This window comes from Musa acuminata, unplaced genomic scaffold (genome assembly GCF_036884655.1).
Source record: "Musa acuminata AAA Group cultivar baxijiao unplaced genomic scaffold, Cavendish_Baxijiao_AAA HiC_scaffold_1154, whole genome shotgun sequence".
Lineage (NCBI taxonomy): Eukaryota > Viridiplantae > Streptophyta > Magnoliopsida > Zingiberales > Musaceae > Musa > Musa acuminata.
This window is the reverse complement of record NW_027021366.1, coordinates 144,909-216,997: the sequence shown is the minus strand read 5'-3', so window position 1 is coordinate 216,997 and position 72,089 is coordinate 144,909.

The following is a 72,089-nucleotide window of genomic DNA, read 5'->3' as shown; positions in this document are numbered from 1 at the left end:
GCAATATGCTTAACTAAAAATCTTATACAACACTCAAGAACAAAACATATTGATATCAGACATCACTTTATACGAGATCATGTCACTAATCATGACGTAACCATAGAGTTCGTTGATACCAAACATCAACTGGCTGACATTTTTACAAAACCTCTGAGTGATGAACAATTTGATTTCATTAAAAGAGAATTAGGAATGTTGATGTGTCCGAATAGATAAATTTGTTAAAATTATTTTTCGGACTATATTGAATGATCAGATCACTTGATTGCCATGTTTATATGTGAAAATCTGTAACAAAATCTTGTCCAAATGCATCTTATTTGTTCGAATGCTATAAAACAGATTTTCTCGTACACTTTCATGAAAAATAAGTTTCTGAAATAGATTTGATGAAGTGATTCATGTGTATGTATTCCATCCTGCAAAATCTTTACATAGACAATGGATTATAACAAAAAGGGGAAGACTTATTTAAAGCAATCTATGTAAAATTCCTCTATAAATTATTTTCCTGGTATCATAATTACTATGCTTTTTGTTGATGACAAAGGGGGAGAGATATGAATTGATAAACACTGCCATGATTAGAAATACTATGAGTGATGCTATAAACACTGCTATGATTATGCCATCCTTGCATCACCAAGAGATATATGAACATGTGCTAAAGTTTGCATTATGCCCTGAGTTGATATCTTATCATGTGAAGAAAATGCAAAACTTGCTAGAATATTTCAAATGTGTGCATCATGTAATAGTGCTTCGCAGCTTTATATGATAATGTTCAAACTACATGATGAATAGTTACAAACTTGATGATGTATGTCAAGCCTTGACATCATTCTTGAAGAGATACATCATGATGGGTATCATGATGGGAGTATTGATAAGTTTAACTGATCTAACTTATCAATACGTCACTTGAATTCTTAGGTCTTAAATTCAAGGTTGACTTATCTCAACTATGGCATATAGACAGGGGGAGTTAAGGATAACTCCATTATCAATTGATTGTCATTATAAATAAGGGGGAGATTGTTGAATCTCGGATTTTGATGATGAAGTCAATTGTCATTTGTTGTCTAATCTATGTGTTGAGATAAGTGTGCAGGATTAGCTACGATGAAAGTTAGACAAGCAACAGGAGTTGTGCCGGAGTCAAGATCATGATCACGTTGGGAGTTCGAGAGTTCGACGGAAGTTCGGACGGTCGTCGGAGGTTCTGCGAGAATAGATCCGAGAAGTCCAGAAGCTTGCCAAGCAAAGCTCGTCGGAACTCGCCAAGTGGATCGTCGCAAAGTCCAGGAGTTTGCCGGAAGTCCGCAGAAGAATCACCGAGGGTTCATCGGATGATCGACGGAAGTTCGCCGGAAACTCGCCGGAAGAAGCGATTGACGCATCGGAGCAAAGCTACAAAAATTGTCTTAGATTTAATCGTAGTTAGCACGTTGATTAAGTTGGAAAATGGGAGGTGATCCCATTAGCTTAATCTTGGGGCAATTGGGCCCCTGAAAAGATTGAAATTGGGCCGAATGGAGCTAACCATTCGGACCCTGATTGCACCAGGAGGTGCAACCGCCTAGGCCAGGAGGTGGCACCGCCTGGGCTAAGTCTCCCAGCAAGACTAGGCGGTGCAACCGCCCCAGCCAGGAGGTGCAACCGCCTGAGCTCAGTCTTCGAGCTAGACTGGGCGGTGCAACCTCCCTGACAGAGAGGTAGCACCGCCTGAGCTCGGTCTTCGAGCTCTGGCAGAGAGGTGCAACCGCCTCAGTCAAGAGGTGGCACCGCTTGGGGCTCAATCTCCGAGCCAGACTCAGGCGGTGCAACCGCCCCTGACAGAGAGGTGCAACCGCTTGGGCTCAGTCTCCGAGCTCTGCCAGGCGGTGCAACCTCTCCAGTCAAGAGGTGCAACCGCCTGATCCCGGAATTCCGGGATTTGATCGTTTTGAGCTCCAAATTTGAACTGGGTTGGGGCCTATAAATACCCCACCCATTCAGCATAGAAATGATACAGACCTACACTTAAATCTTGATTCTTTCTGTGATTCTAAGAGCTCAAAATTGTTGTAAAGCCTTTAAGTCTCCTCCTTCTGTTCTTTAAGCTTCTGAATTGTAAAGTGAGGAGAGAAAGGTTCTGTAAGGGTTGTCTCCTGAGCCCATCAAAAGGAGTGAAACTGTAAAAGGGCAGTTGGCCTTCGCCCATTGAAGGAAGGCAGCTAGTTGACGTCGGTGACCTCGTCGGAGGAGGAAGCCAAAAGTGGAGTAGGTCAAGACTGACCGAACCACTCTAAATCTCTGGTTTGCTTTTATTTCGAGTACCTTATCATTACTGCAAACCTCCTACATAACTACTGCTCTCTGCGCCTTTACGAACAAGTTCTAAGTGCTGATCTTTTCGAATCTGCATTTAGACGTAAATCTGTGTTTTTCGTACGATCAGCTTACGTTTGTGTTTTGATTCTGCAAAATTGTCTTCTGCGCTTTTTATGAACTAGCTTCTAAGTTTAGATCTCTTTGAAACTGTTTTAGACGCAAACTACGTTTAGACGTAAAACTACGTTTAGACGCAAACTGCGTTTAGACGTAAAACTGCGTTTAAACGTAAACTGCGCAAACTGTGTTTAAACATAAAACTGTGTTTTAGACGTAAACTTCTTTTAAACGTAGAACTACGTTTAGACGTAAAACTGCGTTTAGACGCAAACTACGTTTAGACGTAAAACTGCGTTTAGACGTAAACTGAGTTTAGACGCAAAACTGTGTTTAGACGCAAACTGCGCAAACTGTGTTTGGACATAAAATTGTGTTTTAGACGTAAACTACTTTTAGACGCAAACTGCGTTTAGACGTAAAACTGCGTTTAGACGTAAACTGAGTTTAGACGCAAAACTGTGTTTAGACGTAAAATTGTGTTTAGACGCAAAACTGCATTTAGACGCAAACTGTATTTAGACACAAACTCAGTTTAGACGTAAACTGTGCTTAGACGTAAACTGCGCTTAATCTTAAGTAATCTTAGAATCGGCTTTTAATCGAAATCGTTTTTATCGGACGAACGCAGCTTTCGTTTTTAAATCGCTGAAAGATTTCCGCTGCACTAATTCACCCCCCCCCCCTCTTAGTGCTCTTGATCCTAACAATTCAGTGGTTTTTTCACTGTGCTTCTATTGCACTCAACTCTATTATGTAGAGTCTGCTGTTAGGTTACTACTTTCTAGAGTATAGGGTGTGAATTAGATTCTTTGCAAAGACTCCCTTGTGCGTTAGCGAATTACGCGGTGGGATAACCATCTTATTGGATTTTTCACTCAATTCCCTTTTGACTTTCGTTAACTCCCAAAAAGCTACTACTAAACAAGGTGCTGTATTCGCTGACACTTTCTACATGACTGCGCCAGAGGCATGATCTTCGGCTTCTGTATACGACTTAACAAGAACTGGAACAAGGAACTTTCTATTCTTCATCGGGAGCTAACACTGCTGAAGATACTAGAACCAGAGCTGATGATTCTGATTCGAGAGTTGATGTCGATCGCCGCTACTTGTTCCTTTAGACTTTCCATCTTCTGCTTCATCTGGTCATTATGCTTAAGATCTGTCTACAGCTGATGATCTCGTAGACTACTTGAGAACTGGAACTCCACTTTAGCGGTAAACTCGCCTTGTGTCATTTGAATTGTAAACTCCCTTAGCGAGCCCTAGCCCTAGTAGATAAACGGGTAATATTAATGACTTCCATATGATCTCAACTGTCTGCATTCGAAATTCCTACTTTTTCAATGAAACAAGCTTAGGGTAGAGCGCAAAGGTCAAGTTCACAAAAGGAATAGCACTGTAACAAATGAGAATTAGGATCTTATTGAGACTGTTCCTAGATACTAAACCTCTGCAATTGAGAATTATGTCTTCAATTCTTTAAGTCAAATGGTTGCTGTGTTTTGTTACTATATTGAGAATAGTGCATTTATATGGGTATATGGCTGGCATCCCTTTTCATTCAAATAGTATTGAAGAACTTATTGGGTCCCTTCCCTATCGCCCCTGCTCATCTATTCCGGCTTCATGCAACGATCTTTAATTCAGTTCAGAGATAGAGTAAATGAAGACTTGATCTATAGAGTGGAAGAGGAGTCAGAGGTAAAGGTAGATCGCTTTAATGAATAAGTCGGTATAGGATGGTGTCCGCTTTGATAGAAGGAGTGGGGGAAGAAGCAACCCTGGATTGGATTCTATTTGGAAGCGAAAATGATATGCAGGAGCGCCACGCCTGTTAAAGGCCTATACGACTGAACAACCCGAATAATGCTGAGCTTGTTTGTAAAGAGAAGGTGAAAAGGAGATGAAACGAATGCTCTGGTATCCATCTATCTATTGTCAACCTAAAAACACCTGTGACCTTAGGAAAGGCGCTAAAACTAAGAGGCCCATTGGGTTCGACTTTCTAATATAAGAAAAGGTTCTACTAACACCTTAGCCAGATCGTCTTCAGCATGAAGAGAATCACCTTTGTTCCGAAGGCCTAGCAAGTTCCTAGATTCTTTCTCTTTGTTCCGAAGTTGTAAAGCGAGTTCCTATATTATCTTTCTCTTTGTTCCGAAGTTGTAAAGCTAGCTAGTTCCTATATTCTTTATGAAAGTGAAACTCGTTATTTCCTTTTCCCGATCATCATCCCATTCTATAATTGAATAGGTCGATATCAGCGGTCCAATGCATTTAGTCCTTCTATTCAAGTGGCTCCTCTCCTAAGTGAAAGAGATTTAGGATAGCATTTCTCATAACTATGTTGCGTATACCCTTATGATGATTCCTTCTTCTGGAAATGAAGAATGTAAGGATGGCATATATGGCTAGCTGCTGTTTCCCTACTTACTCATAACGCCTATCTATCGGCTAAGCTATTTCCCTACTTTGACTCATAACGCCTATCGGCTAAGCCGCCTTTCCTTTCCCTCACTGAATCTTCCGGTTCTTTCCTTTCCCTCACTAATCCAATATCTTTGTTGTAAGCTGCCTTTCCTTTGCCTAAAATCCCATTTATTTCTTTTGTTGGCTGGCCTAGCTGCCTACGAATGTTCGGACAGATGATAAAGATGACCTGCCACCGCCTGCCTCCCCTTCTTCAATTGGTCTGTTTAGCATTCCCTATTCATCTAGGTTCCTTTGAGAAGTCTGTAAAGAATCTATGTTCAAGTATTATTACCGAGGGCGAGCTGCTTTCTGGGGATTATGGGAAATCAAGAAAAGGAGTGAGAGTTACCTTGTGACTTTTCTTTCTTTCTCCACGTAGAAAATGAATCAAACCAGTTATCCATCGACCAGCAGGTATTATAAAAGGGTTATTGTTTATGCGAGTATAGCATGATTTATTGGGAGGGCTATTAGAAATCCACTTTCTTTGTACCTGGCATATTCGATTATCCACTTCATACCTGGCATATTAGATTATCCATGAGAAATCCACTTCATACCCTACATATTCGAAAGGTTCACCCACCCTATATATCCTTTATCCCGGTTTCACTTGTGCTAAAACTACTTACTTCACTGGCTTCTTTGACATGAATAGCCGCTACGCTCCTTTCTCTGAGTATTGGACTGGACAGATTTACTTGACTATTGTCTGTCTCTACAAGGACAACTAACGAAACTCGTTTTTCTCTATCTCGCAAAGGTCAACTAAACTAAAGGAAACCATCTATACTAACAATAAGGAAGCAAAGATTAGAGTATAGCGGGCGAGTCCCCAGTTATGGAGATCCCCCTTCGTCTCCCATAGCGTAGGCTTGATTCCTTCTTCGACTCGTTTTCGGAAAGGAGCTATAGGCTATTGCTCGTATAGAAAAGACAAAGAAAGGTTGTTTTTAAGGATTAGCAGTTCGAGAAGAAAAGAAGGGTTGTTTTTAAGGATTAGCAGTTCGAGAAGATAGGTAGAGAGCCAGCCTTTTAGTCGAGGGCGGTATTAGTTGCAAGATTTCCTTTGTTAGGTAATAAATCTTCTTATCCACCTTTGTTAGGTAATAAATCTTCTTATCTATATATTCCACTCACATCTAATCCATGAATGAGTTGACTTTACTTGCTTAGTAAGTGCGGATTCACTGTTACCCATAATCTGAATCTGGGGCATCCGATCTAGGACGCTAAGGGACCCCTAAGTCTCTCACTCTGCTATCTAAGCTACATTCGTAAGGCCTAAGCTGGATGGCTTTCTATTTATTTCTGTTCTCAAAGCTATACTATCCTATACTGTTGGTCGAGCATCTACTGTTAACCTATACTATTGATCGAGCATCTACTGTTTGTTGGTCAAACCTATACAGTTGGTCAAACCTATACTTATCGAGTCGTAGAGAGAAGCCGAGAAGAAGCATTTTGTTCAAAGGAGCCATCTGCCCCCGATCCAAGTACTAACAGTTTCTTTACACACCCCCTAGATAGGAGGGAAAGAGCCAGCAAGAGATTTCTAGATGATATCGTTCGGGAAAAAGAAAGATATAGTCATGATGAAGAAAAGAAATAGATAGTAAGTAATGATGAAATTAGAAGAAGAACAAGGTATAAGGAGATAGTCATGATTAAGTTATAAGAAGAACAAGGGCAGCTGCGTATCGATATGAAGGCATTGGAGCCCGCTTGCTACGCTTCTATCATTGAATAAGAGAGAGGGAATTGCTTACAGTGCAATAAGGAGTAAAAGACAGAGAGAAGGAATACTTCTATAGACATACAAGGCTTGGTGCTAAGGAGAGCTACAAGGCCTTCTATAGTGTTGTCCATTGCATGCACTAATATTAAGCTTTCAAAGACAAAGAGCAGAGCCATCAGTAAAGAGTTGAGAGTGTAAGTACGAGCAGAGCCATCAGTAAAGAGTTGAGAGTTGAAGTACACAGTGAGTTTAGGTTAGCGAGTTGGCAGAGCGGGGATAGTGAGTGAGCTTTGGAGGAGTTCGGAGGTGTTGCAAATCTATTTGGAGAAGGTTGGAGGCTTATCTATGAATTTCTATGCAAGAGAGAACAAATTCAAATCAGCTAGGGCGCGGTATCCATCAATGGAAATCCCTGGAAAGAGAACTCGCAAACGCTATAATATATTGTTGCGCTGTAGTGAGTAGTCTTCATATTATGGATTGATTATAGTGCTTAGTCTAGGGTGGACTATAAAGTATTCTTCTAGTGCAACGTCTCGAGTGGACTATAAAGTATCCTCACAGCAACAAAAGTGAGTTATTGAGTTCGCAAATAAGAAACGACTCTCTGGTACAGTAAAGAGTCTATGTCATTGAGTTCGCAAATAAGAAACTATTCTCAGGTAAAGTAAAGGGTCTATGTTATTGAGGGCAACATAGGTGATTAGCCATTAGCGGAGTGGAACCTTGCCTGCGTGTTATGACTTATCCTTCTCAAGCAACAACAGTAGGATGAATGTACCTATATGTGATTCTTTAGGATGAACGTGAAGCTAGCTATCTGATTCTTCTGTATGTGTGAAGCTAGCTATATTATGATTCTATTTCTTTAAATAAAGAGAAGTGCACATATTAGTTAATTGAATAATCTTACCATTCTTATACTCTACTCCACTTAATCAAATCATCTTACTCTAGCCTTGAATCCACTACTCATGGGCACCTTCTCGGGTGTCGCCCTTTGACTGACAGTGAACGTGAAAGACTCGACAGAAAGGACTGGCTCCTAACTCGGGCCTTACTTGATGTATATGGGCACCTGGAATTCTCTCTACTTCACATGGGTACATGGAATTCTCTCTACTGCACTTTCAAGGAGTGAGTGGTGCTTGAGCGGAACTTTCGGAGAGTGAGTGCTTGTCCAGCTTTCGTCCAGCTTTCGTCCCTATTATTCAAGAAAGCCGGAATCCATCTTATCTTTACTTAAGCCAACACTCCATCCTTTCTTTCTTACCTAGGACCTTAGAGTGGGCTTCACTTGACATGAATCCTACTTGCATCTTCCGTAGTTACTTGGCCGTCTTACTAAGTTGCTTGGCCCTCTGATTCCATAATTACCAAGATCCATACAAGACCCCCTGACATACTCCACTAGACTTGAAGAACCCAAACCAAGACTAGATTCTTATTATTACTAAACCTTTCCTTGAAGTGAGGAATGGAATGGAACCGAAAAAACTCCTCTTCTCTAATGACCTAGTTATATACTAAATCAACGAGTAAATCAACGAGCTTCTTTCGACTTCTCTTGAACGCTAGGGCCCAGTAGGAATTGACTGAGAACTTATATTGCAACAACAGTGGGACCAGTCTCATATGGAACTCACGTTAGCGCTACTTCTAACTACACTCTCCCTCTGTCCTTTAATAAGCAGGGTTCCGCAGGACAATCTGTTAACGCGTATATAAGTCTTTCTCACTTAGCGCTTCATAAGGCCATAAGAAAGGTGTTCGGTGTTGGGCAATAAACAAATCATTCTGAAACTCCAACTCCACTTTCGCACTCAACGAATGACTCCCTTCCACTTGCTACTGACTTTAGCCCGCGCATTCCAAAGAGGAGATGAGGCTTCTTTTCTTGATACGACAACTTCACTTTCAACTCAACCGAACTATACCTGTCCCGCTAAGTAATAGGGTTCAAGCTCTCTCGCAATGATGCGGGTGTCTGGAATAAGAAAGCAAGTAGCATTTCGGCCATACCTTTCTCTTTTGGATTGGAGTTTTCTTCAATACTTCAATCTTTCACAAGCAAGTGGGGTTTCTCAAGTCTTTTGTAGCCGAAGTGACAGCGGTAGAAATGACGATAACTTGGATGCACTGAGGAAAACCTATGCAGTAGTCGGGCTAAGCAAATCTCTTTATTCTGAGCAGTAGTAGGGATAATCTCTAAGCAGTAGTAGGTATCATCCTATAAGCTGATCTTTATTCTGAGCAGTAGTAGGTATCATCCTATAAGCTAATCTTTATCCTTATTTAGCCGACTATTGCTCTTTTCTTTCTGTTCCGCGAGTGCCATTACTTCTCCAGGCCCGAACCAAGACTAAAGACGCAGCTAAGAAGCGCATATCCGCCGACCTACCATCTCTTTCTCAACGAAATAGAAATGGATTCTCTAATTGGGTAGAATTGAATTATGCTTTTCTTTTCCAACAGTTCACACCAGCGGAAATGGAATATCGATAAGTAGTCTGGAATTATGCTTTTCTTTTCCAACAGTTCACACCAGCGGAAATAGAATCTCGAGAAGTATTCGAGCGTTAGCGACAGGACTCCTGCAGGGCCATGAAACCGAAAGAGAAGATAGAGATTTTGGAAACCGAAAGAGAAGCTTTTGATAACCAAGCAAGAGTGAGCCCTTCTTTTCTCATAGTCAACCTTTCTAACGTAGTCAATTGTGCCCAAGTGGGACTCCAATTCTATAAGTGGGGGGGAAATAAGAAAGAATAAGAAGATTGGATAGTTAGGACAGAGGGTTGGATGAAGGAAGCAGGGGGAGGCAAGGAAGTTGTAGACATTAAGAAGAGAATTGAGCGTTACCTAATATAGAATAGTGTAAACAACCAACCAACTCTTGTACTATAAGAAAAGCGCGGCAGTAACGAACACACTCCCCGAACTCTCCTTTCGAACAGCTTATTTGGGAGCTAACACTGCAGCATATCCTACTTCTCGAACGGAACAGTCAACAACTCTTTACTTAGATTCATACCCTTATCTATCTTCTGCTTTAGTTTACTTTCCGGAGTGCACGAAAAGGAGTTATGTTCAACTTGGAGAAATATGTCACAGGATTATAATCAGGTCAATCGGGTGTTCAAGCGCTCGGTAAAGCAGTGTAAACCCCTGTATCTCTACGACAAGGAACTGGAGTACCAACACTTTCACTTGCCCTTTCAACAGCGGATTCTCTGTCTTCCTAACCTTACAGCTTTGCTTTCAGACTCCTCTCCTTACAAAAGAAGTAATCAAACACAGAGATAGCTGAACCAGCAAGGAAACCAGACCGGTGTTAGGTTGTGGTGTTGGTGCTTACGCTCTCAGTTTGCAAGATAAGTGATTGGCTCTAAGTCACCAGCAAATCAATTCAAGTCGACTAGAGAAGATACTGTTAGAGCTGTGTCTTTACTCATCATTTCTATACCTTGTGCTCGATAAGATATATATGCAATTGGGTAACCAAAAACCACAGTACTTGCTCTGTACCGGACGGTTTGCTATTAAGTCGGGTCGGCAAGGTCAGCAGTGTATTTACTCGGTTCTATACCAAGTGCCAAATCAACGAAAGATTCTATTCCTTCTTTTGGAGTTTTGCTTGAAATTCTATGATTCACAAAAGCTTTAGCCTAAAAGAGGTTTGTCCCAGTTACGGCTTGTGGGTACCTCAATGGGGGAGAGATAAGTTTGCCTGGGACCTTTGGCTACTAAGATGGCTTAAATAGGACTCTCAATCTGGGTTCTTAAGCGGTTTGCCCAGCAGCTCCCTATGCACTTTGTTTGACCTTTGTGTAGAGAGAAGAAGTTGTGAAAAAGGAAGCGAAGCTTCAATTTCCAGTCTGGTTTCAGGTGCTACTTAATATTAAAGATCATCTCTTTCAGTTGCGAGTGTTGTCTTACCTATTATCTATTAATTGGGTGGAGGTTACCCATTCTCTAGAAATTGTGCACTCCATTCTATTCCTTATAGTAAGCTCGGGTTAACGTAAGTTAGTTAAGTTCGAGGGATAGTGGTGTCTCTGTGCTTTAATCCGGTGTATAGGGTTCGCCTGCCTATATGATACTCTTCGGCAGTCAGTGAGTTTCGGAGAACAAGCAAAGGCCAGAATGCAGTACTCTTTCCAAGGGTTCCTCTGTCTCAATTCAACAAACCGTTGAAGGAGTTCTTTGAGTTTCCCGATGTTCTTAAAAGAAGCCCTTGTGCGTTAGGAGAGGAGTCTGATTACCCACTTCCATCTATAAGTGATTTCCATTCCATTCTTTAGGTCGGGGTAGAATCATAAGGCGCATAACCGATAACAAAGGGAAAGCAAAGAAACAGCACTTGCATACCCTGCTCCAGTTTATGATCTGTATCAAGCTTATTATTCTTCTCCTGCAGATAAAACTAGCACCCCAAGAGTTTTGTAAGAGCACCTTGGGCTAAGAGCAACTCTTTACCTATCTCCTACCTTTGCTTACTGACTTCTAGAATACCTAGCAAATTCTTCTGTTTCTTCTTGTGCATCTGGACCGGGACCTGGCAATACTATACTACAGTCCTCAGTAAAAGTCAACTCAACAAATACTTTCTTTTTTCTTTCTTTCGCTAAAACAGTATCAGGATATAATCTTAGTGATAAGCTTTATAAGGATAAGAAACCCTCAAAAGATAAGGAACATAACTCTACTTTATTCGCATAGCTTCCTATCGGTAAAGAAAGACAAGTTCATAAGTTTAGTGACAAAACTCAAAAGAAAGAAGAGAAAGAACTGGGACCTACATAACAGGTTGCTTGCTCACCAAGCCGTCCTGTCCTGGCAAACTCATATGGTTCTCTTATTCTTCTATTCTATTATTTACTTGACTTATTTATACTACAACTAGTCACTATCAAAATGAAAGACGATCTAGAATCTACCCAAGAAGATAGAGAGTCCCACATACGAGAAAAGGTCACAAATGGAGTTGAGCCAAGTAACATTGCAAAGGCATAATGATAGTAGGGTCGGGATATACCCGCCCTCCGAACCGGACGTGAGGGTCTCCCCTCATCCGGCTCTCTGCAGGGGAATCTATACTCACTGCTTCCCCTAATATCCTCCCTTTACCACATAATGGGGGTTTACAGGAAATCCCAGAGGCTCGCTCGGATGCTATACCTGACATTCGGACTCTTCTGTCACTAGACTAACTATAGTAGTCCGTCCGGCTGCTCTTGCTTAAATCATTACTCCTAATTCTCCCGTGCTCTAGCAATTGCGCTCCCTAGACCAACCACTAAACCATGTAGTTAGATAAGGACAATGAATCCATAGTTACGGGAATAACGGAATGAATAGGGATTCCATACTATCTATAGAATATCCAAATTAGGATGAAACTATAATCAATCCGAACTATCTCTTCTCTCTCTATAGATGTATCTGGTCAGAGATAGTACAGCACTTAAATCACTATAGTAATGAAATGGGATGGATGGTAGAGGGCTGTACGTTAAGGGGAATGCGCTAGTGAGTTACGACTATCAATTTACTCAGAAATATATCATTGGAAAGATATTTCAATCTACTTCCAGATAAAATAAGCTTCATATGAATTGAACTATCCAACAAAGAGTTACAAATAATTTGGTAAACAAGGGTCGGAGAATAAAATCTCTGTTTGGCAGAATTCATAAGGTCAGATTCAACAGACAACTAAGCAGGTGTTTGGACTCCAAATCTTTCAATCCATATATCAAAAGAAAAATCTATGAGTCTAGTTTCCAATGAAATCAGTTTTGAACAAATCAGAGTTTCCAACAAAGACTTATAGGCAGTTTAGTATCAAAAGGTAAGAATCTCAGAAGTTGTATAGATTTGAATCGTTACATCTAAACATGAGATATATCAAATGCAAGGCTAGAAAATTCAAAGTTCCTCATATTCAAAGCAAATGTAGAGATAAAATTACAGTAAGGAAAGATCAGATCAGGACACTTGCAATAGGAAAGATTAGATAGCTTGCAATAGAAAGGATCGGAACACTTGCCTTTCAAAGATTTTGATCCGAAGATCCAAAGAAGGTGTCAGCCCAAATCCTTCTACTTTTCCTCCGTGTCCTCTCCCTGTTTCGTTTTCTACATATGTCTTTTCTTTTTCCTCCACAACTGTAGCTCACGCAGAACATAGAGGCATAGTCACCTGCTCTCTCTTACACTCATTCCTCCGTTTTCTTTTTCAAACACAGTTGTCGCAGCCATCGCCGCTGCCACTACCATAGTCGTAGCCACGACCGTAGTTGCTGTCAGAACTGCAGCCCCTTCCACTGCACTACTTCCTTCCTCCCTTCTCTCGTTCATACTTTTTCTTTCCCAAACACAGCTGTCACAGACACAGCCGTCACCACCGTAGCCGCAATCACGGCCACAGCCCTTTTTTTTTTCCCTTTCCTTTCTCTTCTTCTTCCTTTCCTAGCTACACTGCTGCAGTCGCAGCCTCAGCCACGACCGCAGCCTCTTCTTCCTCCCCTACTCATCTTCCTCTCCTTCTTCTCTTCCAACTGCAGCTGCCATCGCCGCAGCCGCAGCTCCTTCTTCCCCTTCTCTTCTTCCTCTCCATCCCTTTTTCCTTCCTCTTCCTCTTTCCCTACCACAGCTGCAGCTGCCACAACCATAGCCGCAGCCGTAGACTTCTTTCCTTTCTCCTCTTCCTTCTCCTTCCTTTCTTCTTCTTATCTTTTCTCCTTCCTCCCCTTCTTCTCCCTGACGAACAACACCTCCTCTCCTCTGTTTCCTCCTACAGGAAACAGAGGTGCCGCCTCGTCACCTGCTTCTACTTCTTCTCTTCCTCTTCTTCTTCTTCTCCTTCTTCTCCTTCTTCTTCTCCTCTTCTTCTCTTCTCCTACCTGACACCCCACACCTTCTCACTGCAGCCCATGCCGCAGCCATCCTTCTTTTTTTCCTTTTTCTCTTCTTCTTTTTCCTCTTCTTCTTCTTCTCCTCCCCAACACCCCACACCTTGTCTCCTCTGTTTCCGCCTGCAGGAAACAGAGGTGCTGCAGCCCTAGCTGCTGCCACCTCTCGCTCCTCTCCCACTTCGTTTTTTTTTTTTCTTCTTCTATTCTTCTCTTCTCCCTCTTCTTCCTCCTCTCTTCTTTTCCCTCTTCTTCTTCTTTTCTTCTTCTCCTCTTCTTCTTCTGCTTCTCTTCCTCTGCTTCTCTTCTTCTCTTCTTCTTCCTTTCTTCTCCCCGATGCCCCACACATGAACTCTTCTGTTTCCTCCTACACGAAACAGAGGTGCTGCAGCCCTAGCTGCTACAGCTATCTCTCTTTCCTCTCCCTCTTCCCTCTCTTCTTCTTCTTCTTTTCTTCTCTTCTCCCTCTTCTTCCTCTCTTCTTCTCCCCATGCCCCACCGCTCCTCTCTCTGTTTCTCGAGAAGTAGAGAGCGTGGGAGGCGGTGGGATAAAATCAAAATTTTTGATTTTTTTTTTTTTGTAACTTAATAGTTTAGTCCTTAAAATTTTTATATTTACATATAGGTCCTCCGATTTATAAATAAATCTTTATTAATAATTTTTAAAAGTGAGGGATATTATAGGGGTGAATTAGTACAGCGGATAAAAATATTGATTTTAAAAAATTCTTGATTCGATAAAACTGGATCAGAAAGATAACTTGAAATCTCGTTCATATATATAGTGAATGCAGCAGGCAAGTAAAGCAGTTTGCAGTGATGGTAAATTGCTCGAATAGAAATGCAAACCAAGTTTTATAGTGGTTCGATCATCGTGACCTACATCCACTCCCGATTCCTCTTCCATTGAGGCCATTGGCTTCCACTACCGATCTTCCTTCAATGGGCAAAGATCAATTACCCTTTTACACTCGATTCTCCTTTTGACGGGTTCAGGAGAGAACCTTTACACCCCTACTTACTCTTCTCTTAAACCACATTAACACTTAAAGCTTGAGAGGAGTTCTCACAAGACTACAATAGAATTTTTCTACTATTTTGCTCTCAATTCTTGTGTTTGTTAACTAAGGATGAGAGGGGTATTTATAAGCCTCAAGTGGATTCAAACTTGGGCCCTAAAATAGTCTCATCTCGGGTTTTCTGGGTCCTAGCGGTACCACCACCTGCAGCACTAACATTGGGTGATACTAACGCCTAGTCTGGCGGTACTATCTCTTGACACCCTACCACTGGGTGGTACCACCACCTAGTCTGGCGGTACCATCGCCTGATAGTCTCTTGGAGATTATGTCTGGGTGGTACCACCACCCAAACCGACGGTACCACCGCCTAACATAATCTCAGAGACTGTGCTATGACGATTTCATCTGTTAGATCACTATTTGGGCCTTTTACTTGGCCCAACACAACCCAAATTTGGGCTTAATTGGTCCCTAATTGAGTTGGCCTAATTCCAACCCAATTATGTGCTAACTATGAATTTTAAGGCATAAACTAAGTTAAATAAGTCTGGTAAGTTTAGGTTTCTTTCGGTGAACTTCTGGCGATCTTCCGGCAAACATTCGGCAATCTCTCGGCAAAGTTCCAGTGGACTTCTGACAAGCTCCTAGACTTCACGATGATCTTCTTAGCAAGTACTAACAAGCTTCTCTAGCAAGCTCCTGGACTTCTCGGTCAATTCCGATAGAACTTCCGATAAACTCTCGAACTTCGAACAAAATCTCGTTCTTGACTTCGGGATTTTATTTTGTTTTATGCCTTTATCGTTATCATAGTTAATCATACACACTTAAAGCCTACTTTGATCTAGATAATTATTATAAGGCTAAAATCATTTGTTGTCCGACATGTCATTGGTTTATCGATGCTTCGTCCGATTCTTTGGCGTATCATCCTCTCTTGCTGCCTATTGTCCAATCGGCCAGTTGACCTCCACAACTCCAATTTCCTTAGCATAATTTTTGCTCTTCTTGGCCCGATGCCCGAACCATTGGCCCGAAGCTTTCTACTAATACGTCGACCGATCCTTCGGCTCGACGTCCAATCTTCTGACATGTTTCTCTTCGGCCCAAAATGGTTCTTTCTGCTTTAATTGTCTCTCCTTGATTGAAGCTTCCTGCATCACTCAAAATGTAAATCAAGTCATAAACACTATCAATTAGTTTCATCATCAAAATATGAGATTCAACAATCTCTCCCTTTTTTATGATGACAATCAATTGATGACAGAGTTAAACTTAACTCCCCCTATCAATATGCCCTATTGATAGAACCTTGAATTCAACTTGTATTCAAGTCAAAGCAAATTTAATCATGAAATCATTATGAGTCCAAGCAATATAAAATTATGCATAATCAAATTTTCAATACATCATTCTATTCATGATCATCAACATAACTTCTCCCCCTTTATCATCAACAAAAAGGAGAAGGGCAACTAGCAAGTTTTCGAGATATGCAAATTTTGTAATATACAAGCTAGCAATTTTTTTATCACTTTACAACATGCCTAATCACCGAATTATCATTAATTTGAAAGATGTGCAAGATTGTAAATTTTGCAAGTTTGTACGTTTGCTTCTTAAGATAGGCAAGCTAGCAATTTTTTGTGATGTTCAAGATAACAAGTTCTTTCTTCTCTTTTGAGAAGTATAATTTTTACCTCTTTTGATATATGCAAGATAACTAGTTTTTTTTGCTTCTATTTGAAACGTGCAAGCTAGCATTTTTGCGTTTCTAGTAATTCTTTCTCCACGCAAGTTGCAAGCTAGCAAATTTATAAGTTTTACATAATTTTAGTACATGCAAGCTAGCAAATTTTACTCATATGAAAATTAGCAAAATTTTTGCATCTTTTGAGATGAGCAAGCTTTTTGCTTCTCTTTATGATATACAAACAAGCAACTTTTTCCTTCTTCTTGAATTATGCAAGCTAGCTAGCAAGCTAGCAAACTCCCATTAAATGTGCAAGATAGCATATTTTTCTCTTTTGAGAAGTGTAATTTTTTGCTACCTTTGCAAAGTGCAATCTAGCAAAATTTTACTTCCTTTTATAATATGCAAGTTCTACTTCATTATAAAACATGTAGGCTTAGCAAGTTTTAGAGAAAGAGTACAAGATAGCAAGCTAGTAAGATTTGCTCCCGTTATGTCATTGTCAAATAGAAGGGAAGAATACAATTGTGTAATTCTTTTCCCTTTTAGCAAATAATAAAAAGCAACATGGGAGTTCAAAAACAAGGTCTTGATTTGTAGAGAAATATGATGTATCAAATATCGAGAAATAAAGATTATAATTTGGATAAAGAAAATAAATATTAACCCATAAAGTGTTCTTGTAAGAAATGCCAAGTCATCATCATTATCATGTTGGGCATGATACTAAATCAATAAATTTTCAAATTAATATTACTTGGGTATGCATGATACTAAAACATGGTTTCAAGTCTTCAATATGTTTACGCATCATTATATTTTCAAATTAAAACATGCACAATTTTAAAAACTTGACATTTTATCCTTACTTGATGCATAATACCAAAAATAAATCAATCATCACTATGGGCATATCATACATGATACACAAGCATTCATGATTCATCATTTTGGGTATAACATTCATGATACTAAGACATTAAAATTTTTAAACATTTATTCTTTCATAATTGTTGGTACCAAACATTCATAATTTATTTTCTCATTAGTAAATCATAAAAAGAAACATAGGAGAAAAATATCTCAATTCATGCATATGAAATCTTAAATCATCAAGATCAAACTCATTCAAATCTAAGTCATCAAAATCATTTTAATTGTTCAAGAGATTTATAAAATAACATAAATAGATTCATTAATCTCCTTTTTGAAAAATCGATAAAGTAGAGAAAAAGAAATTTTTCAAGGAGAAAGCTTTCCTCTTTTTAGTGTTTCAATTCATATGATTGATTTTATATAAGCATGCCCAAATTTTTATGCCAAATAAAAATATACATTAACGTTTAGAATCGAAAAATAAATTTCATCATAAAAACCATCAGGACCAAAAAATTATAACACATTAAATATAAGGCTTCTTCAAACAAAATATTTGATTTATCATTTTAATTTCAATGATAATATATTTTTCATTTTGTGTGATTGATTTCATATCAGTGTGCTCAACTTTTTCGTATGAAAACCATCCATCATATTAAAAATACAAAAACAATACAAAATAATCATGCATAATTTAATCATTAAATTATCAAACATGATTTCATAAAGTATTTAATTTTAACAATTTATTCCTTTATCATAAAATATGTAATTGTCATGATAATTTTCAAAATTACTAGCATGATCATAATTATTTTTTTATTACAACATGCAATTTCAAAGAAAAATATATATAATTTTTTAAACTAATATAAAAACAACTCATGACATGCATTATGCAATTTCGAAATAAAGCAAAGCAGTTTTGGTTACGTTATCGTCGAAAGTCGTTAAGGCATAGTTTGCTATCTCGCCTTTGTTGGTTTGTTCATCATATTCGGATGAACTTGATTCGTTCCAAGCCACATTGAATGGTCTCTTCTTCTTTGACAACTTCTTTTTAAGTTCATTTTTATTCTTTAATTCTTGTTTAATGAACCTTTTAAATTTTATAATGAGAAGTTCGAGTTCATCATCACTTGAGCTTTCGCTCGAGTGGTCTTCATTTGTTCTAAGTGTCAAATCCATCATATTCTTAGGAAGGTAATTCTCATGTTCATCATATGTCATACAACTCATTTTATAGGTCATTAAGGACCCAATAAGTTCTTCGAGAGGGAAACTATTCAAATTCTTTGATTCTTGTATTACTGTTACTTTCAAATCCTAATTTTTAGAAAGTGATAATAAAACTTTACTAACAAGTTTAAATTTCGAAAAACTTTTACCAAGAGCTTTTAGACTATTGTCGACATCCTAAAAGGGGTATACATATATCCAATAGTCTCACTTGGTTCTATCCAAAATAATTCAAAATCATATATCAAAACATTGATTTTAGAATCTTTAACTTTACTAGTGCCTTCGTGTGTGATTTCAAGTGTATGGAAAATATCGAAAGATATTTCACAAATAGAAACACGATTAAACTCATTTTTGCTCAAAGCACAAAAAAGAGTATTCATAGCTCTAGCATTCAAAGAAAAAGTTTTATTCTCCAAATCATGCCATTTGTTCATTGGAGTAGAAGACTTTTGAAAATAGTTTTGGATAATATTCCATAAATTCAAATCCATTGAAAGCAAGAAAACTCTCATTCAAGTTTTTCAAAAAGTGTAGTCCATCCCATTGAATATGGGAGGACAAATGATAGAAAAACCCTCTTGAAAGTCGAAAAGAGCCATTTCTCTTGGATGTTAAACCAAATGAGAAAAGATGTGGCTTTGATACCGACTGTTAGGATTGAGCCAACACTAAAAGCCGATGATGAATTAGTGTAGCGGATAAAAACGTCAATTTTAAAAAAATCTTCATTCGATAAAATCAAATAAAAAAGATAACTTGAAATCTCATTTGTATTTGTAGTGAAAGCAGTAGGCAAGTAAAGCAGTTTGCAGTAAAGGTAAATTGCTTGAATAAAAATACAAACCAATTTTTATAGTGGTTCGGTTGTCATGACCTAAATCTACTCCCGATTCCTTTTCCGTCGAGGCCACTGGCTTCCACTACCAATCTTCCTTCAATGGGTGAAGATCAACTACCCTTTTACACTTGATTCTCCTTTTGACAGGTTCACGAGAGAACCTTTACACCCCCACTTACTTCTCTCTTAAACCACACTAATACTTAGAGCTTAAGAGGAGTTCTCACAAGACTAAAGTAGTGTTTTTCTACTTTTTTGCACTCAATTCTTATGTTTCAAACTTGGAGACTAAAAAGGTCTCATCCTAGGTTTCCCAGGTCTTGGTGGTACCACCGCTTACAACATTGACATTGGGTGGTACCACCAGCTAGTCTCATGGTACTAACACCTAACACCTTACCACTAGGCAGTGCCATCACCTGACAGTCTCTCGAAGATTGTGTTTGGGTGGTACCACCGCCTGACATAGTCTTGGAGACTGTGCAACGGTAGTTTCACCTGTTGGGTCACTATTTGGGCCTTTCACATGGCCCAGCATAGCCCAAACTTGGGCCCAATTGACCCCTAATTGAGTTGACCCAATTCCAACTCAATTATGTACTAACTATGAATTTTAAGGAATACACTAAGCTAAATAAGTCCGGTAAGTCTAGGTTTCTTTTGGCGAGCTTTCAGTGATCTTCCGGCGAACTTCCGAGGATCTCTCGGTAATGTTCCAATTGACTCCCAACAAGCTCCTGGACTTCACAATGATCTTCTTGATGAGTTTCGATGAGCTTCTCTAGCAAGCTCCTGGACTTCTTGGTCAATTCTGATAGAACTTCCGATGAACGTCTGGACTTCCGACGAACTCTCGAACTCCCAACAAAATCTTATTCTTGACTTTGGGACTTCATTTTCTTTATGCCTTGATTGCTATCATAGTTAATCTGACACACTTGCGGCTTCGTCCGATTCTTCGGCCCATCGTCCTCTCTTGCGGCCTATTGCCCAATCGGCTAGTTGTTCTCCGCAACTCCGATTTCCTTAGTGTAATTTCCGCTTTTCATAGCCCGAAGCTTTTTGTCGATACGTCGATTGATCCTTCGGCTCGATGTCCAATCTTCTGACATGTTTCTCTCTGGCCTAACATGATTTTTACTGCTTTAATTGTCTCTCTTTGATCGAAGCTTCCTACGTCACTCAAAATGCGGATCAAGTCATAAATACTATTAATTGGTTTCATCATCAAAATCTAAGATTCAACACCTACATCATTCCCAATGATCTCTTGGGAAATCTAGGGGTGACATCACATGCGCAGCAGAAGAACAAGAAAACAAAATCCCCTATTCCCAAAGAGATGTTCGTCATCGTGCAAAGATTGGTGCACAAAATCTACGAAACTTAAAACTGCGTATAGAGTAGATTGTATTACCTAGGGAGATCGTATATCCCTGTTTCCTTGTAGATCTTTAGGAGAGGGTGAAGGAGGTCGAGCATCCTCCTCTCTAGCAGTGATCCACATAGCAGGGCTGCGACGACGCTTCTCAAAACTCTAGGCCTACTTTGAGGTGGAGAGAGGGAGGAGAATAGGAGAGGCAAGCAAAGGCTCGAGCCTTTGAGGCTCTGAATCCCTCCTATTTATAGAGGCTCCCTGTCAAAACCTAATAGATCCTCCGCTAGTGGGTATTGAATTTGCATCTAATTACCCAAGCCTTTTAGATTAGTGGATCTCTATCCAATAATCTCTCATGGGCTCTTATTGGATCTCGTCCATGGGATCCAATAATTCAAAGGCTTATTAGATATCCAATAAGACAAGGGTTCCTACAGATATCTCATATTTGAACTTCTACTCATCGTAATGCCTGCCATATGTGTGTGACCCTCTAGGCCCAATATCGAGCTAGCCATAAGTTATACCTATTAGATCTCCTTCTAACTTAGTGAATTATTGTCTCTGTAATAGTTCACTTGACTCATCGATTATGGACGTACTAGGCCACTACGCCATAGTCTTCAAACGATACAAGGGAATCCAATCCATTGAACCTGTCTGTCCTCAGTTACCGTGTACCTATAGTCCCTCATCCATCTAATATCCCAGAGACCGTATATCGAGCATGGTGCTGTCAAACCCATACGATTTCTACTCGAGTCTCGCTCTAATCGGATTCTCCCGGAGAACTCTTTCTCTCTTACCCCTGTTAGGATCGGAGCGGCACTAAGAGGGGGGGGGGGGGGGGGGGTGAATTAGTGCAGCGGTAAAGTGCGATAAACTTTTGATGATTTAAACACTTTCGGAAACTTCGTACGATAAAAGCAATGTTTTCATTTGAAACCGTTTCGATTGTGTTTTAACTTGAAGGGATAAGTAAGATGGAGACAAGGAAGTAGAGCATTAAAGTGCAAATGGTTTGCAGTAATATAAATGACAATAAGTAAATGCAAACCAGAGATCACGCCGATTTTACAGTGGTTCGGTCAAATGACCTACATCCACTTGCGAGGCCCCTCTTCGATGAGGCTCCCACCTTCCACTAGCAAATCTCTTGAAGGGGAAGGGTAAATACCCCTCTTACAACTTTTTACAAGCGGTTCACTCTCTTACAGATTTTCAGCAAGAAAGAAGGAGGTGAACATTAGCAAATTGAAAACAAGACTAGCAAAGACTTTTCTAAGACCTTTCTCTCAATCAATTGCTTCTCAAAAAGTTGTAATCTCAGCTGAGATTTGAGGGATATTTATAGGCCTCAAGAGGATTCAAATTTGGGCTCCAAAATTTGAATTCTCTTTGGGTTCCCGATTCAAGGTACAATACCACGTACTACTTGCTCTGTTCCTTGGTCGCACACTTTTGCATGACCCAAAGTCCTTCACTTTCGGCTATCTTGATGAGAAACTTGTTGAAATCGGTCTTACGAAGTTTCTTGGCCTCTGCCCTTCAGCCTTGTCTCGGTACTTGGAGATTGCCTTTGCATGCTCCACCTCCTCGGCCCCTTTCACGACCAAGCGCTCTCCCTCCATGAGAGCAAGGGATCAATGACTTTCACGGAAGTCTCGCCTCTACGGTACCATGGCGCTGCCATGCCCATGGCCCTACTATCCGTCGCCTCGCATCTACATCCCTTTTCTTCATGATCAGTAGATATGTATCCGTGGCACTCCTCCGAGTCCACCTCCATTCTAACTGATGCTTGATTTTGGGTAGCTAAGTCCCTTTGGACTCGTCGTCGCTTCCTCGCCCCTTTCGACCCCCTGCTTCAACACCTTTGTGTTCTCCAAGAGAGTCCGTTTGGTTGATGGAAAGACAGACTGCAACTCCCATGCATGGCCTCTGCCATCACATTGTAGGGTTTGCACCAATTCTGTTCTCCTTAGCTTCCTTGGTAGCAACGTTCGCCTACTCGGCCTTGTCCTCTGACTTGCCGGGCTCCCTTAAGCGAATATAAGCTCTGGAGCAGTCCAACTCTCCAGCTGCTTCGATCATACCTCTGCATGATCAAGTCCCTCCCATGGGACTCACTGGTACTTGCATTCGAACTTTTCCCTTGGTGGAACACAATCCCCATATGCTGATGACCAAGGTTTTCATCCGATGCAAAATTCGATGCACGCACGGAAGACCCGCCTCTGCGGTACCATGGCCTTCACTCCTTGAATCCATAGCCTTTCTTGCCGTCGTGTTGTTCACCGAAGTTGAGCTTCCAGTAGCTCCCGATCATACCTCCATATGATCTAATCCCTCACGGGTCTAGGTTGTGTGTATCGCATTGCCACGAACTGTTCCACCACGATCTGCTACACCATGTCGCCTCCTGGTGACATCTCCATTGCATTCTGATCCTTGTGGAATAAACTCGAATTGTGAACCCTCCATGTGTGGCCTCTACCAATACATCACAAGGTCTCTTCCACCTTCGATTTTGTTCGCTCCTTTGGCAATCGACCTTCATCCACCCACTCTTGGGTCACACCTAGATGAAGCACCGCTCTAGGACAGTCCGTCGCCTAGTAGCTCCCGAAGTCCACTGACTTCACTGTAATTTGTGCACTATTGTCTGGATCCTGGGCCTCTGCCCCTACCAGCACAATCTCCGCTACGCACCGCTTCCTTCATGACAACTTGAATGGTAACGCCGTGGCATATTCTTCAAGAGTACCCGCCTCTGCATCCTCTTGCCCCGTGCTAAGGCCTTCTGAACCCAACTTCGCCTCCGCAAATTGAGTCGCCTTAGTTCCTCCATCAAATGCTCCTCCGAGATAAGGTGCATGTGCCTAGAAGCTCCCTTCGTCTTTGGCACCATGCAAGATGAGTCCACTCCGTCAGAATGAAGGACCCATGGAACAACATGATCTTGCTCTTGCCTCTACAAGAGTTCATGTCCTTGACCTCTGTCTAAGGAAAGCACTATGCCTCTGCTCCATGTTCCAACTTCTCTGCTTGGGTACTTCGCCAAGTTACACCCAAGTTGCTCCGCTCCTCGTTTTTGCATTGAGTCGATGGTGGCCCTCGCGCCCACCATTCCACGGGTCAGCCCTCCCTTAAGTCTGATCTCCATATCAACTCCAAGTGTGCCTTCATTTAAGTTGCTTTGGGTCGCTCCCCCACTTGATCTCGCAATGCATCCACCAATGCATTCTCTCGAGCGAGATCATGCGACGACTCCTCGCCGCTTGCTCAGTCCATTGAGCTTCGTGGAATTGTTGTTTGTTGAGGTACTTCTCCTTAACTTGTGAGGTCCGTCTCACATGATTCTCCCTCTAGAGAGCCGAGACTTATCCCTCCTGGATAACTGTCCCGTTGGAGCAACATCTCTCTTCGATTCGGAGACCACCATCCCCTTGGACTACTCCGATCTGCTGAACAAACTATGCATTGTTCTGCCTCCTGCAAACGCACTTTGCTAGATTGCTACTCCACGTCAATACAACCCCTGCTATACCACTCAAGGCCTAGCAACATGCTGAACTCGTTGCACACTTCAGCCTCCTACGGACGTATCCTTCACATGCCGAAGAGAAAGTTTCAATGCTCCATGGCATCGAGTTTCGGTCGTCTTGGGATGGCCGCGAACATTCCATCGTCCGCATACAAGCCCATGCATGAGTACCAAATTCTTTGAGTTAGCAATTCCCCTCACCTCTGTGAGCTTTGCACAACTCTTTCGATCGCTGAGCAACTCATTCCACTTTGCATGGTCTCATCTTTTGCCAAGCGCCTCGCTTGCCTTGAGCACCATCAAGTATGGTTGTCAACGTTGAGCCGTAGCTCAAACTCAACCATCCCAACCTTTGTGCGCTCCGCATTCTTCCAAGCTTGTCTATTCTCGTGGTGCCTCTTGCGCCAAGGGTTAGCCATTCCTCTGAATGCCAATGTCAGATGCCCGCTCCTTTGAGCGACTCTTTTCCCTACATCTCCAAGCCTGTTTTTTCCCCCAAACGATCGCGCGTGTGCTGACTACCCTCAACGCAGCCCCGCTAGGTCCCCCATGTTTGCATGCTAAGTGTTTTTATGAGTGCAAATTACAAACAGACTTTACAAGCTCTGAACAGTTGCACAACAAAGGGTAAAATAGTCCATTACAGACCAAAATCTCTCGCGCATGTCCACATGACACAACCTTTATTTACAAGCCTAAAGAGGCCACCAACCCAACTAAAATGGGACTATTAAGCATTCGACCACCCCTCTACATGCTGTACAAGGCATGAATATGCCGAAAGACACGGACATACATAAGCATTACATCAAACACCCTATTTCGAAGTTTGTTCGTGATAAGGCAGTGCCACCGCTTGGCTCTCGGGTGCTGGGCGGTGCCACCGCCCAGCCCAAGCGGTGCCACCGCCAGACCCTTCAGTTCATTGGTTGGGCTTCAAATTTAGCCCAAACCAAGTCTAATTTTGGGCCCAGTTGGCCCTTAACCAGGATATAGGATTATCTCTTAATCCTAATCCTAATTACAGGTGAACTACGTAACAAAAAAAACATCCTAAGCAAGTTTTCAACCGCGAACATCGAGTCTTGTTCCGGCGAGCTTTTCGACGAACTTCTTCCGACGGACTCCCAGCAAGCTCCCCGATTTCTTCTTGGTTGGTTCCGGCAGCATCTCCGACGATTCGTCGGACTCTTAAACGTCCATCGAACTTGACTCCGGTATTCTTGCTTTGTGTTTTCTAGTTATCGTAGTTAATCCTACACACTTAACTCAATAATATGGATTAGATCAATTAACCCATCAATTGATTTTATCATCAAAATCCGAGATTAAAAAATCTCCCCCTTTTTGATGATGACAATCAATTGATGACAAAGGTAAACATAACTCCCCCTATCTATATGCCATATTATGAGAAGATAAAAACACTTGAATTCCATCCCATAGAATTCAAGCATAAACCGATAAGTTCTAACCGTAGAACTTATCATTATTCTCATTAAGCATAAGTAAATGCGAAACTTCGATGAAAATCATTTTCAAGTCGAATGATAAGAGACAATTTTTACTATGACAGGAGATAAAGATTTTCAACATGAATTTCATGATATACATGTTAGACATGCTTTCAATATGATCAATCAATCTTGCGATATTCTCAAAGATTTTGCAAGGCATATAAGACATTCATATCACACAAGCTTTTGCAATTCATATAAGTCATGCTATTAAAATGGTACAAGTCATCACTTTTCTCCCCCTTTGTCATCAATAAAAAGGGAATGAGACTTGAAGCACATAATTTGTGATTATAACATCAGGAATTCAGCATTGATCATAAAAATTTTATCATTCAAAAATAAGTATGCTAAAATATTTACGAAGAGTTCATCTTAAAGGAAAATTCAGTATTCATCCATTCTATCAAATCTCTTCTTTCTATAAATAACAAAAATTGTAGATGTACAAGGAAGAGATAGGGATAAAAAAAAATTTCAAGTAGTAACTTTAATAAGTCAAGATCATAATTCGAATACAAATCCATTCAAATTCAATTGTCAACTTGAAACTCATAATCAAGCCATCAAAATCAATTTCGAGATTCATAAAATATCATAAAATCATTAATCTTGATAAGATGGGAGCGGTGTTTGACTCAAGATAGGATAAGATAATTTAACATGTCATTTAGAATCAAAAGAGAAGGATCAGATTCACCGAGGAACGGAGAGAGGATGAAAAACTTTACGAAAAATCCATTCAAACAAGTTTATTCTTAGGGACAATTTAACATACCTAATTCCCTTCTAATGAATTCAAATTGGTCTTCATTCAAAGCTTTTGTAAATATATCTGCTAATTGATGCTTTGTGTCAATGAATTTTAGAACAATATCATTGTTAAGGACATGATCGCGTATGAAATGATGCCTAACGTCGATGTGCTTAGTTCTAGAGTGCTGAATTGGATTTTTAGTAAGACATTTGGCACTAGTATTATCACATTTTATGGGAATGTTTTTAAAGTGAATTCCATAGTCTTCTAATGTATTTTTCATCCAAACAACTTGTGCACAACATGCACTTGCAGCAATGTATTCGGCTTCCGCCGTAGATAGTGCAACTGAATTTTGTTTCTTGGAAGTCTAAGAAACAAGTGCATGTCCTAAAAATTGGCATGTTCCGGATGTACTTTTTCTATATATCCTGCATCCGCCAAAATCAGCATCTGCATAAGCTATTAAATCGAATTTTTCAGATTTTGGATACCACAGTCCTAGATTTGGAGTTCCTTTAAGATACCTAAATATTCTTTTAACACTTTTAAGATTAGATAATTTAGGATTTGATTTTAACCTAGTGCAAAGTCCTACACTAAACATAATATCCGATCTAGTCGCGGTGAGGTAGAGTAGACTACCTATCATTCCCCTATATGTTTTTTGATCGAAATTTTTACTATTTTCATCCATATCTAACTTAGTCGCAGTACTTATAGGGGTGTTTATTGCTTTTGAATTATCCATGTTATATCGTTTTAACAATTCTAATGTATATTTAGATTGGTTAAGAAATATACCATCACTAAGTTGTTTGATTTGTAATCCCAAAAAGAAAGTTAATTCACCCATTAAACTCATTTCAAATTCATGACTCATACATTTGGCAAATGATTCACATAGTGATTCATCCAAAGAGCCAAAAATAATATCGTCAACATAAATTTGCACAATAAGAAAATTATTTTTAAAATGTTTAATAAACAATGTAGTATCAACCTTGCCTTTGGTAAAATTATTTAAAATAAGAAAGGAACTAAGCCTTTCATACCAAGCTCTAGGAGCTTGTTTCAAGCCATAGAGAGCCTTAGTCAATTTGAATACATGATTAGGAAGAAGAGAATTTTCAAATCCGGGAGGTTGTTCGACATATACTTCTTCGGAAATAAAACCATTCAAGAAGGCACTTTTGACATCCATTTGAAATAGTTTAAAATTATTACTACTAGTATAGGCAAGGAGCATCCTTATGGCTTCTAATCGAGCCACGGGAGCAAAGGTTTCTTCGTAATCGATACCTTCTTCTTGGTTGAAACCTTTGGCCACTAATCTAGCCTTGTTTCTAACCACGATACCATTTTCGTCTTGCTTATTTCTAAAGACCCATTTAGTACCAATGACTAAATGGTCACTAGGTCTAGGAACAATCTTCCATACCTTATTCCTCTCAAATTGATTCAATTCCTCTTGCATTGCAATAACCCAAAAATCATTTTTATGGCCTCATCAATGCATTTAGGTTCGATTTGAGAAAGGAAGGCGACGTTAGCACAAAAATTCTTGAAAGAGGAACGAGTTTGAACCCCTTTTGATGTATCTCCTATAATTAGCTCCTTTGGATGAGCATCTATGTACTTCCATTCCTTGGGTAAGGAAATTTCAGAAGAAGGTGCATCCAAGTTGCTATTTTGAGGAGGGGGTTCATTTAAATTCAAATTATCAAAACCAAGATCATCATCAAAATCATTTTTCTTTAAATTAAAAATTTCATTAAAAACTACATGAATAGACTCTTCTATTACTAAGGTTCTTTTGTTAAAAACCCAAAAAGCCTTAGAAACGGAAGAGTAACCAAGAAAGATGCCTTCATCGGATTTAGCATCAAATTTTCCTAAGGCATCCCTTTCATTCAAAATAAAGCATTTACAACCGAAAACTTTAAAATAGGAAATATTTAATTTTTTGTTATTCCATAATTTATAGGGAGTTTTTGATAGGGATGGTCTTATTAGGACCGTATTCATGATGTAACAAGTCATATTTACGACTTCGGCCCAAAAATACTTGGGTAGACTATGTTCATTTAACATCGTTCTTGCCATTTCTTATAGGTTTCTAATTTTTCTTTCAACTACTCCATTTTGTTGGGGATTCCTCGGAGTGGAGAAGATGTGATTGTATCCATTAACTTCACAAAAATTTTGAAAGTCACGGTTTTGAAATTCGCCACCGTGATCACTCCGAATTGATGAAATCATGAAACCTTTTTCGTTTTGAGTGAGTTTACAAAATTTAGAGAAAAACTTGAAGCAATCACTTTTGTGAGCTAAGAAATAGGTCCAAGTGTATATAGTATAGTCATCCACAATTACAAACGCATATTTGCTTCCTCCTAGACTTGTCGTGTCAATTGGTCCAAATAAGTCCAAATGAATCAATTATAATGGTCTAGTGGTGCTAATTTGAGTTTTTGGCTTGAAACTAGTTTTTATTTGTTTACCTAATTGACATGCATCGCATACTTTGTCCTTAATAAACTTTATATTTGGAATTCCTCGCACTAATTTTCTAGATGAGATCTTAGATATTAGTTTCATGCTTGCATGGCCTAGTCTCCTATGCCAAAGCTAAGCATCATCATTTAAAGTGGAGAAGCACATTTCATTACTTAGTTCATCAATGTTGATGGTATAGACAATATTTTGTTTTAATGCAATCATGGTTATGTTATGGTTTGGTTTTTCAATAATACACACATTTGATTCAAATCTAACTATATAACCTTTATCGCATAATTGACTAACACTCAAGAGATTATGTTGCTATCCATCAACTAGTAAGACATCATCAATAGAAAATTTTAATTTGTTACCTATGGTTCCCTTGCCAATGATTTTGCCTTGGTTGTTGTCTCCGAAGGTGACGTACCCTTCTTCTTTGCTAGTGAGCATAGAGAAATGAGATGGATCTCCAGTCATATGTCTTGAGCATCCACTATCTAGATACCATCTCTTGCTCCTAGCTTGTGATGGTGTATGTTTCTACAAGAAGGGATTATTTTTAGGTACCCATTTTCTTTTGGGTGCCTTAAAAACTGATTTAACTTGTTCATCATATTGCATAGAATTGATCATGGTTCCTTTAGGAACCCAAATTAGTTTGTTCGGACTAATTTTCTTGAATGGACATTTATAAGTTTTATGTCCATATTTGCAACAAAAGTTGCAATTGCTTTGGTGCCGAACATGTAAGATGGGGCCTTTAATGAAGGTGGTTGGATTTTGGTGAGGACTTCTCACAAATCCGATTCCACTTCTTTTAGGAACGTAACCTTTATTTGTAAGGATCATGTTCAAAGATTTGCTACCAACCTCGAATTTCTTCAAGGTGTCCTTAAGTAGCAAGTTCTCCTTTTGGAGAGATTCTAGATCATGGCATTTTATACATGGAGCTAAACTATCATGATATTCAGTTTTTAATTTATCGATATCACAAGTGAGACTATCATGCTCCTTTTTTAGCAATTTGTATTTTCTACTAATTGTCTTACATTCATCAAATAACTCATGGAAAGCATTTAATAATTCATGATAAGGTAAATCTGCATCAATTAAATCCGTTACATCTTCTCCGATAGCCATTAGGGCATAATGAGCAACTTGATCGGTGTTGGACTCCTCTTCTTCGGACGCGCTTGAATTATCCCACGTTGCCTTGAGCGCCTTCTTCTTTGATGTTCTCTTTTTGGCTTGAGGATAATCGTTCTTTTAGTGTCCCGGTTTTTTGCACTCATAGCAAATCACTTGGTCCTTTTTGTGTTCGAATTTATTTTTTATATTATTTTTAAATTTATTCTTTCTTAAATATTTTTTAAAATTTTGAGTCAAAAGTGCAATGTCATTGTCATTGTCCTCATCACTTGATGTTCCTTTCAAGTGGTCTTCTTGTGATGTGAGTGTCATATCCTTCCTGTTCTTTGGAAGGGGGTTCTCAAGCTCGTCATGAGCTTGACATGTCATTTCGTAGGTCATTAGAGACCCAATAAGTTCTTCAAGAGGGAATGTTTTAAGGTCTTTAGCCTCTTGAATTGCCGTAACTTTTGGATCCCAACTTTTAGGGAGGGATCATAAGATTTTAGTTACTAGTTCAAAGTTAGTAAAATCTTTACCAAGAGCTTTGAGGCCATTGATGACATCCGTGAACCGGGTGTACATGTCTCCGATGGACTCACTTGGCTTCATTCGGAAAAGTTCGTAAGAGTGCACAAGGATGTTGATTTTGGACTCTTTCACTCGGCTAGTGCCTTCATGAGTGACCTCAAGAGTTCTCCAAATATCAAAAGCCGAATCACAAATTGAAACACGATTAAATTCATTTTTGTCTAGTGCACAAAACAAGGCATTCATAGCCTTTGCGTTTAAAGCAAAAACATTCTTCTCCGATTCATTCCATTCGCTCATCGGAAGAGAAGATTTTTGAAATCCGTTTTCAACAATAGTCCAAAGCTCGAAATCCATAGAAATGAGGAAGATCCTCATACGAGTCTTCCAATAAGTATAATCTGACTCATTAAACAAGGGTGGACGTGTGATAGAATGACCCTCATGTATGCCGAAGTAAGCCATCTCTCTTGGGTATCAAACCAAATATGAGAGTGAGCCTAGCTCTGATACCAACTGTTAGGATCGGAGCGGCACTAAGAGGGGGGGGGGGGGGGGGTGAATTAGTGCAGCGGTAAAGTGCGATAAACTTTTGATGATTTAAACACTTTCGGAAACTTCGTACGATAAAAGCAATGTTTTCATTTGAAACCGTTTCGATTGTGTTTTAACTTGAAGGGATAAGTAAGATGGAGACAAGGAAGTAGAGCATTAAAGTGCAAATGGTTTGCAGTAATATAAATGACAATAAGTAAATGCAAACCAGAGATCACGCCGATTTTACAGTGGTTCGGTCAAATGACCTACATCCACTTGCGAGGCCCCTCTTCGATGAGGCTCCCACCTTCCACTAGCAAATCTCTTGAAGGGGAAGGGTAAATACCCCTCTTACAACTTTTTACAAGCGGTTCACTCTCTTACAGATTTTCAGCAAGAAAGAAGGAGGTGAACATTAGCAAATTGAAAACAAGACTAGCAAAGACTTTTCTAAGACCTTTCTCTCAATCAATTGCTTCTCAAAAAGTTGTAATCTCAGCTGAGATTTGAGGGATATTTATAGGCCTCAAGAGGATTCAAATTTGGGCTCCAAAATTTGAATTCTCTTTGGGTTCCCGATGTTGGCGGTGCCACCGCCTGTCAGTGTCAAACACTGATAGTGGACTAGCGGTGCCACTGCCCAGCCAAGCGGTGCCACCGCCTGTTAGTGTCAGACACTGACAGTGGACTAGCGGTGCCATTGCCCAGCCAAGCGGTGCCACCACACAGCTCTCGGGTGCTGGGCGGTGTCACTGCCCAGCCCAGGCGGTGCCGCCGCCTGGCTCTCGGGTGCTGGGCGGTGCCACCGCCAGACCCTTCGGTTCACTGGTTGGGCTTCAAATTTAGCCCAAACCAAGTCTACACCGCCCAGCTCTCGGGTGCTGGGCGGTGCCTCCGCTAGACCCTTCGGTTCACTGGTTGGGCTTCAAATTTAGCCCAAACCAAGTCTAATTTTGGGCCCAGTTGGCCCCTAACCAGGATATAGGATTATCTCTTAATCCTAATCCTAATTACAAGTGAACTACATAACAAAAAAAACATCCTAAGCACGTTTTCAACCGCGAATGTCGTCTCTTGTTCCGGTGAGCTTTCCGACGAACTTCTTCCGACGGACTCCCAATAAGCTCCCGAACTTGTGATGACTTTAACGAGTAGCCGAGCCTTCTCGGTGATCTCCGTGAACCTCCGACGATCTCTTCGGCAAACTTTCGAAAATTCCGACAGGTTCCCGATTTCTTCTCGGTTGGTTCCGGCAGCATCTTCGACGATTCTTCGGACTCTTAAACGTCCATCGAACTTGACTCCGGTATTCTTGCTTTGTGTTTTCTGGTTATCGTAGTTAATCCTGCACACTTAACTCAATAATATGGATTAGATCAATTAACCCATAAATTGATTTTTTCATCAACATCCGAGATTCAACAACCCTGAATGACCCTGGCCAGGGATTTGTTTGAGCAAGTATACATGGGATATTCTTCTCATAACGCCAAGAGTGGATGATCCTCTATCAACACTCAATAGCCCTCGTAAGGTCGACTACCACACCCAATGACTAGTTGTACTAGATCTGGGACATTCAAACCTATAAGTCTGGTATCAAAGAGTGGAGCACTCATACAAGACATCCTTGGTGTCTCAAGTCTAAAGACAAAATACACCACTAGGACTATAGAATCACTGTTTGACAATAAGTCATCATCAACCATCCAATAGTCCAAAAGCGGATCAAATAGTGAACTCATTCTCCAACGAGTACTTGTACTGTATCCTAGTTTCCCCACACGAGCAACTATGAGACTAGCTACATCCATCATATGGATGGGTATACAGGACACTAATCTGTCCGGTTATAATGATGTCCCTCTCGAGTAACCTATGACCGAGATTATTTTGGATCAGTGCTTAAAGGTGAATTGGTCTCATTATTGTGATCTCATCACGATCCGATTCCCATTGCATGGATCCAAGGACATCACAATATATACATCTATATATGTAATAATCAATATAAAGTGATAAATACCAAAATATAAAAAGCAAAAAGATTCTGTATCAAGTCACACATGCCATCACTCATGTGATTGGCTTGCTGGGCACCTATGACTAGCAATCTCCCACTGGACCTAAAGCCAATCACCTATGTGTCTGATCCCCATCAACGATGGGGCAATGGCTTTGTCGGTGGATTTGCAATGTTATCTTCGGATGTAACTATTTCCACTACTACATCTCCTCGTGTTACGATCTCTCTGATAAGGTGGAACCTCCTCAGAACATGCTTAGATTTCTGATGAGACCTGGGTTTCTTTGCTTAAGCAATTGCCCCATTGTTGTTGTAATATAAAGAAATCGGCTGCTCGCTATCCGGCACAACTCCCATATCTGTGATGAACTTCTTCACCCAGACTCCCTCCAGCAATGTACTTCGCATCTATGGTCGAGTCAGCAGTAGTATCTTGCTTAGAACTCTTCCAGCACACCGCTCCTCCATTTACGGTATACACATACCCTGAATTTAACTTGCTATCATCGACATCAGACTGAAAACTCAAGTCTGTGTAGCCTTTAACCTTGATGCTACTACCTCCATATACTAGTAAAAGATCCTTAGTCCTTCTCAAGTACTTAAGGATACACTTTACTGCTTTTCAATGCTCCAAGCCTGGATCCGTCTGATACCTGCTCGTGACACTCAGAGCATGTGCTATATCAGGCCTAGTACATAGCATGACATACATGATAGACCCTATCGCTGAGGCATAAGGTATCCTATCTATGTTCGCCCTTTCTTTTGGAGTCTTTGGGGACATACTCCTAGAAAGCGATATCCCATGTCTCATCGGTATGAGACCTCTCTTGGAATTTTTCATGCCAACCCATTTGACAATGGTTTCTATGTACTTGGACTGGGACAAGACAAGCATCCTCTTGGATCTGTCTCTATAGATCCGAATCTCCAAGATATAGGATGTTTCCCCTAAGTCCTTCATGGAGAAGTGTCTAGATAACCAAGCCTTTACTATCGATAGCATTCCTATGTTATTCCCAATGATCAGGATGTCATCCACATATAACACCAAAAAGGTGATAGCGCTCTCACTTACCTTCCTATACACACAAGGCTCATCTTCGTTCTTAACGAAGTCATAAGATCTGATTGCCTCATCAAATCTTACGTTCCAACTTCGGGAAGCTTGCTTTAGTCCATAAATGGATCTAAGCAACTGCACACCTTATCTAGGAAGTTCTTGGACACGAATCCTTCAAGTTGTATCATATATACCTCCTCCTCGAGGTTCCCATTGAGGAATGTAGTTTTCACATCCATCTGCCAGATCTCATAATCATAGTATGCTGCAATAGCTAATAGAATTTGGATGGATTTTAGCATTGCTACGGGTGAGAAGGTTTCATCATAGTCAACACCTTGCCTTTGACGATACCCCTTAGCCACTAGCCTTGCTTTATAGGTCTCTACCTTTTCATCTACTCCGATCTTTTTTTTAAAGATCCACTTGCAACCGATGGGTACAATACCTTCGGGCATATCAACTAGGTTTCAAACCTTGTTAGAGTACATAGAATCCATCTCAGAATTCATGGCTTCTTGCCACTTCCCGGAGTCTATACTCATAATAGTCTCCTCGTAGGTCTGAGGATCAATATCCTTAACATTCTCTCCTCTAATATGTGCCACATATCTCTCAAGAGGATGGGATACTCTATCAGACCTATGTATAGTTGAAACTTGTGTATTAGGTACCTGAATAGACTCGGGCTGTAGAGTGGTGCTTGAGCTTGGTTCTCTTACCTCGCTCAACTCTATTATGCTCCCACTATCTGTGCCAAGAATGTGTTCCTTCTCAAGGAACACTGCTCTCTTAGCTACAAAGACCTTTTGGTCATCGAGATGATAGAAATAATACCCACAAGTTTCCTTAGGGCATCCCACAAATTTGCATCGCTCTCTCCTCGATTCTAAATTATCGGTGTTGTGTCTTTTAACTTGGGTAGGGCAGCCCCAAATCTTAACAACCTTAAGATCAGGCTTCTTCCCTTTCCATATCTCATATGGTGTAGACACTACCAACTTAGTTGGAACTCTATTCAGAAGGTAAGCTGCGGTCTCTAGGGCATATCCCCAAAATAAGATGGGTAGGTCAACGAAACTCATTATAGATTGTACCATGTCTAATAGCGTACGATTTCTCCTTTCAGAGACACCATTGAGCTGAGGTGTATAAGGAGGTGTCCATTGGGATAATATCCCATGGTCCTTGAGAAACTAAGTAAACTCTATACTTAAGTACTCACCTCCTCGATCTGATCGAAGAGTCTTGATACTCTTTCTAGTCTAGTTCTCCACCTCATTCTTATATTCTCTGAATTTCTCAAAGGCCTTGGACTTATACTTCATTAAGTACACATATCCATACCTTGAGAAATCATCAGTAAAGGTAATGAAGTAGGAGTAACCACCAATGGTATGAGTTGAATTGGGTCCACATACATCACTATGTATGAGTTCCAATAGCTCAGTGGCTCTCTCTCCAGTTCCACAAAATGGAGAGTTGATCAGTTTTCTACGAAGGGAAGGCTCGCAAGTTGCATATCATTGTCGAATGAATCTAGATATCAATCATTTAGTAATTTTTGAATCCTTTCTTCATAGATGTAACCTAGCCTACAATGCCATAGGTATGCACTGTTCATCTTATCTCGTTTCCTCTTGGATACACTTACATTAATGATATGTGAATTAGTGTCTAGCATAAATAAACCATTATGCAATGTTCCTTTCATGATGATCTCATCATTTAATAATATCGAACAACCATTGTTCTAAAAAACTAATTTATATCCACTAACTGTTAAACATGAAATGGAGATAATGTTTTTGATAATAGAAGGAACAAAATAACATGCATATAATACAATAAAAGCTCCACCAGGCAAATGTAGGGCGACCTCGCCAACAGCTACTACAATAACTTTTGCTCCATTGCCCATCTTGAGATTTATCTCGCCTCTCTCTAGTCTCCTAGGCCTTGCCAGAACCTGCAACGAATTGCATATATGATAAACACTACCAGTATCTAATACCCATATGTTATCATAAGAGTCTGACAAATGAAGATTGATTATGAATATACCTGAAGCTTCTCTAAGCTTCTATTTCACCCTCTCTACAAGGTACTCTTATGATAACACATGGGTATTAGATACCCATGTGTGCCATAGTGGAAGCACTGGCCTTTGTCATTTGCTGGGTCTTTCTTAGCAACTTTTGCTTTACTTCGTCTACCCTTGCCCTTTCCCTTCTTAAGGGACTTTTCTGCTTTCCTTTTCTTTCTGGTCTCACCAGTGTAGGGAACTGACTTCTCTTTCTTAATAGTACTCTCTGCCTCCCTCAACATATTGAGGAGCTCTGGGAGAGTCACCTCAAACTTGTTCATATTAAAATTCATTATGAACTGTGAAAAGGAATCTGGTAGGGACTGAAGCACAATGTCCACACACAAGTTATCCTCTAGGACCATTCCTAAACCTGTGAGTTTCTCCATCTACTCAATCATCTTTAGGACTTGGTTATGAACTGTCCCCTCAGTTATCCTAGCGCAGAAGAGGCTCTTAGATATCTCATATCGCTAAGTCCTTCCCTGTTCCTCTAACAATTTGTGGACATGTAGGAGAATGGATCTGACCTCCATCTTTTCATGTTGTCTTTGTAACTCAGGAGTCATAGAGCCCAACATGTAGCACTGAGCAAGAGTGGAGTCATTAATGTACTTCACGTAGTGAGCGATCTCATCCTCGCTTGCCCCTTCCTTGGGTGTAGGGATCATTGTATCAAGGATGTACGTGATTTTCTCTGCCATGAGAACAATTCTCAAGTTGCAGAGCTAATCCGTATAATTTGGACCAGTGAGGCGGTTGACATCAAGTATACCATGTAAGGGATTTAAAAGCGACGTTTTCTAAAAATAAAGATGCATCAGAAATGAATAACATGCATATTTTGCAAGAAATAAACTATCAAGATATGGATTTCTATCTTAATATGCTCCCACTATTTTACTAGCGAGTCACGCGACACCCTCAACACATGAAACGAAAGTCTCCGACAGACTTCTAATGGGGATCAGGATCCAATTAGCGTCTTAGTGTAACCTCGAGGGACTCGACCAATCACACTAAGCCCAAAAGATAGACAACTCTTACTAATCACAACACCTTGTGATTCCTATCCTATTCAGCCTCTGAATCACCATGGTCTCGAGGGACTCAACCAACCATGATGCTCGGTTAAGTCAACACATTCGTTACAAGATGAGTCTGATTTGATGATAAACCCTTGAGGGACTCGACTAAGCATACCATGTCCTCAAGTCACCGGTGACATCTCTATGTCATAAGCAAGATAGTGAGTCACGATATAGGTGAGCCTCGAGGGACTCGACTATCTCAACCTACACCGAGAATCGGTTCCTACCTATAATGATGGAAGGCCATGTGGATCAATTTAATTACCTCACATTTACTGACTTAATATTATCGAGAGAGATGTTTGTATGATTTGGTCTCCTAATATGACATGTCACACATATACATATTTAATATATATCTACATCACATGCAAATATATATACATATCTAGTATGTGTATAAGCAATCACACCAGATGATCATGGACCACAACTTAATGTGATCAGACCCGAGCCAGTAGGACTGATCACTTACATCAAGATCTAAGTGTGTAACGATGTATCTTCATGCCCTGTGATCGTCCATCTCATCCTCGTTAGTTCCGTCAACATCTCGATGCATCTCCATGTATCGCAATCGTCCGTCTCGTGGGTCCTGCTATCGCATCCATGCTCCTGCTGCGCCTTCTCATATGATTATAACTTAATCATAGGCATGCAGGCCCGACAATAAATGAGAAATATAATGGAGGCTCGCACACCCCAATAATAATAATCACAAGTGCACACATCACATGGTCCATGATCATCTGTCCACACATCATACATCACATGTATAAATAATCATCATCATGTAAGACTACTAGATAATGATAAAAATAATAATCAACTAAAGCTTTTAATTAATTAATATTTTCTGAAATCAAGGACATGAAGGGAATTTCTGAATTCCTAAGGGTATTTTTATAATTTGGATAAAAGACAAAAACTGAAATTTCTCAAATTCATAGGGGCAAATCTATCTTTTGCCCAAAACCCTAAGCCCCTCTTCCTCTCCCCTGCTGTTGCTGCTGCCACCACCCTGCCAGCGGCGGGGGTTGTGCAGCGGAGGGTGGGGCACTGCCCCTGCAAGTGGGTGGCCCCGCGGGCACAGCCGCCTCCGTGGGCGGTTCGGCTCGCGGGGCAGTGCCCGCAGGCGGTGCTGCCCCGTCGGGCAGCCGCCCCTGCAGGGGGTTTCGCCCGAAGGAGTAGCGACGGCAAGTGCCGCTGCCCTGCGGCGCCTCACCCCGCAGGAGAAGCGACCGTAGGCGCCTCTGCCCATGGGTTCAGCACACACATGCGCCACCCTTGCATACGAGCACAGTGCCCGCACGAAGGGGCCTGGCCACATGTGGCCTACCTTGCGGCTGCCGCTACAAGCGGCCTGCTTGCACGAAAATGGCAGTGCTGCCATCTACGACGACAACAAGGGCAGCAATAATTGCTATCCTTTCTCACTTTTGTGTCAACGATTTTGACGTTAAAAGCTTCTACAAAACCTATGATCTCATTATTGTGATGTCCCTCTCTTGTAACCTATGACCGGGATTATTTATGATGTGTTTAAAGGTGAATCGGTCTCATTATTGTGATCTCATCACGATCCGATTCCCATTGCATAGATCCAAAGACATCACAATATATATATGCATATATGCAATAATCAATATTAAGTGATAAATGCCAAAATATAATAAGCAAAAAGATTCCGTGTCAAGTCACACGTGCCATTACTCACGTGATTGGCTTGTTGGGCAACAATGACTAGCATGATCAAGATGTTGTCCATATATAGCACCAAGAAGGAGATAGCACTCACACTTCCTTTCCTGGACACACAAGGCTCATCTTTATGTTAGCATAAAATCTATAATCATGCTATCTGTAATGCGAAAAAACTTTTATGCTAAGATGAAATCAAATAAATTGGATCTAACAATATTACGATGCATACCTTTCTTGTTGTTTAGAAGAATAAACCTTATCTGATCTACAAGCGCTCCATCTTCAGATCTGAAATATTAATCTGCAAGGATCCGCAAGGAGAACTAGATCCTTCTCCTCTCTTCCTATCTTTTCACAGAATCCTACTTTAACATGGACTTCTTTTCTATTGGCCAATAACCATAATCAGAATCCAATCATATCTATAATATATCTTACCTAATTAAATAGGGCCACATAATCTAACATTCTTCCACTTGGCCCAATAATTGGTAAGATACAAAAAAGACTTAAAATAAAAAATAAATAAATAAAATTTATTTAAAAATAATTTGACCTAATTGGATTCTGAAATTTTTGGAAAAACTTTATACACGCGCGTGAATTTTAGAAAATTTGCCAATAAGTCCAATAATAATAATCATAATAATACTACATTAAGTCTGACTAACAATATGAGTCATAGCGGTTCTATGCCATCATTGTCACACTTCTTTCTATGTACCACAATACTGTTAGCCTTTCCTCATGCAGTCCAAAATGACCCCTATAATTTGTCTTGTCAAGACAATCCTATCATCACATTCAACCATAATATGTACATACATAATTGTGAACAGGATAGTAGAAACAAATAACTTTAAGTACGTAAGTAAGAATGTCAATTATAGTATCCACTCAAACATGCATCACCATATCCTTTATGGGTTGCTCAGAAACCCAATCATAAGAACATGTTCTTTCAAAATACTTTAGACTGTAAGTCCTAAGTGAATGAATTAGTAATCAATATAGTGAAACTCAAGTAATTAATTGACATTATATGTTTTTGGACTCATCTTCTCTAACCATCAAGTACTTTATACCATAATGCATATAGATGCAATAGTACTTGTCATTCTTAGAGAAAAAAACTACTATAATGTCATAAAATATCTTCAACGACTTGGTAATTGAGTCTGACTATACCAAATCCTGAGATAAAAATTTTATAGTAAAAAATTTGATTAGTGGCCTCAAAGCATGCCATAAAATCAACTTCTATTAATAATAATAATAAATTACACCTCTAATTGATATAGATATTAACTATAAGGTGGACTTCCTATTATCGAGGTAATTTATATAATCAGCATATGAAAAATACTATTATTTCAAGCTGATATAATTTCATACATGTGAGCATATAATCCTTTGTCCCTTCCGGATATCTTATTACTTTCTCTATAGTCTTTTAGTGTTTTTACATCTAGGTAACTCCAATTTTAACTGTAAACACTGATATATTTTCTAATAGAGGCTTGAGCATAGACTTCCAATTGTGCATATACAAAGAATATATTCTTTATCTAATTATTTTTAAGTCATTTTCAAGCATTTACTATTGACTAAAATTTTATTTTTATGATTTAATAAACAAAGTTATATATTAAAATATTTTCAAGACTTGATTGATATATCCTTTCTAAGACAGTTTTCATAATAATTGAGGTCTATCCTTGAATTATTTAATGTTAATAATATAAGATGTCTAATTCATATCAACCATTTTAAAACTCTCATGGACAAATTCTTGATTTAGTATAATAAATCAAGATCACTATTGGTAAGGCAAAATATTATCCATATATAAGACCAATATAATAAACTTGCTCCCACTGATATAAATACTGATTAATAGTATTTATCTTAAATATGAAAATAATGATATCAAGAACCTTTATATATCATTATTTTGAAGCTTGTTTAAGGTCATAAATGAATTCCTGAATTTACATACCAAACTTTATATTTCTTTCATTTTCTTTATATATCATTTAGAGTAACCCATATAAAGCTAGATCTTTTAAAAATATTTTCATATCATTATGATGTAACTCAAACTCATAATATCTCGTTATGATCGATAAATTCTTTATGAGTAAAACTTTTAACCACAAGTCTAACTATTATATCATTCGACATTGTCCTTTGAGTCACATTTATATAATAGACTCTTTTACAATTATTAGATAATTCGATAAATTTATTAAACACCATTCTGGTTATTAATTTGAACCCTTCTTTTATTGCATCATATTATTTTTCAGAATCATTACTTTTCATGACCCGTGACAACAATAAGAGATCAATTCTGATTCCTATATTATAATATAATTCTTGTAGATATGTAATATAATAACCATAAATGACATGATTCCTTCCCCTTTGAGATATTCTCAAAGTTGTCAATTATGGTTGTTCTACAAGACCATTAATAATGATATCAATATAATGTGGGAGTTTAGTAATGTTATTTTGTTGTTTACTTTTAACAAATCATTTAATGATTTGAGTAACAACAATCTCTTAAATAATAAAGGAGTATTAACTTATATCTCCTCTATATCAAAATTAAATTTCGAGAATTTCACTCCCACTGATTTACTATTTTATAGGAATCTTACATTACCAGATTTAATTGTCCTTGTACTATAATTAAAGTAATAAGATATGTACCCCTTTAAACTTTTCTGAATAGATAATAAAATATTTAAAAAAATTATTATATCTAATTTTTTTTATGTGATTTAAAGATCCTTATCTCCATAAGACAATCTCAAATATGTAAATATCTTAAATTCGATTTCCTATCATTTCATAACTTAAAAGAAGTCATGTAATTTACTTACTAGGAACACCATTCAAGATATACATAGTTGTCCTTGGAGCTTCGTCTCACATCGATTTGGGTACAGAAGAATAACTTATCATTGCTCTTAACCATATCTATAAGGTATGATAATATCTTTCAGCAATCATATTTTGTTGTAACCTATCTAGTAAATCATATACCTTATTTTTCTAAGAATCTAGAAAAAGAATCATAATTGGGTTCATCATAAATACCATAAAATTTATCACCCTTGTCAGATATGATGATCTTGACTTTTCTATCTAATTGTCTACCAACTTCATTTATATACAATTCAAGAGTGTAAATGGTCAGACTTTACATGAATTAGATATATATAATTATATCTCAACATATTATTTATATGGTGATAAAATGCCTCTCTTTAATGAGACAAAAGTATAGAGTGATAAACATAACCTCAAGGAGTTTATAAAACTATATTTCACTTCAATATTTAGTTGTAGGATCATTAGAAACTTATGATTCATATTAATTCTGTATAAACTATTATACATAATTCAAAGGTTAATTTTATTGAATCACAGTAAGTTTACATGTTAGAACCCTTGCAGATTCTAAACTTGGGGTTGATCTCTTTAGGGGATCGGCCTCCTTGGAACTCTATAGGGGTTCCTCCCTCCAAATTGCTGCTCAAAGGCTGCAGAAAAGATTCATCTATTGCTTATGAAAAGAGGAAGAATACATGACTATTTATAGGGCTTCTAAACCCTAACTCCTAATAGGACTCCTACTTAAGACTCCTATTCCCTTACAACTCCTAATTCTTCTCTATGAAATAACCTCCTAACCCTAGCCGGCCTCTTCACCTCTTTAATAAGAGTCGGCTTAGGTAGGTTTTACATGAATGTGCCTCTCAATTAGGACTCTCCTAGCTAGAGTCCTAACAGACCCACCCTCTTCAAATCAGCCTTGTCCTCAAGGCTGAGATTCCATGAACTCAGGGAACCGGGTCTTCAGCTCCTCATATGGTTCCCATGTGGCGTCTTCAAGTGGTAGATTATTCCAATACACTAGTACTTTAGTAGAGGGATGTCGGCGACGCTTCACAATCCTACGATCGAGGATGGCTTGTGGTTGGGCTTGAATAACTCCATCCTCAATTGTGTTGGGCAGTTGGATCTGGGGTGACTCGTGTTCTCCCAACTTGGGCTTTAGGCATGATACATGGAAGACATGGTGAATTTTATCATCCTCAGGTAATTTAAGTCTGTACGCCACGGCTCCAATATGCTCTGTGATATAATAGGGCCCATAAAAACGTGGGGATAGCTTCATGGAGGCTCGAGTGTTGATAGAGAGTTGCTTGTATGGTTGTAGGCGAAGATAAACCCAATCTCCCACTGAAAATTCTCTTTCACTTCGTTGTGTGTCGGCTTGCTGCTTCATTCTGGCTTGAGCGGTAGAGAAATTATCTTTTAACAATTGTAAGAGTTTGTCCCTATCAATCAATTCTTGGTCAACTTGATCTACCTTGGCCGAGCCAATTACATACTTTGGAATCACAGGGGCTGGTCGACCATACAATGCTTCATAAGGGGCACATTTTGTAGATGAATGATATATAGTATTATACCACCATTCAACCCAGGGAAGCCATTTCGCCCACTCTTTTGGTCGGTCGCTAGCGAAACACCGGAGGTACATCTCTAAGCACCTATTTACCACCTCTGTTTGGCCGTTAGTTTGTGGATGAGACGCTGTGCTCATCTTGAGTTTGGTGCCTTGTAACTGAAATAACTCGATCCAAAATTTACTAGTGAAGATCCTGTCATGATCATTTATGATGGACCTTGGCATCCCATGCAGTTTAACAATATTTTCTATGAAAATCTGGGCAATACTAGCAGTAGTGTAGGGATTTCTCACAGTACAAAAATGAGCATATTTCGTAAGTCGATCAACCACCACGAGAATCGTGCTTTTACCTTTGGAAGATGGCAGACCTTCAATGAAGTCCATGGAGATGTCAGTCCACACTGAGTCTGGTATGGGTAGTGGTTGTAGCTTCCCTAGATTTGCCACAGTTTCACCCTTGTGCTGTTGACATACATCACATTGTGCCACATATTCAGCAATAATTTTTTTCATCCGTCTCCAATAAAAATTTTGCTTCACTCTTTTGTAGGTTCTTAGAAATCCAGAGTGCCCTGCTGAAGGTATGGAGTGCATTTCATGCAAGATGATTGTGATGCAAGGGGAGTCAGGTATAAGCACAATGCGACCTTTGTAGCGTAGATCCCTCAAATCCCAAGTGTAATGGGCTATTGCACTTGGATCCTCCAATTTTTTTATGATGTTGCTGATCTCTGGATCCTTCTTCCATTCTTCCCTAATGTCCTCGAGGAGATCGGTGGTAGGAAGGGAGATGGCTGAAGCCTTAGCTTGTTCAGGTAGTTGTGAGAGTGCATCTGCAACAATGTTTTCTTTCCCCTTTTTGTAAATAATTTCATAATCAAATCCAAGAAGTTTGGTTACCCATTTTTGCTGCTCAGGGGATGATATCTTTTGCTCCAAAAAGTACTTGAGGCTTTTATGGTCAGTTTTAATTTGAAATCGCCGGCCGATCAGGTAGGGTCTCCACCTCGTTACTGCGTGTACAATGACAAGCATCTCCTTATCATATACTGACATGTTTTGATGGGAGGGAGATAATGCCTTGCTAGTATATGTGAGTGGTCGACCATTTTGCATGAGAACGGCTCCAATTCTGACTCCAGATGCGTTAGCCTCAATGATGAAGGGTCTATTGAAATCTGGTAGCGCAAGCACCGGCGTCGTTGTCATGGCTGCTTTAAGTTTGTCGAAGGCAGTAGAGGCTTTGTCCGACCATTGGAAAGGATCTTTTTTCAGTAAAGAAGTGAGTGGTGCACAGATCTTTCCATAGTCCTTAACAAATTTTCGGTAGTAGCCCGTTAGTCCAAGGAACCCCCGTAGTAATTTCACGTTTGTAGGTTTCGGCCAGCCTTGCATTGCCTCAATTTTTGTTGGGTCTACCGCCACTCCTTCTTCTGATATTATATGCCCAAGGTACTCTAGTTTTTGCTAGAGAAAGTTGCACTTTGGTTGCTTAATAAAAAGAGTATTCTCCCGAAGGATCGTCAAAATAATTCGTAAATGCTGAAAGTGAGTCTCTAGAGAAGGGCTGTAAACGAGAATATCATAGAAAAATACCAGCACAAATTTACGAAGAAAGCTCCAAAATATATCGTTCATGAGACTTTGAAAGGTTGAAGGATCATTAGTGAGTCCAAAAGGCATTACCAAGAATTCATAATGGCCATCATATGTGCGAAATGCAGTTTTTGGAATGTCATCGTCACGTACCCGAATTTGGTGGTAACCGGATCGAAGGTCCAACTTCGTGAAGACTCGAGCTCCTTTCAATTCATCAAGAAGTTCATCCACCACTGGTATTGGGTACTTGTCCTTGACGGTGATGCCATTTAAAGCTCGGTAGTTGATACACATCCACCAAGTTCCGTCCTTCTTGCGTACAAGTAGCACCGGTGAGGAATAGGGGCTGCAACTTGACCGAATCACCCCTGTTTCAAGCATATCCTTTACGATCTTTTTAATTTCATCTTTCTGGAGGTGAGGATATCGGTACGGTCGAGTGTTTGTTGGTGGCTTGCCCGGAAGGATTGGAATTCGATGGTCATGTTGACGAGAAGGAGGAAGACCGCGCGGTTCAGCAAATATGTCAGCAAATTCAGTAAGCAATTGGGCAAGATTTTGATCTTCAATTTCTATTTTCTTCTCTTTTGGTTGTGGCTGGAGATGCATCAAAAAGTCATAATTTACCTTGTGCAAAACTTTCTCCATTCGTTGGGTCGAAACAGTGGTAATGTTGCTTCCGCGCTTCCCGCGGAGGATGATCTGTTTGCCCTTACAGTAGAATTTCATAATTAATTTAGAAAAGTTCCAAGAGACATCACCTAGTGTAGTCAGCCATTCTATACCAAGCACTGCTTCATAGTCATCGATTGGTAGGAGGAAGAAATCGGTGATAATTTCTTGGTCTTGTAGTAATAGTTTCACCTGCGGGCATCTTTGGTCGCACTTTCGGATTCTGCCGTCGGCAACCTTTACATCGAACTTGCTGCAACCTTCAATATGCAGTGTCATCCGAGCAGTAACCTTACTATTCAGGAAGTTATTAGTGCTACCCATGTCGATGAAAACAGTGATCGGCTGTTGTTTGAGAAGGCCTCCAACTTTCATCGTTTGCGGATTTGAGTAGCCGGCTAGTGCATGTACCGTAATGTCGGTCAGCTATGGCTCTTCTTCCATATCTTCTTCTTCATGTTCAAGGCTCTCTTCTAGATGTTCAATGACTTCTTCTTCTACTGGTTCAATCATAAGAAGTCTACCTTTTTTACAGCGATGCTCGTGGCTCTACGGCTCGTCGCAATGCCAACATTACCCCTTCGCAGATCGCTCCCGAAGTTCTTCTCTTGTTAACCTTTTCGGTGCAGGGACTCGGTTGATAGTAGGGGGTTTGAGGGCTTTAGTATTGTAGGTCATGGAGTGATCTTAGTCCTCCGGGCTTCATGGTTCAATCACTCCTCTTGTAGTCGTGCAAAAGAGATGGCTGCCATAAGCGTGTATGGTTGTCGCGCCTTAACTTCTCTCTGGATCTCCGGCTTTAAGCCCTCAATAAAGGTCCCCAATAGTAGTTTTTCAGACCAATCACAAGTTTGCTTAGATAACCTTTCAAACCTGGTTTGGTACTCCTGAATGGTCGTAGTTTGTCGGATCTTTGCTAGTTGTCCGTCAATGTTCTCGTAATAAGTTGGTCCGAAGCGGATCAGTAGTCCTTCTTTGAATTATCACCATGAAAGGACTCCATAAGTGTGTTTAAACCAGTCAAACCATTGTGTGGCATCCCCTTCAAGATGTATAGCTGCAATTTCTACCATGGTGCATCCACAATTTTATGGTACCGAAAATATCGCTCCGCGCGCGAGATCCAACCAATTGGGTCTCCTTCTTCCCATCTAGGGAAGTCCACTCTCATGCGCGAATAGTTGGGGTCGGTTATAGAGCCTCCCCTCTCTTGGAAGTCATCTCTTTGGGCATGATGTGATTGGTTAGAGCTCTCTCCTTGATGTGATTTCTTTGGGCTTGGTGGTCGGCCCAAACTGAATTCAGTAAGGAGAGTTCGAATCTTATCCTCCATTCGTGCCTCAAAGGCTTCAAATTTAGCATTGATTGCCTCCTCAGATGCCATCGTATATGACTCCAAATCTATGATGTTAAGATCTCTCTTTTGTTGACGGGTTAAAGGCATGTTTAGGTTTGATAGAAATTAGTGAAAGTTTGCTGCAGAATTGTGTTGTCTTCTAAGAGCAGAATTATCGTCGAAGAAACAGCGGTTTCTCGACAAAATCTCCACCAAAAATTTGAGAGATTGGAGGAGGGAATTGACAGTAATATCTTAGTTTATATGATAGAGAAAATATAGTATCAAGATCAAATAAACAGTGCTATGCGGCTAAAATTCTGTAATGTATCTTTCGTTATAGAGATGAAAACTTTATGACGAAAAGTTTATGCAGCAATATAGGAACAATTTTTTTTTTTTGGATTTTCGGATAGGGATAACTAAATTGCAGCAGTAGTAAGGTAGGAAACCAGAACCTGTTACAATTCACGGGATGATCCGCGGTGGTGGAGATGATGGCGGAATTTAGCGACGATCTTTTAAGCAATTGTGGGAATTGCTTTGGACAGTTGTGGAGGGTTGATGGATGGCAGTAGAAGGGCAGCTAGATGCCAAGAACGCTGCTATGATCCCAGGTGTTAGAACCCTTGCAGATTCTAAACTTGGGGTTGATCTCTTTAGGGGATCGGCCTCCTTGGAACTCTATAGGGGTTCCTCCCTCCAAGTTGCTGCTCAAAGGCTGCAGAAAAGATTCATCTATTGCTTATGAAAAGAGGAGGAATATATGACTATTTATAGGGCTTTTAAACCCTAACTCCTAATAGGACTCCTACTTAAGACTCCTATTCCTTTACAACTCCTAATTCTTCTCTAAGAAATAACCTCCTAACCCTAGCCGGCCTCTTCACCTCTTTAATAAGAGTCAGCTTAGGTAGGTTTTACATGAATGTCCCTCTCAATTAGAACTCTCCTAGCTAGAGTCCTAACATTACAACCACCAAAAGGGAAATAATATTCTAACAATTCTAGGTAAAGAACTCAAATTCCCAGAATTATAAGAACATAACTTGGATTCTCAAGATTTATTAAATTGAATCATTTTTAGATATAAGAGATAAATACAAACTAATATCGCTTTCACTTTAAGATGATTCCCTACATTGATAAATATCTTATTCTCTTTTGGTTTTATCCCTCTTCATTTTCTTTTTATTTTAATGAATATCTATTATTGGTAATATATATTGAAGCATCAAATTAATCCATCAATAATATCTATAATATTTGATTTGAACCGGTTATATTTATACCTTTTTCATTTCAAATCAAATCTTATAGTATATTTCTTCTTCACATAACTTTATTTGTTACAAAAGTAACACTTTATTGTGAAGATATTCTTTTATGAGTTTATATAGTAATTATAAACTTTGGTGGACTTACGCTTCATCCTTATTTTAGTGTTACCTACTCCTTGAGTAATACTCAAAATATTATGAGTCTTGAGCTTATAACTTTATCATTTATTTTGAGGATATAATCTTAAATTCCTCAAATATTATCATTTTAAAATGTCAACTAATGACTTATTAGAAAATTTAAATTGATCCTTAGATAATTTTCATACGCTAGTTGTAAACTGTACTGGAGTCTACATATTATAAAATTGAGTATTTCATACCTTTCTTAATCAGTCACCTCAATTATTTATTTCATAGAACTTTCAGTAATTAAGATTATGTTCTGTTCAATTAATATAATCAAGGTCTCTCTCACTCAATACAACTTGTATATGCTCAAGCCATTTATTTCAGAAAGTATAGGGACATTAATAGAAACACAATAAAGGAAGTGCCATAGTAATAATATAACATTAATGCTTTGAGTTTCTAAAATATGGTGAACTATTGATATCATCTATATTTCACCTTTGGGTGAAATATTGACATATCTAGTGTTCACTCAATATCACTTGTGGAGGACTAATACCATCCTTATGGAATAGTATTATTACCTTTGGGTATACAACTCTAAACTATAAGAATATCCAAAATAGTATCATTCTACCCATCACATAATTATATGTGTCATCATGAATATTATTTTATTTAATATCATTTAGGATGAATTTCATAATTTATTTTATAGATTATTGGTCCAAGTCACTTTGGTGGCTACAAGACCAATACAAAAAAGTAAAATACAATCTAAAATATCCCATGAATGACATGAACTTTATTGTAATTCATATCCCATAAGCATATCATCCCAGGCTACTTTGGTAGCTACCGGTCAAATAAAACTTAGAAAGATAAATTACAAATAATATTCACTAAATTTCTTTATCATACTGTCATTGTGAATATTATTTTTATTTAATATCATTTAGGACTAATTTCATAATATATTTTATAAATTATTGATCCTGGTCATGTTGGTGACTATAGGACCGAGACAAAAATATAAAATACAAACTAAAATGTCCTATAAATGATCAGATCTTTATTGTAATTCATATTACAAAAGCTTATCATCCAAGGCCACTTTGGCAACTACAAGTCAGATAAAATTTAAGGAGATGAATTATAAATAATATTCATCAAATTTTTTTAATTTATGCTAAGCAGTTCAATAATAGAATAACAACCATAACAATTATTGAACATTAATGCTAAGTAGTTCAATAATAAAATAACAACCAAAATAATTATTGAATAATAATGCTAAGCAGTTCAATAATAGAATAATAACCATAATAATTATTGAACATTAATCAGTAAAAGAAAACTCATATGATAATCATGATAACATATAAATCATGCCTTCATGTGAAAGGTAAACATTATTTCATAATTTCAAATATATACATACGAATAACTAAATAAATATCCAAGAATAATAATTGAATTTTATCTATCACAAGTATAATCAATAATTCATATGAGAAAACTATAAAGTAAACCATAATTTATATTTTTTAATCAAAAAATAAATCCAATCAAATAACCAAAATATAATCATGATTAAATTCAATCATAATTATAATAAATTATAATTATCGATTTTATAATTGAGAATATAAACCAAATTTCTCAATTTCATAATGATAAAACTATAAATATTTGATAGGATATAAATCAAAAATATAAAATTTATAAATGGCAGAATTATAATTTGGCAGAAATTAAACCCGAGGGTAAAATTATAAATATGTTAGATAGAACATAAACTGGAATTACGAAATTTACAAAGGGCAGAACTATAATTTTGAAAAACCCTAGCCTCGAGGTCAAAACAATAATTATGCCAAAAACCTCCTTGTCGCCGACACCTGAGCATGTGGCGTTGCCACTGCCACTGCCACTACTTGCGCTCGCGTGCGGCCGCTGCGGCGCTCCATGTAGTGCTTCCGCTGCTTGCGTGCGGTCGCTACAGCATTGCGTGCGACGCTGAAGGGCTGGTCGCGGTTATTGCTAGCGTGCGTCCGCTGCGGTGGCACCTGCCCACGCATGGCCGCTAACGTCGCGGGGGCTGCCTCTGCCCACAAGCGGCCGCTACGGCGGTTCCTGCCCATGCGTTTGTGCACGGTTGCGATGCCATAGCGCTGCCTATGCTGCCCGTGCCCGTGCGCGACCACTGCCACTACATGTGCCCGACTATCGCGGTTCCCACTCGTGCTTGGCCGCCGCCTTGGCACGGTTGTTGCCGCTGCCCTCTGTCCACGGGGGCAGCGGCTGCCACCATCTATGGCCACCGCCCTTCCTCAGGCGCCTTCTGCGGGCGCCACTATTATGCGTGAGGGCAGCCGCCGACTTCACACGGGGTGTAGCCGCTGCCTTCCGCGGTCACCGCATTCACAGGCGTTGCAGGATGCACGTAGTGCCACCACTGCTCGCAGGCGAACCGCTGCCCGCGCACGACCGTGATGCGCGATTGCGGGGTTGTACACAGCCCTTCATCGACAACGATCAATAGAGATGATCGTCTCAAAAACATCGATGATAGTAAACAGTAAATTCATCAATCAAACATAAAATTATACATTACTCATAATCAGTAATAGAGCAAATCATATAGAAAAAATAGATCAATAATATCCGATGAATCATTCAGGCATCGTAAACAAAAATAATTTATCTAATATATTTGATCTCAAGAACCTGGCTCTGATACCAATTGTTAGCATAAAATCTGTAATCATGCTATTTGTAATCCGGAAAAACTTTTATGCTAAGATTGAAATCAAATAAATTGGATCTAACAATATTACGATGTATACCTTTCTTGTTGTTCAGAAGAATAAACCTTATCTGATCTACAAGGGCTCCATTTTTAGATCTAAAATATCAATCTACAAGGATCTGCAAGGAGAACTATATCCTTCTCCTCTCTTCTTATCTTTTTATAGAACCACCTAGATTGATGGATTAGGGGATTAGGGGAGAGGGAGATTGAGAGAAAAACCTTAATCTCTCAATTGCTAAGATGCAACTCAAATGCCGACTTAGCCCCTAGAGGTCCTGTCTATTTATAGGCGAGAGTAAAAAGTCTAGGATAAGTTATTAGGTGAGTTCCTCTCATCAAGGTTATCTCCTAAGGAATCCTACTTTAACATGGACTTCTTTTCTATTGGCCAATAACCATAATCAGAATCCAATCATATCTATAATATATCTTACCTAATTAAATAGGGCCACATAATCTAACACTTTGTTCTTAACGAAGTCATAAGATTTGATTGCCTCATCAAATCTTATGTTCTAACTTTAGGAAGCTTGCTTTAATCCATAAATGGACTTCAGCAACCTACACATCTTATCTAGGTAGTCCATGGACATGAATCTCTTAGGCTATATCAGATACACTAGATTGTTGAATCTCGGATTTTGATGATGAAGTCAATAGTCATTTGTTTGTCTAATCTGTGTGTTGAGATAAGTGTGCAGGATTAACTATGATGAAAGTAAGACATGCAGCAGGAGTTACGCCGGAGTCATGACAATGATCACGTTGGGAGTTCGAGAGCTCGACGGAAGTTCGGACAGTCATCAGAGGTTCTACGAGAACAAATCCGAGAAGTCCAGAAGTTTGCCAAAGGAGCTCGTCGGAACTTGCCAAGTGGATCGTCACAAGTCCAGGAGTTGCCGGAATTCCGCAGGAGGATCACCGAGGGTTCGTCGGATGATCGACGGAAGTTCACCGGAAACTCGCCGGAAGAAGCGATTGACGCACCGGAGCAAGCTGCAGAATATGTCTTAGGAAATAATCGTAGTTAGCACATTGATTAAGTTAGAAATGGGAGGTGATCCCATTAGCTTAATCTTGGGGCAATTGGGCCCCTGAAAGAATCAAATTGGGCCGAATGGATTAACCCATTCGGACCCTGATTGCTGTGGGAGGTGCAACCGCCCAAGCCAGGAGGTAGCACCGCCCAAGCTATGTCTCCCAGCGAGACTGGGCGGTGCAACCGCCCCGGCCAAGAGGTGGCACCGCCCCGGGCTCAATCTCCGAGTGAGATTGGGCGGTGCAACCTCTTCTGTCAAGAGGTAGCACCGCCAAAGCTCAAGTTTCGAGCTCTGCCAGGCGGTGCAACCTCCCCAGTCAGGCGGTGCAACCACCTGAGCTCGGTCTTCGAACTCTGGCAGGGAGGTGCAACTGCCCCTAACAGAGGTGGCACCGCCCAAAGGCTCAGTCTTCGAGCTTTGCCAGGCGGTGCAACCGCCCCAATCAGGAGGTGTAACCGCCTAATCCCGGAATTCCGGGAATTGACAGATTTGAGCTCCAAATTTGAACTGGGTTGGGGCTTATAAATACCCCACCCATTCAGCATTGAAAGCACAGAACACACACTCGAAATCTTGTTGTCTTTCTGTGGTTCTTAGAGCTCAAAACTGCTAGTTCTCCTCTTTCTGTTCTTCAAAGTTTGAGTTGTAAAGAGAGAAGAGAAAACTTTTGTAAGGGTTGTCTCATAAGCCCGTCAAAAGGAGTGAATCTGTAAGAGGGTGGTTGGCCTTCGCCTATTGAAGGAAGGCCTCTAGTTGACGTCGGTGACCTCGTCGGTGGAGGAAGCCAAAAGTGGAGTAGGTCAAGATTGACCGAACCACTCTAAATCTCGGTTTGCATTTCCTTTGAGCATTTTACCTTCACTGCAAACTTCTCAATAGCTTACAGCCCTGTGCGATTTTATGAACGAGTTTCAAGGTTCAGACGTAAATCTGTGTTTAGACGTAAATCTGTGTTTAGATGTAAATCTGCGTTTAGACGTAAATCTACTTTTTCATATGATCATCATATTGCAGATTGCGTTTACGTTTTGAGCTTTACCATAACTGCACACTGCCTTTATACTCCTGCTTAAACTGCGTCTTATCTAATCAAGTGATTTATGAATCAGCATTTATACGTAAATCAATTTCTTCGTACGAACGTCGGATTTCAGTTTGCGCCGATATTCTGGTTTTCATCATAACTGCAAACTGCCTACATAGATTGACTTTAACCTTGCTTAGTATCAACTTTCATATAGAAGTTGTTTTTATCGTTCGAATGCAGCTTTCGATTTTAATCGCAGAAAGTTTTCCACTGCACTAATTCACCCCCCCCCCCCCCTCTTAGTGCTCTCGATCCTAACAATTGGTATCAGAGCCCGGTTAACTCTTAAACGGATTAAAACCCAAGAGAGATGGCTTACGCCGGAAACCAAGAGGGCCATTCTATTACACGTCCACCCATGTTTAATGGGACGGACTACACCTATTGGAAGACCCGAATGAGGATCTTTCTTATCTCTATGGATGTTGAACTTTGGAATCTTGTCGAAAATGGTTTTTTGAAGTCTTCTCTTCCAATGATCGATTGGAATGATTTGGAGAAGAAGGCTTTCGCTCTTAATGCAAAGGCTATGAATGCCTTATTTTGCGCACTTGATAAAAACGAGTTTAATCGTGCTTCGATTTGTGAAACTGCATTTGATATTTGGCACACACTCGAAGTGACTCATGAAGGCACAAGTAGAGTGAAAGAGTCAAAAATCAATCTTTTGTTACACTCTTTCGAACTTTTCCGGATGAAACCGAGTGAGACTATTGGCGACATGTTTACCCGTTTCACGGATGTCGTCAACGGTCTAAAAGGACTCGGAAAAAGTTTTTCAGATTTTGAGCTCGTAAATAAGATTCTAAGATCCCTTCCTAAGAGTTGGGATCCTAAAGTCACTGCTATTTAAGAGGCAAAAGATCTAAACAACTTCCCTCTTGAAGAACTAATTGGGTCATTAATGACCTACGAGATGACTTGCAAAGCTCATGAAGAGCAAGAAAACATCTTTCCAAAGAACAGGAAGGATATGTCACTTAGAACTTTGGAAGACCAATTGAAAGAAAACTCAAGTGATGAGGACTGTGACGATGACTTGGCACTTCTAACAAGAAAATTTAAAAAATTCATTAAAAGAAACAAGTTTAAGAATGACACTAAAAATAAACTTGAACCCAAGAAGGACCAAGTTATTTGCTATGAGTGCAAAAAGCCGGGACACTACAAGAGTGATTGTCCCCAAGCCAAAAAGAGAACAATAAAGAAGAAGGCGCTCAAAGCAACATGGGATGATTTGATCACATCCGAAGAAGAGGAGTCCAACACCGAGCAAGTTGCTCATTACGCCTTAATGGCCATCGGAGAAGAGGTAACGAATTTATTAGATGCTGATTTATCTTTCGATGAATTATTAAATGCCTTCCATGACTTATTTGATGAATGCAAGATTATCAATAGAAAATACAAATTGCTAAAAAAGGAGCATGATAGTCTTACTTGTGATTTTGATAAGTTAAAAACTGAATATCATGATAGTTTAAATTCATGTATCAAATGTCATGATCTAGAAACTCTCCAAAAAGAAAACCTGCTACTTAAGGACACCTTGAAGAAATTCGAGATTGGTAGCAAGTCATTGAACATGATCCTTGCAAACAAGGGTCACGTTCCAAAAAAGAGTGGAATTGGATTTGTGAGAAGTCCTCACCTAAATCCAACCACCTTCATAAAAGGCCCCATCTTACATGTTCAACACCAAACCAAATGCAACTTTTGTTGCAAATTTGGACACAAGACGCATTATTGTCCATTCAAGAAAATAAGTCCAAACAAACTGACTTGGGTTCCTAAAGGAACCATGATAAACTCTATGCAACATGATAAACAATGTAGATCTATCTTTGAGGCACCCAAAAGCAAATGGGTACCTAAAAATCATCCTTTCTTGTAGAAACCCACACCATCGCAAGCTAGGAGCAAGAGATGGTACCTTGATAGTGGATGCTCAAGGCATATGACCGGAGATCCATCTCAATTCTCTAAGCTCACTAGCATAGAAGAAGGCTATGTCACCTTCGGAGACAACAACAAGGGTAAAATCATTGGCAAATGAACCATAGGTAACAAATCCAACTTCTTTATTGAAGATGTTTTGTTGGTTGATGGTTTAAAACATAACCTCTTGAGCATTAGTCAATTATGTGATAAAGGATACACTATCAAATTTGAATCTAATGCTTGCATCATTGAAAAACCACATAGAAACATGTCTATGATTGCATTAAAACAAAATAACGTGTACACCATTAACATCAATGATTTGTGTAATGAAATGTGTTTTTCGGTTTTGAATGAGGATGCTTGGCTATGGCATAGAAGATTAGGTCATGCTAGCATGAAACTAATCACTCAAATATCATCTAAAGAACTTGTAAGAGGAATTCCTCATATAAAGTTCATCAAAGATAATGTATGTGATGCTTGCCAATTAGGTAAACAAATTAAGGGTAGCTTCAAAACTAAGAATCAAATAAGCACCTCTAGGCCCTTACAACTGATCCATATGGACTTATTCGGACCAATCTCTACATCGAGCCTAGGAGGTAGCAAATACGCCTTTGTCATTGTAGATGACTATAGCAGATATACATGGACTTACTTCTTAAAACAGAAAAATGAATGCTTTAGATACTTTACCAAGTTTTGTAAACTTGTTCAAAATGAGAAGGGCTTTATGATTTCGTCAATTAGAAGTGATCATGGTGGAGAATTTCAAAACCATGATTTCCAACAATTCTGTGAACTCAATGGATACAACCATAATTTCTCTACTCCAAGAAATCCTCAACAAAATGGGGTAGTAGAAAGAAAAAATCGAAATCTACAAGAAATGGTAAGAACCATGTTGAATGAACATAGCCTACCCAAATATTTTTGGGCCGAAGCCGTAAACACTGCATGCTATATTTTGAATAGAGTTCTAGTAAGACCCTTACTCACCAAAACTCCTTATGAGTTATGGAATAACAAAAAACCCAATGTTTCATATTTTAAAGTCTTTGGGTGTAAGTGTTTTATCTTGAATGAAAAGGATAACTTAGGAAAATTTGATGCTAAATCCGATGAAGGAATCTTTCTTGGTTATTCTTCGGTTTCTAAAGCTTTTCGTATCTTTAATAAAAGAACTTTAATTATTGAAGAATCCATTCATGTTGTTTTCAATGAGATTTCCGAAATTAGGAAAAATGATTTTGATGATGATGTTAATTTTGATTCCTTGAATTTAAATGAAACCCCGTCTCCAACTAGCAACTTGGATGCATCCACTTCCAAGATTTCCTTACCCAAGGATTGAAAGTATGTAGATGCTCATCCTAAGGAGCTAATCTTAGGAGACATATCAAAGGGGGTTCAAACACGATCTTCTCTTAAAAATTTTTGTGCCAACGCCGCTTTTCTCTCCCAAATTGAACCCAAATGTGTTGATGAAGCCATGAAAGATGATTCATGGATTATCGCAATGCAAGATGAATTGAATCAATTTGAGAGAAATGAGATATGGACGCTTGTTCCTAGGCCAAATGACCATTTAGTTATTGATACTAAATGGGTCTTTAGAAACAAGCAAGATGAAAATGGTATCGTAGTTAGAAACAAGGCTAGATTAGTGGCCAAAGGTTTCAACCAAGAAGAAGGTATCGATTACGAAGAAACCTTCGCTCCTGTGGCTCGATTAGAAGCCATAAGGATGCTCCTTGCCTACGCTAGTAGTAATAATTTTAAGTTGTTTCAAATGGATGTTAAAAGCGCTTTTCTTAACGGCTTTATTTCCGAAGAAGTCTATGTTGAACAACCTCCTGGATTTAAAAATAATAGTCTCCCTAATCATGTGTTTAGATTAACTAAAGCTCTCTATGGTTTAAAACAAGCTCCAAGGGCTTGGTATGAGAGACTTAGTTCTTTTCTTATTGAAAATAATTTCATAAAAGGCAAGGTTGATACTACATTATTCATCAAGAACTTTAAAAATAATTTTCTCATTGTTCAAATTTATGTTGATGATATTATCTTTGGTTCTATGAATGAATCTCTTTGTGAATCTTTTGCTAAAACTATGAGTCTTGAATTCGAAATGAGTCTAATGGGAGAGTTAACATTCTTCTTAGGTCTACAAATCAAACAACTAAGCAATGACATCTTTATTAGTCAAACTAAATATGCTGTGAGTTTACTAAAGAAGTTTAATATGAATAACTCAAAAGCTATTAACACTCCTATGAGCACCTCCACTAAGTTAGAAATTGATGAAAGTGGAGAAAGCTTCGATCAAAAAACTTATAGGGGTATGATAGGAGGTTTACTTTACCTCACTGCAACTAGACCAGACATCATGTTGACTTTGTGCTAGATTTCAATCAAACCCTAAGATATCTCATATCAAAGCAGTTAAAAGAATACTCAGATATCTTAATGGTACCACAAATCTAGGATTATGGTACCCAAAATCAGAGAATCTTGAGTTAATTGCTTATGCTGATGCAGACTTCGCTGGTTGTAGATTAGATAGAAAAAGCACATCAGGAACATATCAATTCTTAGGACATGCCCTTGTTTCCTAGTCATCTAAGAAACAAAACTCGGTTGCACTATCAACAACCGAAGCTGAATATATTGCAGCAAGTGCATGCTGTGCACAAGTTGTTTGGATGAAAAACACCTTAGAAGATTATAAAGTTCATCTTAAAAATATTCCCATTAAATGTGATAACACAAGTGCAATATGCTTAACAAAGAACCCTATACAACACTCAAGAACAAAACATATTGATATTAGACATCACTTTATACGAGATCATGTTACGAATCATGATGTAATCATAGAGTTCATTGATACGAAACATCAACTAGCTGATATCTTTACAAAACCTCTAAGTGAAGAACAATTTGATTTCATAAGAAGAGAATTAGGAATGTTGATGTGTCCGAATACTTAAACTAGTTAAAATTATTTTTTGGACTTTATTGAATGATCAAATCACTTGATTACTATTACATGCCTTGGTATCACTTGATCAAATAACATGTTGGAAATTATGTGTCAAATATAAAAATGTTTTGTCTTTGAAAATCAGTAGCTTACTTATGTCCGATTGCATGGAAGAGTTCATTTCATTTTCGGATTTGCTTAACAATTTGAATGCTAAAAATAGGATTTTCCTGTACACTCTTATGTAAATTTTTTTTTGGAAAAATAAGTTTCCTCCTTCATGCACAAAGAATTATAACATACAAGGAGAAGAGGTATTCAAAGCATTATACGTGTCATGCCTTCCTTTATGTGCTTGATAACCTGCTTATATTGTTCTCCTGGAATCACATCTACCATGCTTTTTGTTGATGACAAAGGGGGAGAAATATATGAATTGATATGTTTGCTATCACTGATGCTAATATGGTTTGCTATCACTGATGTTGATATGGTTGCTATCACTGATGCTGATATGTTTGCTATCACTGATGTTGATATGGTTGCTATCACTGATGCTATGATTAGGCCATACTTGCATCACCAAGAAATATATGATTGCTATCATTGCTATATGCCCTGTATCAAGATATCAAACAAAAATTTGCATCGTACGAGCTGATATCTTACCATGTGATGCAATGCTACACTTGCTAAAATATTCGAAATGTGTACATCATGTAATGATATCAAAATCTTGCTTCACAGCTTTATATGTCGATATCTTACAATATGATGATTTGCTACAATAACCATCATTCAAACTTGTTATATTTGAAAATGAATGTCAAGCCTTGCCATCATCTTCAAAGAGATACATCATGATAGGAATCATGATGGGAGTATATCTCTTGAATTTATAAAGTTTTTAACTTCAAGAAGTATGGCATATAGACAGGGGGAGTTAAGGTTAACTCCATTATCAATTGATTGTCATCATCAAAAAGGGGGAGATTGTTGAATCTCGGATTTTGATGATGAAGTCAATTGTCATTTGTTTATCTAATCTGTGTGTTGAGATAAGTGTGCAGGATTAACTACGATGAAAGTAAGACATGCAGCAGGAGTTACGCCGGAGTCATGACAATGATCACGTTGGGAGTTTGAGAGCTCGACGGAAGTTCGGACAGTCGTCGGAGGTTTTGCGGGAACAAATCCGAGAAGTCCAGAAGCTTGCCAAAGGAGCTCGTCGGAACTTGCCAAGTGGATCGTCGCAAGTCCAGGAGTTTGCCGGAAGTCCGCAGGAGGATCACCGAGGGTTCATCGGATGATCGACGGAAGTTCGCCGGAAACTCACCGGAAGAAGCGATTGACGCACCGGAGCAAGCTGCAGAATATGTCTTAGGAAATAATCGTAGTTAGCACATTGATTAAGTTAGAAATGGGAGGTGATCCCATTAGCTTAATCTTGGGGCAATTGGGCCCCTGAAAGAATCAAATTGGGCCGAATGGATTAACCCATTCGGACCCTGATTGCTGTGGGAGGTGCAACCGCCCAAGCCAGGAGGTAGCACTGCCCAGACTATGTCTCCCAGCGAGACTGGGCGGTGCAACCGTCCCAGCCAAGAGGTGGCACCGCCCCGGGCTTAGTCTCCAAGCGAGACTGGGCGGTGCAACCTCTTCTGTCAAGAGGTAGCACCGCTAGAGCTCAAGTTTCGAGCTCTGCCAGGCGGTGCAACATCCCCAGTCAGGCGGTGCAACCGCCTGAGCTCGGTCTTCGAGCTCTAGCAGAGAGGTGCAACCGCCCCTGACAGAGGTGGCACCGCCCAGAGGCTCAGTCTTCGAGCTCTGCCAGGCGGTGCAACCGCCCCAATCAGGAGGTGCAACCGCCTGATCCCGGAATTCCGGGAATTGATAGATTTGAGCTCCAAATTTGAACTGGGTTGGGGCCTATAAATACCCCACCCATTCAGCACTAAAAGCACAAAACACACACTTGAAATCTTGCTGTCTTTTTGTGGTTCTTAGAGCTCAAAACTACTAGTTCTCCTCTTTCTGTTCTTCAAAGTTTGAGTTGTAAAGAGAGGAGAGAAAACTTTTGTAAGGGTTGTCTCCTAAGCCCGTCAAAAGGAGTGAATCTGTAAGAGGGTGGTTGGCCTTCGCCTATTCAAGGAAGGCCTCTAGTTGACGTCGGTGACCTCGTCGGTGGAGGAAGCCAAAAGTGGAGTAGGTCAAGATTGACCGAACCACTCTAAATCTCGGTTTGCATTTCCTTTGAGCATTTTACCTTCACTGCAAACTTCTTAATAGCTTACTACCCTCTGCGATTTTACAAACGAGTTTCAAGGTTCAAACGTAAATCTGCGTTTAGACGTAAATCTGCGTTTAGACGTAAATCTGCTTTTTCGTATGATCATCATATTGCAGATTGCGTTTATGTTTTGAGCTTTACCATAATTGCACACCGCCTTTATACTCCTGCTTAAACTGCGTCTTATCTAATCAAGTGATTTACGAATCAGCATTTAGACGTAAATCAGTTTCTTCGTACGAACGTCGGATTTCAGTTTGCGCCGATATTCTGGTTTTCATCATAACTGCAAACTGCCTGCATAGATTGACTTTAACCTTGCTTAGTATCAACTTTCATACAGAAGTTGTTTTTATCGTTCGAACGCAGCTTTCGATTTTAATCGTAGAAAGTTTTCCGCTGCACTAATTCACCTCCCCCCTCTTGGTGCTCTCGATCCTAACACTCCTCCTCGAGGTTATCATTGAGGAATGCGATTTTCACATCCATTTGCTAGATCTCATAATTATAGTGTATTGCAATAGCTAATAGTATTCGAATAGATTTTAGTATGGCTACGGGTGAGAAGATTTCGTCATAGCAACACCTTGCCTTTGACGATACCCCTTAGCCACTAACATTGCTTTATCGGTCTCTACTTTTCAATCTACTCTGATCTTCTTCTTGAAGATCCACTTGCAACCAATGGATACAATACCCTCGGGTGCATCAACTAGGTTCTAATCCTTATTGGAGCACATGGAATCCATCTCAGAATTTATGGCTTCTTGTCACTTCCTAGAATCTATACTCATAATATCCTTCTCATGGGTTTGAGGATCAATATCCTCAATATCTTCTCATCTAATATCTCTCATATATCTCTCAATAGGATAGGATACTCTACTGAACCTATGTAAAGTCGAAACTTATGTGGTAGGTACTTGAACAAACTTAGGTTGTGGATGCTAGTCATAGGTGCCCAGCAAGCCAATCACGTGAGTGATGGCACGTGTGACTTGATACAGAATCTTTTTGCTTATTATATTTTGGCGTATATCACTTTATAACTATTGTATAAATGCATATATATATTGTGATGTCCTTGGATTTGTGCAATGGGAATCGGATCGTGATGAGATCACGATAATGAGATCGATTCACCTTTAAACACATATCCTAAATAATTCCGGTCATAGGTTACTCGAGAGGGACATCGTGATAACCGGATAGACTGGTGTGCTGTAGACCCGTCCATATGATGGATGCAGCTGGTCTCATAGCTGCTCGTGTAGGGACACTAGGGATACAGTACAGGTGCTCATTGGAGAATGAGTTCACTGATTGATCCACTTACGGAATGCTGGATGGTTGATGATGCCTTATTGTCAGACAGCGATTCCGTAGTCCTAGTGGTGTATCTGGTCCTTAGACTTGAGACACCAAGGATGTCCTGTATGAGTGCTCCACTCTTTGATACCAGACTTATAGGTTTGGCTGTCTCAGATCTAGTATAGCTGGTCATTGGGAGTGGTAGTCGACCTTACGAGGGCTATTGAGTGTCGATAGAGGATCATTCACTCTCGGTGTCGTGAGAGGAATATCCCATGTGTTCTTGCTCAAACAAATCCCTGGCCAGGGTCATTCGGGTTGAGAGAGAAAGAGTTCTCCGGGAGAATCCGATTAGAGCAAGACTCGAGTAGAAACCGTATGGGTTTGACAGCACCATGCTCGATATACGGTCTTTGGGATATTAGATGGATGAGGGACTATAGGTACATGGTAACTGAGGACAGACAGGTCCAATGGATTGGATTCCCCTGTATCGTCTGGGGACTACGGCGTAGTGGCCTAGTACATCCGTAGTCGATGAGTCGAGTAAATTATTACAAAAATAATAATTCACTGAGTTAGAAGGAGTTCTGACAGGTATGACTCACGGCCAGCTCGATATTGGGCCTAGAGGGTCACACACATATGGTAGGCATTGTGATGAGTAGAGGTTCGGATATGAGATATCCGACGGAGCCCTTGTCTTTTTGGATGCAGATCCAATACCCACTAGGGAAGGACCCATTAGGGTTTGACACGGGATCTCTATAAATAGGAGGGATTCACAGCCTCATAGGCTAGAGTCTTTGCTTGCCCTTCCTATTCTCCTCTCCCTCTCCACCTTAGAGTAGGCTTGGAGTTTTGAGGAGCGTCGTCGCAACCCTACTGTGTGGATCACCGCTAGAGAGGAGGACGCTTGACCTCCTTCACCCTCTCCTAAGGATCTGCAAGGAAACAGGAATATACGATCTCCCTAGGTAACACAATCTCTATACGCAGTTTTGTGTTTTGCGGATTTTTGCGCACCAATCTTCGCACAACGACGAACATCTTTTTGGGAATCGGGGAATTTTGTTTTCTTGTTCTTCCGCTGCGCATATGATGTCGCCCCCCATGATTTCCCAATAGTGGAGTGGTGCTTGAGCTAGGTTCTGCAACCTCGCTCAACTCTATCACGCTCCCGTTGTTTCTACCAAGAATATATTCCTTCTCAAGGAACACCACTCTCTTGGCTACAAAGACCTTTTGACCCTTGAGATGATAGAAATAATACCCACAAGTTTCCTTGGGATATCCCATGAACTTGCACTGCTCCATCCCCGATTCCAACTTATCAGGGTTGTGTCTTTAAACGTGTGCAGGGTAGCCCAAAATCTTAACAACCTTGAGATCGAGCTTATTCCCATTCAAGATCTCATATGGTGTAGACACTACCAACTTAGTTAGAATTCTATTCAGAAAGTAAGCTGCCTAGGGTGTATCCTCAGAATGAGATGGGTAGGTCATCAAAGCTCATCATAGACCGCACCGTGTCTCACAATATATGGTCCTCCTTTTAGATATGTCATTGAGCTGATATGTATCATGAGGTATCTATTGGGATAGAATCCCATGGTCCTTAAAGAACTAGGTAAACTCTATACTCAAGTAACCCCCTCCTCGATCTGATCGAACAGTCTTGATACTCTTTCCAGTCTGGTTCTCCACTTCATTCTTATACTCTCTAAATTTCTTAAAGTCCTTGGACTTGTCCTTTATCAAGTACATATGTCCACACCTTGAGAAATCATTAGTAAAAGTAAAAAAGTATGAGTAACCATATATACATCACTATATATGAGTTTCGGCAGCTCAATGGCTCTCTCTCTAGTTCCACTAAAAGGAGAGTTGATCAATTTTTCACGAAGGTAACGTTCGTAAGTTACATATGACTCATAGTCAAATAGATCTAAATATCCACCCTACTAGTTATATGTCCCTTAAAAGCTAATCATATGAGTGATGACACTTGTAACTTGACAAGCTGTCTTTTTACTTATTATTATTATTTGGTATTTTATCACTTTATATTGCTTGTTGCTTGAATATATTGAGATGTCCATGGATCTATGCAATGGGAATCGGATCGTGATTAGATAACGATAATGAGACCGATTCACCTTTAAACATAGATCTTAAATAATCCCGGTCATAGGTTACTCGAGAGGGACATCAAAATAATCAGACAAACTAATATGCTGTATATCCATCTATACAATGGATGCAGCTAGTCTCATAGCTGCTCATGTGGGGACACTAGGGATACAATATAGGTGCTCATTGGAGAATGAGTTCACTTATTGATCTGCTTACTAAATGTTGGATGGCTGATGATACCTTATTGTTGAACAGTGATTTAGTAGTCCCAATGGTGTATCTGGTCTTTAGACGTGAGACACTATAGATGTCATGTGTGTGTACTCCACTCTTTGATATTGGACTTATAGGTCTGGAGGTTCCAAATCTAGCACAATTGGCCATCGGGAGTGGTAACCAACCTTACGAGGACTATTGAGTGTCGATAGAGGATCATCCACTCTCAGTGTCATGAGAGGAATATCTCATGTGTTCTTGCCCAAACAAATCCTCGGCTATGGTCCTTTGGATTGAGAGAGAAAGTGTTCTCCGGGAGAATCTGATTAGAGCGAGACTTGAGTAGAAACTATATAAATTTGATAGAACTATGCCTGGTATACGGTCTTTGGGATATTAGATGGATGAGGGACTATAGGTACACGGTAATTAAGGATAGACAAGTCTAATGGATTGGATTGCCTTGTATCGTTTGGGGACTACGACGTTGTGGCCTAGTGTTGAATCTCGAATTTTGATGATGAAACCAATTGATAGTGTTTATGATTTAATCTCCATTTTGAGTGACCCAGGAAGCTTCAATTAGGGAGAGAAGATTAAGGCAAGAAGAATCAAGTTAGGCCGGAAGGGAACATGTCAGAAGATTAGATTTCGAGCTAGAGGATCGGTCGACGTATCGGCAGAAGGCTTTGGGCCATGGGTTTGGGCATCGGGCCAAGAAGAGTGAAAATTGCACCAAGGAAATCCGAGTTGTAGAGGTCAATTGGCCGATTGGGCAATAGGCCGCAAGAGAGGATGATGCGCTAAAGAATCAGACGAAGCATCGATAAACCAATGACATGCCATACAACATTTGATTTAAGCCTTGTAATAATTGTTTAGATAGAAGTAGGCTTTAAGTGTTCATGATTAACTATGATAGCAAAGCATAAAACAAAATGAAGTCCCGGAGTCAAGAACGAGATTTCGTTGGGAGTTCGAGAGTTCGTCAAAAGTTTGGAAATTCATTGGAAGTTCTATCGGAATTGACCGAGAAGTCCAGGAGCTTGCCAGAGAAGCTCTTCAGAACTCACTAAGAAGATTGTCGTGAAGTCTAGGAGCTTTCCAGGAGTCCGTTGGAATATTACCGAGAGATTATCGGATGTTTGCCGGAAGATCACCGAAAGCTCACCGAAAGAAATATAGACTTACCAGACTTATTTAGCTTAGTGTATGCCTTACTGAGAGATTGTACACCCATTTTACGGATATTATCAATAGTTTAAAAGCTCTTGGTAAAAGTTTTTCAAAATTTGAACTTATTAGTAATGTTTTACGATCACTTTCTAAAAATTAGGCTTCGAAAGTAACTGCAATACAAGAATCAAAGAATTTGAATACTTTCCCTCTCAAAAAACTTATCGGATCTTTAATAATATATGAAATGAGTTGTATGGTACAAAACGAACATGAGAACAACCTTCCAAAGAACAAGAAGGATTTGACACTTAGAACAAATGAAGATCACTCAAACGAAAGCTCAAGTGATGATGAACTTGAACTTCTTACTATAAAACTTAAAAAGTTCATTAAACAAAAATTAAAGAATAAAAATAAATTTAAAAAGAAGTTGCTAAAGTAGGATTGAGCACTTAAAGTGATTTGAGATGAAACGAGTGCATCCGAAAACGAGGAGCAAACCAACAAGGGCAAGGTGGCGAACTGTGCTTTGATGACTTTCGTCAACAAGGTAAGTGACTCAATCGAATATCCTTTTCATTACCACGAAATTACTTAGTGCTTTTCATGATTAGTTTTATATATATATATATATTATCATGACAATTGCATGTTTTATGAAAATACAACAAAATAAATCTAATGATTAATCCTATATATGTTTTTAAGAAAAAATAATGTGTATCTAAATTTATGATTTTTGATTTCAATTGAAAATGCTTTATGAAATCATATTTGATGATATCATGCTTAATGAGTTTATAGTTTGAAATTGTGTATGCTATACCTTAAAAATTTGAAACTATGTTTTGATGTCATGCCCAAAGTAGTCATGCATAATGATCATGTTAATAAGTTTATATTTCGAAATAATACATGATGATTTTTGTAATTCATTGCTTATTGATCTTTGTCGTAATGAAAGTTGCTTTTCTATTTTAAACAGGATGAATGGTTTTCATACGAAATACTTGAGCATACTTATATGTAATCAATCACATAAAATGAAACACATAAAAAGAAAATATATTATCATTATAATTAAAATGATGAATCAAATCTCTTGTTTAAAGAAGCCTTATGTTTAATGTGTTATACATTTTTGGTCTTGATGGTTTTTATGATAAAATTTATTTTTCAATCCTAAACATTGATATATGTTTTAATTTGGCATAAAAAGACAAAGGCATGCTTGTATGAAACAAACAACTTAAAATGAAACATCTCTATCTTATTGATTTTTTGATAAAAGATTTATGACTCCATGTATATTATGCTTTTGTGAATCTCTTGGACTATGAAAATGATTTAAATTTGAATGAGTTTTATTGAAATCATAATTTCTCGAGACTTATAACATAAAATCTTTTATGAATCAAGATCTCTTATTTTATCTCTCATGTTTCTCTTTGCCATTTACTAAAGTGGAAAATAATCCAATTCGTGATCTTGATTTCTTGATATTTGATACTTGAGATTTTTTTTGTGAATCAAAACTTTGTATTTGATCTCCTATGCTTCTTCTTGTCATTCACTAAAGAAGAAAATTTTGTAGATGAATCATGAATTTTTTGGAATTATAACTTTTTTTTTATTGAGACATTATGTATGAATCAAGTTCTCATTTGAATCTATCTATGTTGCCTTCAGTGAATTTTCCAAAAAGTGATTTTGATGATGATTTTGGATCTATTTTCATATGACTAATGAGATGATATATCCAAATAAATCATTTATCGTATTTACAACTTGTGATAAATTCAACATGAAACATCTTTCTTGATGCACGTATGATTTATTTTTTTAAGAGAATATTTATCAAATCGTGATAAGATGAGATTCTCTTTATATGAATAAAGATTTTTCATTAATTGTCCTCTTACGATTTCTCTTGGTATTTTTTTAAGAGGATATTTTCTATAAGAATATTGAGAATTCTCATTCATGATAGGATGTAATGTAATTTAACATTTTGATACCATCATGATTTGAAATACTTATGAATTGGAATGATGCATGCAATACTTTGATTTTTGTTAAAATGATGTATCATGAATGCTTATGTATCATGTATGATATAGTGATGATTTATTTTTGGTATCATGCATGAAGTATGGATGAAATGTAAGGTTTTGAAATTATGCATGTTTTAAATTGAAACTATAATGATGCACAAACATATTGAAATAAGATTGATATTTTACCTTTGTCATAATTTAAAAATTATTGTAAAGAGAAAAAGAATTACAAAATTATATTCTTCCCTTCTATTTGACAATGACATAGGGGGAGCAAATCTTGCTAGCCTGCTATCTTGTATTCTTGCTAGCCTTCATACTTTAAAGAGAAGTAACACTTGCCAAATTGTGAGCTTGCATGTTATAAAATGATGTAAAATTTTGCTAGATTGCACTTTGCAAAGGAAGCAAAAATTTACACTTCTCAAAAAGAAAAACATACTATCTTGCACATTTAATGGGAGTTTGCTAGCTTGCTAGCCAGCTTGCATACTTCACGAAGAAGGAAAAGGTTGCTAGTTTCCAGATCATAAGGAGAAGAAAAAAGCATACTCATCTCAAAAGATGAAAAAATTATGCCAACTTTCATATGTGTAAAATTTGCTAGCTTATATGTTCTAAAATTATGTAAAACTTACTAAATTTGCTAGATTGCAAATTGCATGGAGAAAGAATTGCTAGAAACATAAAAATGCTAGCTTGCACATTTCAAGTAGATACAAAAATGCTATCTTGCATTTTTTTTTTTGAAAACTTGCTAGCTTAAAAATTGCAAAGAAAAGCAAACATGCTAAACTCTACATATCTCTAAAACTTGCTAGCTTAAATGATGATAAATGAAATGATTTAAAATTATATATCAAAAGCTTGTATAATTGCACTTATCCTTTTTGTTGATGACAAAGGGGGAGAAGTTAAAATGATGATCAAGCATGGAATGATGTACTGAAAATTTGATTATACATGATTTTATGTTGCACATATTCATGATGAAATATTGCTTCGACTTGAATTCAACTTGAATTCAAGGTTCTATCAATATGACATATTGATAGGGGGAGTTAAGGTTAACTCCATCATCAATTGTTTGTCATCATAAAAAATTGGGAGATTGTTGAATCTTGGATTTTGATGATGAAACAAATTGATAGTGTTTATCATTTGATCTGTGTTTTGAGTGACGTAGGAAGCTTTGATCAGAGAGAGACAATTAAGGCAGGAAGAATCAAGTTGGGTCGGAATGAAACATGTTAGAAGATTGGACGTTGAGCCAAAGGATCGATTGATGAATCGGTAGAAGGATTCGGGCCATGGGTTCGGGCATCGGGCTAAGAAGAGCAAAAATTATGCTAAGGAAATCGGAGTTGCGAAGGTCAACTGGCCGATTAGGCAATAGGCCGCAAGAGAGGACGATGCACTGAAGAATCAAACGAAGCGTCGATGAACTAATGACATGTCAGACAACATTTGATTTAAGCCTTATAATAATTGTCAGATCGAAGTAGGCTTTAAGTGTGTAGGATTAACTATGATAGTAATGGCAAAATGAAGTCCCAGATGTTAGGATCAAGAGCACTAAGAGGGTGGTGAATTAGTGCAGCAGAAAACTTTCGATGATTAAAACTGCATTCGTACGATAAGAGCGATTTCGGTAGAAAAGTCGATTCGTAAATCACTTTAACTTGTGATCAAGCAAAATGCAGTTAAAGCGAATTTATAAAGGCAGTTTGCAGTTATGATGGAAATCAGAATGTAAGCGCAAACTGAAATATGATGTTCGTACAATAAAACTGATTTACGTCTAAACACCGATTCGGAAAATACTGAACTTTGAAACACGATCGTAAATGCGCAGAAGGCAGTAAGCTATTGAGGAGATTTGCAGTAAAGATAATATGCTCAAAGTAAATGCAAACCAGAGAGCACCAAGATTTTAGAGTGGTTTGGTCAATCTTGACCTACATCCACTTCTGGCTTCCTCCACTGACGAGGTCACCGACGTCCACTAGAGGCCTTCCTTCAATAGGCGAAGGCCAACCACCCTTTTATAGTTTCACTCCTTTTGGCGAGCTTAGGAGACAACCCTTACAAACTTTTCTTTCTTATCTTGAAAGATCAAAACTTGGAAGAAAAGAGGGAGAAGAACTTTTAACTCATACAACACTTTTCAGCTCTAAAAATCACAGAGTAAGATCAGGATTTCGGTAGTTTTTGGTTACTCTATCATTGCTGAAAGGGTGGGGTATTTATAGGCCCCAACCCAGTTTGAATTTCGAGTTCAAAACTGTTAATTCCCAAAATTTCGGGGTCTGGCGGTTGCACCACCTGACTGGGGCGGTTGCACCGCCTGGCAGAGCTCGAAGACTGAGCCTCTAGGTGATGCCACCTCCTGTCAGGGGCGGTTGCACCTCCTGCCAGAGCTCAGAGACCGAGCTCAGGCGGTGCCACCGCCTGACTGGGGCAGTTGCACCGCCTAGCCAGAGCTCGGAGACCGAGCTCAGGCGGTTGCACCTCTGTTAGAGGCGGTTGCACCACCCAGCCAGAGCTCGGAGACTGAGCCTTGGGCGGTGCCACCGCAGACCCAGGCGGTGCCACCGCCGACCCAGGCGGTGCCACCTCTGGCCAAGAAATCTGGGTCCGAATAGGCTGATCCATTCAGCCCAATTTGGGTCTGACCTCCCATTTCTAACTTAATCATCATGCTAACTACGAATTTCTTAAGACATTTACTACAGCTTGCTTCCGGTGCGTCATTCGCTTCTTCCGGCGAGCTTCCGGTGAACTTCCAGCGAGCATCTGACGAACCTCCGGCGATGCTCCAACGGACTTCTGGTAAACTCCTAGACTTGTGACGATCCACATGGCGAGTTCTGACGAGCTTCTTTTAGTAAGCTCCTGGACTTCTCGGATTTGTTCTCGTAGAACCTCCGACGATCGTCCGAACTTCTATCGAGCTCTCGAACTCCCAACGTGATCATAGTCTTGACTCCGGCGCAACTCCTGCTGCATGTCTTACTTTTATCGTAGTTAATCCTACACACTTATCTCAACATATGAATTAGATAACAAATGACAATTGACGTCATCATCAAAATCCGAGATTCAACAATCTCCCCCTTTTTGATGATGACAATCAATTGATAACGGAGTTAACCTTAACTCCCCCTATCTATGTGCCATAATTGAGATAAGTCATTCTTGAATTCAAAGCCTTTGAATTCAAGAGACATTGATAAGTTAAAATCATTTAACCTTATCAAAACTTGACGTCCATTTTCAAATTTCAAATGTGAATGATGGTAATGATAGCAATTCATCATATGGTAAGATATCAATATGTAAAATTTCGAAGTAAGATTTTGATATCTTAATATGATGCACACATTTCAAATGTTTTAGCAATCATAGCATTTCATCACATGGTAAGATATCAACACGTAAAATTACGATACAAGTTCTTGATATCTTAACATGATGCAAACATGGCAATCATAGCAAACATGACATAATGCAAATATGGCAATCATAGTTATCATTAATTCATATATTTTCGATGATGCAGTCATAGCATAATCATAGCATCAATACTCATATATCTGCTTCTTTCAACATAATATTACATTTATAGCATCAATTCATATATTTCTCCCCCTTTGTCATCAACAAAAAGGCGAATGATATAAACAACTTTTAAATATACGTACGATGCCATAAGTAGGTTCATGTCATTTATAGGATACAAACATCTCAATAAAAACATAACATGAAGATTATTTACATAGAATGAAAACTTCTTCCTTTTTATTTGTTATTATCTTTTTTGCATGAAGGAGGAAAGCCATTTGTGTAGTTCAAATTGATAGGATATTAAGGCATGCTTTACAAGGATCATGATATTTATGTGAATCAAATCCTTGCACAAAAAAAATATCTTCCTTTTATAAGAAGGAATCATCTAATCTATTTCTCAAAGGGAATATTTTTCGCATGATAAGTCTAAAAGATATGCATTTGCTAGATGATTCTATTTGTCAAAAATTAATGGTGTGAATCAAAGTCCGAAAGAGAATAATGTATTCATGAAATTCGATTGGAACTGAAAATTTAATTTAACACTTTCATGCAATCGGACAAGACTATACAATCATGAAGACATGCTCATTGTTATGGAAATTTTTGTATTAATTTCCAACATGTTATTTTAGGCATGTAATGACAATTAAGTGATTTGATCATTCAATCAATAAAGTCCGAATAATTTTAACAAGTTTATGCATTCGGACACATCAACATTCCTAATTCTCTTCTTATGAAATCAAATTGTTCTTCACTTAGAGGTTTTGTAAAAATATCAGCTAGTTGATGCTTAGTATCTATGAACTCTATAATTACATCATGATTAGTA